This window comes from Malus sylvestris, chromosome 5, assembly GCF_916048215.2.
Source record: "Malus sylvestris chromosome 5, drMalSylv7.2, whole genome shotgun sequence".
In the NCBI taxonomy this organism is placed as follows: domain Eukaryota; kingdom Viridiplantae; phylum Streptophyta; class Magnoliopsida; order Rosales; family Rosaceae; genus Malus; species Malus sylvestris.
In genome coordinates this window covers 6,965,638-7,016,684 of record NC_062264.1, presented here as the reverse complement: position 1 = coordinate 7,016,684, position 51,047 = coordinate 6,965,638, and the positions used below count along the sequence as shown (strand labels likewise).

The window sequence follows — 51,047 nt, the reverse complement described above, 5'->3', positions numbered from 1 at the left end:
TGCAAGACCATATTCTTGTTCCCCGAGTCCCATAGGTTTAGAATAAGTAGATTTAAGGTTAGATTGGTGAAGAAATAGGTGATGGTGGTCACTAGGACTCACAATACTAAAGAGAGAATGAGAGAGCTTCGAGAGTTAGAGAGAGTGAAGTTGCAGGAATTGAAGAGGAAGAAAGAGAGTGAGAGAGTAAAAGTACATTTTAAATATAAAAAAAATAAAGAAGTGTCTGATGGTGGTGAGTAGGTAGAGAGAGAGAAAAAGCTATAGAAGAGGTGAGGGAGAGGAGAGAGAGAATTATGTGTGTGTGTGTTAGAAATCAGAAAGAGAGGGAAAAACCAGGGACACGACAACAAGGTGGGCCCCCTGGGCATACCTATTAAATAAAACTCAAAATTACCTTTATTATTGGGGGTGGGGTTTAACATGAAGAGAAACAGTCACTCAATCCGACTCAAGTTCAATCGGCAGCTTGCAAGCAACCCATTCGCCTGCCAGAGACGTGCCCCATGCATTGCAGCCGCGACATAGACTAGTCAAGCATAGGAAAGAGCGGCCCAAACCCATAGGTCACAACCGTGGGCAGCTGAAAGTTCCACTACTCCATCAGAGGTAAATTCAAGAAGAAGTTGAAAGGCTTTTAGCTGAACAATTGCGTAATTTCTGACGTAACGAGGCTACTAACGATGTGCTTCGACGAGACATGACCAGCATAAGCATGTCACCATTCACGAATGAGATTGAGCGAACAGATCCACCTCGCAGGTTCACTATGCCTCACTTAACTCCGTACAAGGGAGACGAAGATCCAGATCGACATCTTAAGCACTACTGCAGTACCATGATCTTCTACAGGAACAACGACACGCTTATGTACAAAATTTTTGCCACAACTCTACAAAGGGAGGCGCAAGATTGGTTTCATACTCTACCGCCGCAGTCAATCCAAAGTTTCAACGAACTATCCTTTGTTTTCACTAAGGAGTATTCGTCTAACCGCTCAATTAAAAGGACATTCGACCATCTCTTTAGCATTATAAAGACCCTTGGGAGACAATTCGCGACTATGTCAAAAGGTTCAAAGCAGAGAAGGCCAAGATTGTTGGATGTAACGAGGACATAACAACGGCAGAATTCAGAAATGGGCTTTTCACCGAACACCTTTTATTCGGAAAACTAATCATGGGAGAAGAACTGACCTTAGCAGCTTCATATGCTTTCGCAGAAAAGCATGCACTATGGGACGAGGCCAAGCAGTCCAACAAAAACGAGTCGAAAAAAAAGCACATGGAACGTTCCCCAACCAAAAAAGACTCGGTGCTTGAAACATTCACCAAGTTCATAGTTCCAATTGGCTAAATTCTCCGTAAGCTCAAGAACAAACCTTGGTTCGAACTGCCGCCACCCATGAGAGGCGATCTTACCAGGTTGGATCATACGAAGTATTGCGCATTCCATCAAGGACTAGGCCACACTACCAACGGCTGCCTAAAGTGGAAGCAGTACCTTGAGAAGCTAACAAATGAGGGCCGATGCGACGAGCATATTGACAGGTCAACGAAATGAGCATGGGAAGTCTCTGTCACCCCATGAACCCCATTTGGGCTTTTCTAAATAAGTTCGAAGTCTTGAGCAGCTCGAAGAGCAAGGCCTCGCAAGCTGAATATTATCTAGTATGTTATGCAGTTTCTACCTTCTAGCATAGTTGATTTATTTCTTTATTCTCAATGAAGATTCAAGAAGTTACTCATAAGCCTGGCTCAACTGCTGTCCACAACAATTGCTCAAAACCCTTTTTTGGGTCTGCTCTCCAATGCGAGAGGATAAACTAATTGCTCTCAAGTGCGAAAGGGTAAACTAATTGCTCTCCAGCGCAAGAGGGTAAACTAATTGCTCTCCAACGCAAGAGGATAAACTAATTGCTCTCCAGTGCAAGAAGGTAAACTAATTGCTTTCCAATGCGAGAGGGTAAACTAATTGCTCTCCAACGCGAGAGGATAAACTAATTGATCTCCAGTGCGAGAGGGTAAACCAATTCCCCGACATCCATATAGGTATACTCTCCAGTGCGAGATGATAAACTAATTGCTCTCTAGTGCGAGAAGGTAAACCAATTCCCCGACACCCATATGGGTCTGCTCTCCAGTACGAAAGGGTAAACTAATTGCTCTCCAGTGCGAAAGGGTAAACTAATTCCTTGACACCTATCTGGGTAAGTTTTCTAGTGCGAGAAGGCCACATAGCTTAAAAGATCGAATGCTTGAAGATCAACTACGCAGCAAATGATCAAGGGACTTTTGCACTTAACAGTTCACTCATCCGACACTTTATCTTCAGCAACTCCGATCTTGGCAGCTTTACCCTTGACTGCTCCATCTACGGTAGCTAAGAAATCAAACTCAAGCAGTTTCCTCATTTTTGGAAAAACAACCCAAACATGGCAGCCCAATCCGTTGCCCATGCCACGCCACTTCCTCGGCCCATGCCGAGCCAATCCTTGACTTCAATCAAGCTGAGTAGCACAAGCAATGGCCCCTGCCACACCACCTCCTTGGCCCATGACAAGCTGACTCCTGGCCCTTGCCAGCCGACGTGCCGCACCACCCCGATGGCTACCCCATGACAACACCTCCCAAGAAGAAGACAATGAAAATTAAGTTTTCCTTACATCAATGCGGCGCAGAGAAGACAAAGAAAGCAACAAAAGACGGTCCTTTGCACGGGCAAGTGTAGAAGATTGCTAGGGGAGGGGGAACAAATATCCTCTAAGCTTTCTCTCTCTTGTAGGGTAGAATAAATCGCTCTCCAAATTTGATTTAACAACCCACTTAAGGTGGACTTAAATAGGCTTTCAAAGAAATTTATTTCCCTTTCCTAGAAGGATCTAATTTCATATTAAAGAGGGAATCCACATCAAAATATGAAGCAATCCTATAGCAAGAAGATCTCTACACCTGCTGCCCTTTCTTACGAGCAGCCCAGCATGTGTGGGGGCATTTGTAGAGCCAAAAATAATCAAGAGGTGACACAAGGATTTTTAGAGGACAATATTGCCCTCAAGACACACTATGTTTCCTACACGCGAGCAATGGAGAATCATCCATCAACTAAGTCAAGAGTGCCCAAAATAGGTAACAAGTTCAAATTTTTCTTATCCATTTTTATTGTTTATCATCTACAAGGAAATCATTCCATAACCTTCAACCTTCCATATAAATTAAATTAATTAGGCTAATTAATGGATTAATTCCAAATTAATCCATTAATCACCAAATTAATCACCATTACACCCCAAAAAACATCCAAGGGCCGGCCACTCTCTCTTCCAAAGAGGGTCGGCCATGCTCTATAAATAGGACTCCATTTTCTTTGAAAGACTAGGTCCATACTCTTGCAAAACTCCAAAAACTCTCTAAACATTTTTCTCTCTAAATTCTAACTTTGGCATTGGAGGTTCTTAGGCCAAAGCCCTCCCATTCATCGTGGACGCGTGAGGCTCTTGGCCTTGATCCGAATGTGTTAATTGTTTTGTAGGTGCAATTTTGTCCAAGATCAAGGAGGAAGAAATTTGCATCCACATCAGTTCTCTTTCCACTTTCCAACCGTGTCTTTGATTTGGAAGTCTAAAGGTACTTGAGGTATGAATTCTAGCTCAGTAAATATGTCATGGTAGGGGTCGAAGATGCAGATTGTTTCTCATCACTGCCTTAAGTTGTGGTTGAGGCCTGTTAGACAAGTCCAACTGAGTTGGGCAACTCCAGCTTCACGCTTATCGTGTGTCCCTTTTTTCCGAGAAGCAACAAGTCTTTTGGTGCATTGGATAACTCGGAGTTTGTAACCCAAAAAAATGCACAATAGTCGGACCTAATTTTTGACAGACAACGGAACTTTTCTGATTTGTAGTCAATGTTACCCAAGTGCTTGTTGTCAATAGTATTTTTCATTGAAGTGAAACGCAGTTAATAAACAGTATTTGATTTGCTCTTTCTTTTCTTCTTAGTTGGTTCACTGAATAACGAAATTGTATTTTGGAATAAAGAATCACGAGTGTAAGAGTAAATGCTCTTATTTTACATAACATAAAGTGTCAATGCTATTATTTCTTGACCATTTGGGCCAGAAGTCCTTTGCACACCTCATCTACTTATAAATTCATATATTAATTAAACTATCTAGTACTTCGGTCTAGTGACGGTGTCTTTACTTTTGGCTAGAGCTTTCAAATTCCAAGAGAAGTACTTACATCTGCCCATTGTATGCAATAACACACAACTAAGTAGGACTAGTGTGGAATCGGTTGGGAAAGTAAGTAGCCCTATTTTCATGTCTATAATTGTATGTGAGATCTTGTTTTAGAAGCCGGACTAAAGAATTTCTCCTCTTCCAAATAAACATAACCCAAAAAATATGTTTGTGTGATTTCACCCAAGGGTGAACAAACCAAGACCACCATAACCTCACCTGGTTAGAAGCCAACCAATCACTTTAATGCTCTACTTAGTTACAAACCCATGCGACTGTGGAGTCTTTATTGTGCGGCATTAGATTATCAAAACCAAAAATACCCCTTCTTAAAGTGGGACGAAAATGTAGGGCATCCTGAATATTCCTCTTGGCAATCTAACGCGGTACACTTGGCTGGACCCTGGCCAGCGACCCTGTCCCTTTCCTTTCGGGACAAAAGCACACCCCTCAAAACTATACAACCCAACAAACCAACTTGTCCAAACAAAAACTACAAAAGTCAACACAAATCCCACATAAAAAGTCAAATAAATTCATCTATACTATTACAGTTACCATCTCCACCGTTGATCAACAACCCTTTGCTTTCTTCTTCATCTTTCTCATGCTCTTGCCTTTTATCTCTGCACTCACCCATTTCTAACCCCGTCAGCATCCTGGCGTTCAAAGACTCAGCCTCCCAATCCGTCCTCGCCACCACAACATACAGAATGGACACAGCGCATGCCACCTGAGCAGATAAGAGCCCGAACCAAAGCCCCGGAAACCCTACCTTGAGCCAGAAGGCAAGCCCGACCGCCACAGGGGTGCCCACAAAGTAGAACGACCCTAAATTGATGCGGGCACCCACGGCCGGGCGTGCCGTGCCGCGTAGGATGCCACAGCCAGTAGTTTGGGGGCAGTTGCCTAACTCGCAAATTCCCATGATTGGCATGACTGATGCAACCAAGGCTTTGACGAGCTCGTCCTTGGTGAAGAGGCCTGCCCACCTCTCTCTCAGAATCACCGTCCAGGTCACGTTGATGATGCCGATCACAAATGCACATCCCAATGCCACCATCGCTGCTAGCTTCGCCTTGTATGGCTTCCCACACCCAAGCTCATTCCCAACCTGCACAAAAGATACATGTACACATCTCAAACATCCATACAAGTAGCCAAACGCTCACATATAAGTGACTGTCAACCGTCTGACAAAAGTAGAACCTGTTTATCAACGGATGACAGTCACTGACTCACCCATGCCCTAGCACGGCTCATATAAGAATCTCATTGTGAATATAACTACTGTGGCTTGCCACGCCCAAGCTCATTCCCAACGTGCAAAACATACATGCACATCACATTCAAACACGTATATAATAAGAAGCGAAAACGCTACTGAGAGTCATCCACGCACACAAGCGATTGTTCAGCTGTTAACGAAATTACAAAGGCTCGTATATGGATGTCATTGTGGATATAAGATAGTGGTCACTACTATACCACTAATAAAATCTACATTTTACAGATATTTGATGGGACCCAGAAACTCAGATATTGTAATGGGATAGTGTGAAGAGTATACATCTAAAGGGAATAATGGGGTTGCAGGTGGCGATGGCTGGTTTCACTTTCTTTTGTTGGTCGAATGGAATCGTCACAGAAAGTGGAGGGAATCTTTAAGAAAAAAGAAGGCAATTGAATTGGGTAGTAGAACACAAGTACTTGCGTGTCTTGTACTAATTTTGTCCTATCACCTTGCATGTGTGACCTATCTGGTTCCATATAAGTGATGCAATCCCCCTCACAGATAATGAAAGCACATCTTTCCATAAATAATTTCCACTTCAAAGAGTTGGAATATCTCTGCTGGAATGTTCCGAAATATCCTATATTCTAAAACTCTTAAAGGGGTAAATTTTGATCATTGTATCTTTTGACTAAGAGTCTAACAACTAAAATTTTAAAATATATAATATTCACAAGCACCGACAGCGCGAAAGAACTTAGTCTGCAAACAGAGGATTCTACTTGTCTTGGCATTTGGCAATGTTGCAAATATTATAATAAAAGCATTGAATTGAATGGTGCTTTAAGGGGGACCAGTGACCCTGTTGACCCTTAAAACAAATACTACAAGAGAAGGTACTAGATATACACGTTCACACAAATCTTCATCGCATATAAATTTCAACCAACTGTAGAGACCATAACTAATTTCATGTATAAACTAGAATACTTGTCTTATATTTTTATGTAAAGGAAGGGAAGGAGGTTCAAACTTGTGTTTGTCGAGAGAAATGGAGGGTTTTGGACATATTTCGACGTTGGGGAGAGTAATTTCGTTGGATTTAAAGCTAGCTCGTTCGATGAGTAGAGAAATTTGATTGGATTGAACACTCTAATGCTAGAGTTGTTATTGGGAGTGCCAATTCTAAAAAACATCGTGCTTGTAGACTTTTCGAGAGTGCCAATATCAACTCACTTAGTTTACTTCGATCTAAGATTAATTTTGTCCTTTTTGTTCCTTCTCGTACCAAGTTGCCCAAAAACCAAGGAAAAAACAGTATAGACACGTGTGCAACTGAAATGGTAAACAAACTAACCCCCAAGAAAAACAAGCAAGATAACAATAAACTATCGAGCGCATATGTGAATTAGACCAATCGATTTATTACCTAGTGCCCACCACATTGCATTGAAGTTTAATTTTCCGTCCGTAAACAGCTCCCCGTAAACTAGGGTAGTTTAAAATATCGCTACGTCCAAAGTAACAACAACAACAACAACAAAGTCTTTTCCCACTAAGTGGGGTCGGCTATGTGAATCCTAAAACGACATTGCGCTCGGTTTTATGTCAGCTACGTCCAAAGTAAAGAGACATAAATTGATAAAGGGAATAAAAAGGAAGTTGGGAACTTACCCTGGCAGAAACACAACCACAAAGGGCCAAAGGGACAGTGTACATCATGCTAGTGGTCTGAATAAGAATCCCGGTGGCGGCCACCGCCAGCGTAGGATTCGGCAGATATCCAGCCATGACAGTCACAATCTCATACCACCACCACTCCAAACATATCGCCAAGCAGCTCGGCACCGCCAGCTTCAACAGCGGCCCAATCCCACTGCACAAATCCCCAATCCCAAACGTCCATCTCATCTCCCCCTTCCTCCAACCCCACCACACGTACCCCGCCATCAGCACCGCCATGTTCATGTTCGTCAGCACCGATGCCACGGCCACCCCCGGCACTCCCAGCCCCATCACCACCACCAAAACCACGTTCAACGGCACATGAAACGCCACGGCTATCAGAGAGCAATACATCATGGGCTTGGTCACTTTCTGAGACCTCAGAAAAACCCTCAAAGGTTGCAAGACCGTGTTTGTCAACAAGTCCGGGAGAGAATACAAACAGTAGGTGGCGGCCATTGCAGTGATGGCCTTGTCCTGTCCCATGAAAACCATGATGGACTGGAGATTAATCCAGAGGAGGCTGATGGGGATTACGGCCAGGAGTAGGATTAAAACCATGCGCTGGAGGGAGAGGGAGAGAAGGTCATAGTTCTTGTTGCCGAATGCTTGGCTGCAAACAGGTTCGAGGCCGGATGCTAGTCCCATCAGGACAGAGTATCCGGTGATGTTGGTGAAGCCGATGGACAGTGCACCACCGGCTAGCTCTAGGCTTCCAAGCCTCCCCAGGAATAGAACTGAAACCGCGGCTCGGACAAACACCAAACAGTTCATGGCCGTTATGGGAAACGCCATCCCCCATAGCTCTCTCAGCTCTTCCCAGACCTGTAAAAAATAAACAAAAGTACATGTTTGAAGACAGAGAGACAAGTAATGGAAATTTGACGATATGGGTTGGTTAAATTAGTACCTGAGAAGCAGAAGGGAACTTGTGGGAACAAATATCCGGGTCCTTTTCTGCCATTTGTGTTTACTGCGCAAGAAAATGGTGTTTTTATTCTTTCGGAAAGAAGCGTTTAATCAAACAGTTGTTAAACTTAAACCAAATGGAACCCAATAGAGATTTGGAGTTGTACCCTTTACTAGGCGGATCAATTGGAGAAATAAACAGAAAAGAAAGGAAAGCCAGAGATTGGAGAGAAATCAAGGGAAAAACTCACTTTTTTGTTAGCTTTTATAACCAGTGATTGCAGAGAGTAGGAAGCGGAAGTCAGGAGTGATGGAGGAGAAAAGGTGAATGCTTAAAATGCAGAGAGAGAGAGAGAGAGTTGGGAATGGGGGTTGCTTTTTTGGGTTGATATGAAAGTTGAGGAAGCAGAAGAAGACGCAGGGCTATTGGCGGCTATATAGTGAGAGTCTAGACTGTCTGGGTGTGGAGAGATTTGGGTGGGGGTTTTAATTTCAAGGCGTATAAAGGAACGTTTTTCTTTTGTTTAGAGGGAGTGAGTGGGAGAGTGGGAGAGTGGGAGAGTGGGAGGCGGATGGAGAGAGATGGCATTTTTAAGCTTTTCGTTATAATTATTGCTGCAGAAAAACAGAGACCTATGAGAAAAGTGAGTGCTACAGAATTGAAGATGAGAGAGAGAAGGGTCGGTTTGTCTCAATCCTCTCTTAATTTAACTTTTTATTTGGGTCTTAGTAAGAAATATTCTATAAAAAAAATAAAAAATTAGTTTCTCATCCTTCTTTTCATTATTTTATTGATTAAAATTCTATTCCTTTTTAATTTTTTATCAAGGTCATTGAATATTAATAACATCATTAATTATTTCAATAATAAAATATTTTTTTTATTTCTAAATATATTCATTTAATGTTAAAAATGTTACAATTAGTATATTTATATTTATGATTAAATTTTGTATCATATAGTTTTACTTTTAGTTTGTACCCATTTTTAATTTCTAATTTTTTTTTAATTTGTACTCATATATTAATTTCTTTTTGTGCCCATATTTTTTAAAGTTTATTTGTATTTGCACCCATATATTTTTTTGTATTTGTACTTTTTATTTTGCTAAATGTACCCATGCTAATTATATGTACCCATTCATGTAAAACTTTTTAATCTTAAAATGTACTCATTCTTAAATATACCAATTTGTTATATGTAAAATGTACCTTCTTTTTTTATATAAAATCTATTCAATTTTTTTCTAATCCATTTTTAAACTTATATGGGTACATTATTTTTTCTTTGATTTTAAAATGTATCCATGTCAAGTTTAATCGAAGAAATTTACTAATGTTATTATGACTAATATATTTTCTCTTTTTGTGATTTTGAAGAATGTACCCATGTTTTGATACAATAAATTTTTTGGTTAATTTTGATGAATGTACCCATGTTTATATATACACACACACTCAATAGTATATTTATATTTTAATATTTTTAATCCCACAAATTATGATTATTTTATTTAAAATCTCATTTATATAAACAACTAAAATTTCTAATTTTTATTTAAAAAATATAGTAACGTACATAGAAATAAATTATCACATTAATTTCAGGGACCTTAATCAAAAATTAAAAACCAACAAGGTTTCAATCAAAGAATATTCATAACTAAGGACCGTGACACACTCCAACCGAGATCAAGGCATGTTGGCCGTCACGTGAGAGTGACGTAGCCATGTGCATAGTGCGGAAGCAATAAAGATAAGAAATATACGAATAATTAAAAACCAAATTACTAGAGTGCACTACTAAACAGAAAGTGTTAGGAGTTAGTTACAACAGTAAACACTCCTAATCAGAGCATAAGTCTAGGTGTAGTCCAGTAGGACAAGTACTAGTTATACAATACCAGAAATGTCCTACTATTATTTAGATAAGTCAGAATAGCCGACGTCCTCGAGCCACCAACAACAAGCTTACTTAAAACCTGGAAGGGCGTAAAACAGAAAACATGAGTGGGCAAAAACAAATGCTTTACAAAACCATTTCATTTATCAATATATCTAACCCCTCGCTGTAAAACATGTATAATTTTTCCCATAATCAATATATAAGCATATACATAATATATATATATATATATATATATATATATATATATATATAAAATCATATCAATTCAATTCATGCTTCACATAATCATATTCATATGCATGTCATGCCAAGATATAATAGAGTAAGCAATTTAGGTAAGAATAATTTCATAGAAATATGATATGTTAGCCGGAACCCCTGTGGTAGTCTGTACGGTTGAATTCAAAGCTCAAAAGTCAATCTAGCCAGAGTCACTACAATGACCTATACGGCAATATACTACACATAAGTCGGAACCACTAAAAAGGGGTATGTACGACAAGATTGGGTGTAATATAATTATGCTCAATTTTTCTCTCTCATAATAGTCAGGCGATAAATCGCTAGTCACCTACGAGTCGGAACCACAAATAAGGTCTGTACGACAAGACTGTGCACTTAAGTTGGATCCAGTATGAGCATATAGTGCGGGAGGTGACGTAAATAAATAGGCATGTACATCATATCTCTGGCTAAATCGCAATCACCCTAGGTGCAATTTTATGAGCTCAACATTATTCAATCACATATCACATCATCGATGATTCACATAACCAAACATGACTTACCTGAATTTACATGTGCCTCCACATCACCACATTTAAATATATAAGGTATCACACACCAATTCATACATGAAACATAATTGTATATGCATGGCACTTATGGCATATTATCATTTAAACATATTTTTTTGGGAAAATATCAAGTATATAAATATATACTAAAAACCAAAAACCCACTCACTAGTATGTCGATGAGTCGTAACCCCCAAGTCGCCCGTGGATACACTCGTCCTCGGGATAAGTCTCACTTATATGCGAATTAACTATAAAAATGTTATTTTAAAGCACATAGGCAAATTAGCTAATAAGTTCTCATACATTGCTCAAAATGGATATATGAATATACCACAGTGACCTACACAACCTCAGGATCATCCCCAAATTTTTAAAAAAAAATTTAGAAGCCTCATGCGCCCCCACATGCCGACAATGGCACTGCCAGACGCACCCCCCATGCATGGCCATGTGCCAGGCACATTGACGACGTCAGTTAACGCCGTCAAGAATATTCCAGGAATATTCTGTTAACTTCTAACTGTTACCGTTAAATCTAACTAACGGCATGAGAATATTCCGTCATACTTGACGGAATATTCCTTCATCTCCTACCTCCAGCTCCGGTAACCGTCGCCGGCACCGAAAACTGGGCAATTTTTCAAACTGCTTAATCTCGCTCATTTCTTCACCAAAACTTATGAAATTTGAACCATTGGAAAGCTAGCAACGTGTAGAATCACGTTATACCATTTTTAAGCCTTGAAATCCACTAGAATTTACCCGAGGAAGCTCGATAATCCTGTCAAATTTTCAAAATGGATATATGAATATACCACAGTGACCTACACAACCTCAGGATCATCCCCAAATTTTTTGAAATTTTTTTGGAAGCCTCATGCGCCCCCCCACACGCCGATAATGACACTGCCAGACGCACCCCCCACACGCAGCCATGTGCCAGGCACATTAACGGCGTCAATTCACGCCGTTAAGAATATTTCAGGAATATTTCGTTAACTTCTAACTGTTACCATTAAATCTAACTAACGGCATGAGAATATTCAGTCATACTTGACAGAATATTCCTTCATCTCCTACCTCCAACTCTGGTAACCGTCGCCGGCGCCGGAAACTGGACAATTTTTCAAACTGCTTAATCTCGCTCATTTCTTCACCAAAACTTATGAAATTTGAACCATTGGAAAGCTAGCAACGTGTAGAATCACGTTATACCATTTTAAGCCTTGAAATCCACTAGAATTTACTTGAGGAAGCTCGATAATCTAGTCAACTTTGAAAAGCTTCGATCTCGGCCCTCCGACGTCCAAACTCTTCCAACGAACTACCTCGAGCTTCCTTAGGACCTCCTAAAGCTCACTATGAGCTTAGAATTCCCTGAAAACAACATATTTACGTGTGCATTAACAGTGCACAAATCGAGGGTTAGGTTTCACGGGGTTTTCGAAGGTTTCAGGTTCTAAAACTTGTACCAATAGATTCCTGAGGTCACAAGGAACACAAAAATGCTTACCTTGGTTTCGATCTGCAAGGTTTGGGATGGTTTCTGGGTTGTCCATACGAAAATGCCAAGTGGGAGAGAGAGAAGTCCACGGGAGAGAGAGAGAAGGTATGTGTGTGGTCCAAAAGCCACCAATCAAAACCAACCATTCCCTTACTTCCAATTGGGTCCAAAAACTTAGGGAAAATAATAAATGGGTCCAAATCAAACTTAAATCACACAATACACTTTAACGTCCAAGGGTAAAATTGTCATTTCACGTCATCGAAAATTAATTATTCGTGACGGGCTGTGACAACCACATCCAAAGTCTCCCTTAAAAAATTTGGATCTTTGCCTGATCCTCTTTGTGAGGATTCCAGAGATTCGTCAATCATGTTCATTAATCGTACATCGTAGGGTCAGAAATTATTTTAAATATTTTTATTTAAAATTAAACACAAACAATATTTGACAAAAACTGACCGCACGATGTACTTGTTAATGCAGGGCACTTTTAAGCCCATATAGTGGTACGGGTGGGAAAAGAAGCCATGAAAAGCGCCAAGAAGTTCAAGAAGCTCAAGGTCCAAGAGACTTAGAAAAGAATGCTCCTTGTGCTATTTAGCCAATCGCCTACAAGCTGAGCCCGACTATTATATGAAAAAGCTTTTTGACTATCAAGAGCATATAAGCTGGCTGACATCTTTATGGCATAAGTCTTTAGGAATATGTCTACCCAGATATTAATCAGGCCACATGGCAGCCCCCATTCAAGGGCAAAGACCTAGTATGAGATGTAAAAGTGGTTGGAGTGGCACTTAGAGAAGCAAGGTTGGATAACCAAGACTAAGTGGGACGCTCAGCCCGCATTACTCTAACAAAACATGCCATTTTGTTTGAATACATGTCACCTCACCGCTGAATGTTTGGTTGATAGGTGAAAATGTGTCAGAATGCTAGTCTACATAGGTTGCGCATTAAATGCCAAGTTGGGAACCCCCAAGGCTGATGGATTCATTGAGGGCCTATATAAAGGGGTGGGAACCTCCTGTATTAGGGTCGACAACTGAAAAGAGAGAGAGTTCATATAATAGCCGAGCACTATTATTAGTCTTGAAATCAATATAATCCTAGTAACACAGTGGATGTAGCTCAATTTTGAAGGGTGAACTACTTAAACCTTTGAGTCCATTTCATTTTAGTCCATATCCCAATCCCACCAAAAGTTTAGTATTTATTTTGTTAACCTACAAATTCTGAGCATTAACAGAGTAGACATCTATCATTTATGTGAAACTTAAAACAACGAAAGCATGCGTCAGTGCCTCATTAAAATTTTGACCAAAAAATCTAGTGAGATAAAAATTTAGATGAAAGAAAAAGGAGTACAGTGTGAAGATATTACTGACGATGTGCTACCTCTGATATGAGGTTGGCAAAATGTTGCATGATTGCTAATGCTCCCCCTAATGCTAGGTTGACACATTTCAATGTTATAAACCATCTTCCTGGAGAGATTCTTCAATAACAAATGGTAGGATGTGTATATTAAAAAATTAATAACTTAAAAAATAAAATTTATCACCATTTGTATGAAAATACGTGACGTACTACTCATGTTCCGATCACAAGAAAAAATTTCTGATCTTCCTGAATGGGGTAGTTGCATTGGAAGTGTTTTAGTGAAGCTCATGTGCGTTAATTATATATATATATATATATATATATATATATATATATATGTTAAGTGTGGCATCTAGATTTACGTGGATCTGAAAGATTACCAGCATCATAGCCAATAATTTGAAAATTTGGATTCTTTTGAATAAAATTTGCTCGTGTAAATTGTTTCATGAAAATAACATAATGCATACATAATGCCGTTCAAATGCCTTCAAGTTGGTTGGTGCATAGATATATCTTGCTAATAAGTCCACAAAGAAAGCTCACATTAAATAATAACATCAAATGATAAAACAAATATAGTAAGCACATCAAGCGATGAAAATGATCTTTCACATTAAGTATTCACTTAATCCATATAAAATCATTTAAGCACATTTTCTGTTTATGTCGATTGATGGCTGAAAGACCCTTTCTGTGTTCGGAATACTCGTCCAAATAGTTTTCGTTTTTCAAAAAAATTTAATTATGCTTTTCATTCTAGCCAATCATTTCTATGTTGACATTCTTCATCAGTTTTTGGCTTATGATCCTTAACATATGAAAAGACATCACCAAACAATCACTTTCTTTCTAGCCCAGTTTTCTTTTGTACTCATATAATTTAAATGGATCTATTTATAAGCTTTCTCTTGTACTCATCAACTATCACATTTTTTTGTTGTATGAAATTTCAGAAAGCAGAAGAAGCAAGGCTATTGGCGGCTATAGAGCATATATATGGACTGCCTGGGTGTAGCCCGTGTGGGTGTGAGTGGTGTTTTAATTTCAAGGTAGATGAGGAGAAGAGAAAGAAAGACAAGGTGTTAACAAGGATATTTGTTTGACCTAGCCTCATTCTTGCCATGTCATCATTTTTAGGGAAGACTTTTTGACGGGGAACATAGGACATGTCTCCTTTCTGGCGTTCCCTTAGCATGTAAACGCATAAATTATCAAAACAAAAGAATTGAATCTTATGTATAGTTTTATAGAGTAGCAGCAAAAGTGACTTATCTGTCAACTTTTCCTTTCTCCCTCAGTCCCTTTGTCCTCCTTCCACTTCCTCATCCCTTATGTTTCTTTGCTCCCTTCCCGCCCCTAACCTTCCACGCCTCGTCTTCCCTCCCATCTCCTTCTCTTTCTACGAAATCTCCAACAATCCTATGTAGTGTGGTTGAGTTTGGTCATTAGTATTCTTAACAAGAATGTACCAATTTTGTTGCTCTTAAACGTAAATGGATGGGGGTGATTATTGGTTGTTCCTGACAATGGTTTGGTGTGCATATAAGCGATAACTTTCTTTGGCGAGTTACGATAACGTACTGTGTTGTTGGTTTTGTCTTGGTAACCCCTTTGCCACACATAATGTTGCCATTGTCCTTGCTAAAGCTATAACTCACACCAACTGGCGAAATTTGTTTGCATCACTGTTGCTATCAAATCTTATGCAAGTTTATGGGTTCGTGGTGGTGCTACGACGACAATGGTGGCTCAGGCTGGGGATCCCATTACCACCCACCCCTTTGTGCACTGTCATGGCTACAACTAGGGTCCCATATGCCTCTGCTACCCGTGCCTCCTGCCAAATTTGTACACGGGTCTCCCCTGTGGACGCATCATCGGCCCTAATTTTTGTTTTTCAGTTTACATTTTATGCTTTGTTTATACTGTCTAGAACGGGTTAGGTACTAAATTTTGTTTGTGTCGCTTCAATGATTTGTGTAGCCTAGCTGTTTTTAAAGGTTATGTGAGGATTTTGGTGCTAGGCATGTTCATCTTTGTGACTCTTGGCTCCAATGGTCTCGTGTGGTGGTTGCATAGAGGTTTAAGATCATTTTTGTTATGTGATAATTTTCTACAGACTAAGAAATTGGTCACTGGAGAAAACGTACCCATATGGTACATCTTGTAATTAGTTGTTCTTGGTAATGAAACACTTTATCGCTTTTGTAAAAAAAAACTAACAACATTTTGCACATTTTGAAGTTTTTATTGAATTTCAAGCTAGATCACAAAGTAACAATTTTCTCATATTGCATCATATGGTTTTGAAATTGTATCAAATTAAATTTTCAATAGATTGACTATTTGATCGTTCATTAAATTTAAGGTAAATTACATTCTACTTCCTCAGGTTTAGGTGAAATTGTTACCTCATACAACATCTTTAAAACATTTCATCTCATATACAAACTTATATTTTGTTGCAGTTTCATATATTTGTTAGTCAAATCGTCAATTTAACAGCTAAGTGATGATATAGCAAATTCATGACCCACATATTATAATGACGTGACATAAAAAAATAATTAAATATAAAATATATTAAAACAAAGTAAAAAGGGCGCACCCTCTCTTCTCCCACCCGAGCAAAGGGCGTCCATCTTCATCTCCTCATTCCTTATGGGCTTATACGTTATCTTATAAACAAACTCCACATATCTAACATCATCAATTTAATAGATGTTAGATTTTCAAACAGACAAACAATATAAATTAATAGATTCAAAGTTTCATAGTGTAACGTGAGAAAATCGAAACCTTTTCTGAAAACCAACTCAAACCTAGAGAGTGCAAAATGTAGTTAGCCTTTTAAGTTTAGATGTTTTTTAACATAAGTTGTAAAGAGTTTGTAACTCAACTGATTTAAAATATTTACATGTACATCTTGAGTTTGATTCCCTCACCTCCTAATATCTCTTGTATAAAAAAAATATTACACCCCAAAACAACCAAACCTGTAGAACAATATTGCCAACACCTAAAGTAAAGTCATCATCAAACTCATTGCACTTAACCATTAAACATTATGGAACAAGGATGGATTTAAGAATAACATGATTTCCGGTGATCTAAATATGCATAATATCAAATAAACCTCTAACTTGTGAAATTATCTTTTACTTCTAGACTGTAATACTAACTGATTGTATTTGAGATATTATGTCATGTTGAATTTTAGATTTTTGTTTACATTCTTCAAGTTTTCAAATTTGTGATCGATTGTAAAAAAAATCAATAGGAAAAGACACAAAGGTACACTCCACAAGCATGAGCATGCGAGCACTCTTTGTGATACTTTATTTATGAAGGTAGCAAGTGACATATCCACTATTGCGCTCTAATGTTTATTTCTATTATACATGACAATATCGTACACTATTGGAATTTCAAAATTGACCAAATAATAATAAGGAAAACTAATGAAAAGGGCTTGAAAACTTTGAGTTTTAATGATAAGGACAAAATAAAGAGTAAAGTGAATAGTACCAGGATTGATTTTTTAGTGTAAAAATGTGGTTTTTCGTTAAAGTGAACAGTACCAGGTGCTTTTCGTTAAAGTTCCCATAATAATAGTATTTTAAAATTGAAAAGATTGTAAGCATTGGTTATAGGGTAATGTTAGGGAGATTAAATTTGTAGACTAACTTTGTAAACTAAATAATATGTAAGTTGACGATTAGATTATTACTTAAGTGTTGATTTATGTGCTTATTTTTTTATTAATGACACATCATTTATTTTGCAACTTTAGTTTACAAATTTCGTGTACCTAAAATAACTCTTTGTCATAATATGATACGCATTTACGAGAGAGAGAAAGAGAGAGAGTTGAGAGTTCAGCGAAAAAGATGATGAGTAATGTTAGTTAGTTAGGTAGGGAAAGGAACTTATGCTAAAACAACCCAAAAGCAAATCGTTAATAAAGCAAATTAGAAAGATTATTTAAGTGATTAGTGAATCAAAAGAACCAAGAGAGACAACCTTTATCCCCTTTGTCCAGATCAAATCCAACTTAAAAGAAGCACAAAATCTTGTTATACAAAGAACATCGTAATCGAGATAAAATCAAATTATTCTAAGTGAGAGGACTTATGTTTTTCTTTTTTCATTCCATTTCTCAATCAAACTATATTATAATTTAATTTAAATTAGATGTAGAAGAATTTGGACTTCGGTTTTTTGATTGATTTGACTTTAAAGCTGACTTTTAGTTTTACTTTGTCATTGAAATTGAATTTGTCTCATTTTGCTCATAAAACTGCCAAGGTCGAGCCATTTCGCCCAATTTCCTTCAATTTTTGTCTCACGAAGGTTAAATGAGAGGGCATCTAGAGAGAGCCATTATGGTTGGCGATGAATGACTCTATTTTGACAGTTTCAGAAGACAAATCAATAAATTATCCTTTGAACATACATGCATAGGGGGATAAGGAGAAACATAATGCTCTAGTCAGCTTGGCTACACCTACATATATTTGTTTGTCACTCTATTGGTCCTTGTATAACTATGTTCAAAATAATGCATCTCTTTTATTTGTGTTTTATATGTTTTGACTCTGTTTTCTTTTTTTCATATTTAAGAAATATGACGTATGGTCTACTGTGCAGCGGGTACGATCTCCTTTTGAAAAGGAAATTATTCCAAAGTTGTGGTGGAGCAATTAGATTAGATTTAAGCAAGGTTTATTAATGGTTTGGTACTGGAAGCTTTGCATTTTAGTAGTAAACAATAGGGTCCCTAATTAATATTTTATTACTGTAATTAACATTGCTGGCTTCAGATTTTTGTTCATGAAGTTGTTTTGAGTTTTGAGACTGGGCTAATTGAGTCTGATATTTTCTGATGCACAAATAAATACTCTTAATCACTTGAAATGAATCACTAATCGCGGCGGAGCAGTTTCACTCGTCTAATTCCTAAGATTTTAAAACGAGATGACAAATCGGCTAGTGGGAAAACACAGAAGTGGACAAAGACCTTGAAACAAGTAAAATGACCAAACGATTAACAATAACAAAACGTCTTAAGGGAGGGGTTAATTTTGATTAAGCAAAGAGTTGAGTTTACAAAACAAATTGTAAACAGCAATGGTAACTACTACGGTAACAAGTGAAGGCCAACAGAAGGTAGTTTAAACAGAAGCCAAAATAAGAGTCGTTGGGATGACAATTTGTTGTATGTGTTGGAGACGGATCCACAAATTTGCTTTCTATTCCGCTTGATACATTCTTGCAAGATTATGTTGAACAAGAACGAGACCCTTCATTCGACCAAAAACAAAAATAACGAGACTTTTAAGAAGAGAAGCTTCCCCCTGCTCCTTTCCTTGCCGCCTGTTTGAGAGTCGACGGTAGACTTCCGTACAGATTAGACATACAGAATATGCATTCCAATCTCACATGTAAGCCTCGGAATGCAAGGCACCTGTATTAGGAGTAACACTTGAGCTGCAGCATCAGAATAGAGTGAGACCATAGTTTAAAGTCAACATTTGGATCATGTCACTGAAAGACCAAACTTTAGCCTCGATGCTTGAAGACACAGAAAATGCAATAATAATGCGGAAAAGAGTGCCGTTAATGCCATGTCGTCTGTTCAGTGCATTCTTCTGAAATATCAGATTCTCTGCAGAGGCACAAACAACATCAGTGGAGTAGCAAAACATACATGCTATGATGACTTTAATAACATCGACATCCATCAATAATCAAAGAGTGAGTGAAATCCTTTTACAAACATAAGCAATGTTGTACAAAGCATACTCTATTCAGAAAGGCATACCGTACTCACAAACAAGTCACCGTCAAGACTTAGTAGCTATCAACAACGACGACATGTTTGTATTTGCACGGTTCAGACAATATTTTCCTTGCTTGTCAACGTATGAGAAAATAAACAATCAATGGAAGGCATTCTGTACATCAAAACTATAACTTAATCATATGTATGTGTGAACACTTAAGGCATGGAGACTATCTCAACTATGGCCTACAAAACTCTTGGTAAGAGGCACTCGAACATTCTTACATCAATAATTACTTTACACGCCATGACTCATGTGCTGCAAATAGGGAGATGAAGATCAAGCTTATTACAGTATAGAAATGACTGATGCACTGTCTATATAATATTTACATAGCACTGCAAATAGAGAAATTAAACTCTGGTTACTAACCTTGAAATAAACTCTGTTTGCCTTAACGAGACCCACCCCTTCTCCTCTTATCTCTGAAACTGGAGAGTGGATAGCAACTGCCCCTAGCTCGCTAAAATTAGAACTGAGGCTACAGAATCACTTAAACCAAACTCTGGTGATTAGTCTTTAACATATGCTCAATCTTAACTGATGTTAATAGCCTATATCACCAACACCCACTTGCAAATGTTTATGAGATTGTACGAAGTAAGAGGAGCACAAAATTTGGTCTAAACCCTCATATATCATAGTAGTGTAGTTTAGACTGACTTTAAATAAATTATCAAACTAATATAAGGTTTTGCATGAAATCATAGCAGAATATAACACCTTGTAAAACTAAAAGGCCACTTATTTTTCTAAAAAATTCAAAAGAATGATTCATTTAAGGAGCCTTACCTTCACATAATTTTTCCTTAACCACCTGCATGCTTCCCTCATAGCAAAGCAGCTACATCATGTCACGCATGGTTAGAGAATAGAGATACAGGCTTCTTTTACACAAGAAAAGCACCAAGTAATCAGCCACATAGCGTTTCACATTAATCCCCCAAAAAGTACAAAATCGACAAAGAAATAGTACTTGGGCAAACAAACCATGGATAAAATACTATGAAAGGAAGAAATATGCACATGATGGAACCTTCATGAAAACGAAATCATAACCACCAAGTACCAAGCTTGATTGGGTACAAGTACAACCTAGAAGAACCAATTATATACACATATTATTGAAACACAAGTACAAAGGAAACCAAAGGTTTATCCCACTCCAGAAATCATAAATAAGAGCTTGTTTGTACCATACTTGACCAATCCCGAAACTACCGAGCACCGGCCAACGCTATACTGTCAAGGACCCAGAAGAGTTCCCCTCCGACCAGGAGACCAATCACTACTCGACACGTGTCAAGATTAGAAGCCAATCAGAGCGCAGCACGTGTCGACATCAAGAACCAATCATAACATGACACATGTCAATGTGACAAAGCTACAAGTTTTTCTATAAATAGGGTCATTCCCCCATAATATTGCCTAATGCCATTTGTGTTAAATCATTCACAAGAACTCACTAAATTGAGAGCTTGATCCTTTGTACTTGTGTAAGCCCTTCACTACTAATAAGAACTCCTCTACTCCGTGGACGTAGCCAATCTGGGTGAACCACGTACATCCTGTGTTTGCTTCTCTGTCTCTATTCATTTATGTACTTATCCTCACTAGTGACCGAAGAAAACAAGCGAAGGTCACAAAACCTGACACTTTCTGTTGTACCAAAGTCTTCGCTGATTTTGTGCATCAACATTTGGCGCCGTCTGTGGGAAACGACACTTATTCCTACTCTCTTCAGCTGTGTCAAGCTGGTTTCTATCATTCGTACACTTTCTTTTGATCAGGCATCCCTCTCCAACATGGGAAGCGAAGGAAGCCACAGCACACAGAATGACACCCCCTTGCACATAGTGCGAAACAACGAAAGAAGGAAGGAAAACGAGTTCTTCTTCAAGCTAAAGTCGATGAGTTGGAAGCTCAGAACAACAAGATAGCAATGAGGAATGAGGTCCTCCAGGAGCAATATGAGAAGCTCTTCGAGACACTCCACGAAGCTAGGCAAGCTCAGACACGCGAGCTTGTTGCCCCCGTGGAAGTCAACCATCAACTGGGTGCCCTCCAACATGGAGGGTCACATGCATTCGACATAGATATCCCTGATAGGGAACAGATTACCCCTCGACTTGATAATCAACAGGAGGCTTCTCTTAACCCAGTTGCTTCAACCCGAACCATGAGAAGTGGAGGGAGACACCTCTTTGCTGAAGGGGCAGAAGGATCGAAAGCTGTCTTTCGCGATTGTCGGGATTTCCTGAAGCAACGTCGAGAGAATTCCATCCATATAAGCTCAAAGATCAATGACCCAAGGATTTCTGAGAGACTCGGTCCCCTGCCACGGCCCGAGCCGGCCACCAATTTGGGGAAGGGGCAACAAGTCCTAGAGAGACATGAGGGTACAGGGGACTCAGAGGTGTTCCGACAGACATACCCTGGAAGCCAGTACAGCGAGTCCAGAGAAAAATCACATGCCCTTGATCAAACCTTCCTAATTCCAAGAGGAGATGGAGATTTACGAAAGAAAGCTCCAGTGGCACATAACTCCGCTCAGGACCCCCTTGTCCTACAACTTCTTGAGGAAGTAAACAAGTTGAAGGCTGAACGTCAGGCTGAAATACCTGACTGGAACCAACCCAGGCCTGGCCCTCTTACAAGGAGGATCATCAACACCCCCCTTCAAGCAAAGACAAAGCAAAAGCTTGGCTTGCAACTTTATACTGGAAAAGAGGACCCGATTGAGCACCTTAACCTCTTTGAGTCCACCATGGCATACCGGATGCACACCGACGAAGAGCGATGTCTTCTCTTCCCCTCCACCCTCTCTGGCGGAGCTCTAAATTGGTATTGTCGTCTTACACCTGAGACGGTAGACTCATTTGAGGAATTGAGGAAACTATTTGTTTCCCAACACATTTTCCAAACCGATCGCTTGCACTCTGCAGATGACCTGTACACTATCCGCCAGAAGCCAGACGAGTCATTACGTATGTATGCTGGCCGCTTCAGCCATGAATACTCCCGGTGTGCCGAGGCAGACGACAAGACTGCCCTCAAAGCCTTCACGGCAGGCCTACGTGATTGTTTCTTTAAATACATGATCAATGCCAATACTTGGAAGACTTACTCTGAGGTGATGGCGCAGGCTTATAACCATGCCTCCGCCGAGGCAAAGACATATCAGGAGAAACCCCCTACAACCATCCTTTATCAACAAGTGGGAGGTGGAAGCCAGACTCACCTAAATGAGAAGACCTCGACTTTCCAAACAGCAGTGGCACCTCCCCATGCCTTGCATAATGCTTCGCCGAATCAACAGACATATCAATTTCAAGGCAAGAGGAAGGATTTCCATCCTCACCACTCTCATTTCAGTAAAAAGAGTAAGGGACACTATCCCGATAACCAAGGGTATCGCCACAATAACGCTCGCCCCCAGGCAGTCAATGCAGTGGGTCAAACCCGCATCAAGATACCCCCTACCCCAAGGTATGAGACATACACGCCCTTGAATGCCACATGCGCGGCCATTTACCCCAGCATAGCTCACCTGATACCAAAGCCAAAGCCGAGGCACCTAGATTACACGCCCCCGAATAACGCGGGCATGTTTTGTTGCTACCATGAGCATAACGGCCATGATAGCGAGAAATGTATCATCCTCCGTGATCGTATTGAAGCTTTGGCACGAGAAGGAAAAATTGATCAATTCCTCCTTCACCCTCAAAGGGATAACCGTAACCAACGCCAGGTGAATGTCATATATTCCATAAGCGGCGGCACACCCATATCTGAATCTTCCAATAGGGCCATGAAAAACAGTGAACGAATTCTGAGGCCTGGTCACCAAGTGTTTCACGTGGAAGACATCAGGGGAGGGAAGTATCAAAAGCCTAACTGGGATCCGATATGTTTCTACCCTGAGGAAGAAAGAGGCATCATCTACCCTCATAACGACCCATTGATCGTGGAGGCTCACATAGCCAACTTTGATGTTCGACGAATCCTCGTAGACACAGGGGCTTCGGTCAATATCATGTTTGCCGAAGCTTTCAGGGCACTCAGTGTAGCTGAACACTTGCTCGATCGCTCGATTTCTCCTCTGATAAGCTTCTCCGGTGATATCGTGCAACCCTTAGGGAGCATACATTTACCCTTTACTATTGGTACAGGCCCTTACACGGCTACCATTACCACTAACTTCCTAGTGGTTGACTGCCCAACGGCATACAATGTCATCTTTGGGCGCACAGGCATCAATGATCTCAAGGCTATGGTATCCACGCATATGCTGTTGATGAAATTTCCAACCCCCCATGGCAACGGCTACATCAGAGGAGATCAGCTTAGTGCACGATCATGTTACAACACTTCAGTTAAGCAACAACACTTGCCCGGACCCAAGGAAACCCTGTCTGTACATGACCAAGTCACAAAGACCAGCCTAGATGAAGCGAACTTGGATCTTCCTGATAGCAACAATCAACCCGATGATCCTCGAGATGACTCTTTCACCCAGCAAGCCCAACCTGCTGAAGAGTTGGAGAAGGTACCTATCTCAAGAGATTATCCAGATCGCATGGTGAAGATTGGCACCACATTGTCACCACCCCTTCGGTTAGCATTGATATCTTTTTTGAAAGAGAACACTGAAGTCTTCGCCTGGTCATACGAGGACATGCCAGGCATCTCTCCCGATGTCATCTGTCATCGTTTGAGTATTGACCCCAAGATCAAGCCGGTGAGACAGAAGCGAAGATCTTATGACGCTGAACGATACGAGGCAATGAAAGCAGAAGTTGAAAAACTCAAAGGCATAGGCTTTGTCCGCGAAGTCAATTACCCGACATGGGTAGCAAATGTGGTCCTTGTTAAGAAAAATCTGACCAAAGAAAGTCTTTTGCTTCAAAAGGTCTTGTGGAGAATGTGTGTTGACTACACCGACCTAAACAAAGGGTGTCCGAAAGATAGCTTCCCTCTTCCTCTTATTGACAGACTTATAGACTCTACGGCCGGGTGTGAACTCCTGAGCTTCATGGATGCTTACTCAGGATACAACCAAATCCTCATGAACCCTTCGGATCAAGAACACACAGCCTTCACTACCGACAGAGGACTATACTGCTATAAAGTCATGCCTTTCGGCCTAAAGAATGCAGGAGCGACTTATCAGAGACTAGTCAACTCAATGTTCACCGAGCAGATTGGGAAGAGCATGGAAGTTTACGTTGATGATATGTTAGTCAAGAGCAAACATGCTGACCAACACATCACCAACCTATCTGAAACTTTCACTATTTTGAAGAGGTATCGAATGAGGTTAAACCCCAACAAATGTGCCTTCGGCGTAGGCTCTGGCAAATTCTTAGGTTTCATGATTAGCTAACGAGGCATTGAAGCTAATCCCGAGAAGATCAAAGCAATCCTCGACATGAAGGAACCGGTAACTTCAAAGGACATCCAGAGCCTTACTGGCAAGGTGGCAGCCTTAACCAGGTTCATTTCTAAGGCCACAGACAAATGTGCTCCTTTTTTTAAAGCACTTAAGGGAAGTAGGAAGTACATTACATGGACTGATGAATGTGCCGAGGCATTCAAAAACCTCAAGGAGTACATGAGTAAAGCCCCTCTACTCTCCAAGCCCGAGGTAGGAGACATTCTCATTATCTACCTATCGGTATCAGCTTCAGCCGTAAGTTCCGTTCTCATTCGAAAGGATGGGAATATTGAGCGACCTGTCTACTACGCTAGCAAAGCCTTACAAGATGCGGAGACACGGTACTCTAACATTGAGAAATTGGCTCTGGCATTGGTCATGTCTGCTCGAAAACTCCGCCCTTACTTCCAAGCGCACTCCATCATCGTGCTTACCAATTATCCTCTTCGACAGATACTCCAAAGTCCTGACACTTCAGGGCGAATGATCAAATGGGCAATAGCGTTGGGTGAGTTTGACATCTCCTACCAACCAAAGCCAGCTGAGAAGGGCCAAGCAGTGGCAGACTTCATTGCCAACTTCACATATCCGGTTGACATTGCTTCTACACCTGAAGCAGTGGCTTCATTACCCCCGGAAGCTCAGAAGATAGAACCAACAACCCCAGCATGGAGTCTGTATGTTGATGGCTCATCCAACCAACAGGGCTGTAGAGCGGGACTAGTCTTGACTACACCCGACAAAGTAGCAATGGAGTATGCTCTTCGTTTCAAATTCAAGGCATCAAATAATGAGGCCGAGTATGAAGCCCTTCTAGCAGGATTACGTTTGGCCAAACACCTCGGGGTTAAACAAATTGATATTTTCAGTGACTCCCAATTGGTGGTCAACCAGGTTACCAACAACTTTGATGCTAAGGACAGCTCCATGGCAGCATATCTTGCGCAAACACAACTTTTGCTCAAGCACTTCCACTACCAGATCACCCAAGTTCCTCGAGCGGCAAACAGTCATGCAGACGCCCTGGCTCGCCTCGCCTCGGCTGTGGAAGACAAGATTGGAAGAAAAATTCATGTCGAACTGTTGGCAACACCAAGCACCATGGCCGCAGAAGTATGCAACTTACAACAGGGGGATAGTTGGATCACCCCGATCTATAATTTCCTTGCTCATGGCACCCTCCCAAATGATAAAGTCCAGGCTAAGCAAATTCGATACAAGTCTACCCGCTACCTGATCATCAATGATCAACTCTATAAGCGAGGTTTTAGCCTGCCATACTTAAGGTGTCTTACGCCTGCCGAGGCGGAAATCGTCCTTCGGGAAATACATGAGGGAGTCTGTGGAGATCATGCTGGATCTCGGTCCCTAGCACACAAGACTTTTCGCCAAGGATATTACTGGCCAACACTCCACCAGGATGCCATCAAAGTATCCCGCTCATGTGACAAATGTCAACGATATGCGACTATTCCTCATTCCCCTCCAGAGCCTCTTACTCCTATGATCAGCCCTTGGCCCTTCTCCCAGTGGGGACTTGATTTGATCGGCCCAATGCCGGCAGGGAAGGGCAAAGTCTGTTACGCAGTCGTTGCAGTGGACTACTTCACAAAGTGGGCCGAAGTAGAACCCTTGGCAACCATTACTGAGGCAAAGATAGAAGACTTCGTGTGGAAGAACATCCTTTGTAGATTCGGCATTCCCAATGCGATAGTCACTGACAATGGGCGACAGTTTGACAACAAGAGGTTCAGGTTGTTCTGCTCTAAGTTCAACATCAACTTATGCTTTGCCTCTCCAGCTCATCCCCAGTCTAATGGACAAGTTGAGGCCATCAACAAAATAATCAAGCGCACTTTGAAAACCAGCTTGGACAAAGCTAAAGGCTGTTGGCCAGAATTTGTACCCCAAGTTCTTTGGTCATATCGCACTTCATATCGGACTTCAACAGGAGAAACTCCATTCTCACTTGCCTTTGGCACAGAGGCGGTTGTCCCTGTTGAGCTCGAGCAAGCAACATTCCGAGTCCAGAACTACATTCAAAGTGAAAATGACAAACAACTCACCCTCAACTTGGATTTAGTCGAGGAACACAGAAACCAAGCTCACTTGAGGAATGTCGCCTACAAGCAGCGCATCTCCAACTATTATGACTCTAGAGTCAAGCCTCGTTCTTTCAAAATAGGAGACTGGGTCTTAAAGAAAAGATTACTCTGCGACAGAGTCCCGAGTGAAGGCACACTTAGTCCAAACTGGGATGGACCGTATGAAGTCATTGGCATCAGTCGCCCTGGCTCTTACACACTTAGAAGCTCCGATGGCAAGACCCTTGGCCATCCATGGAACGCTGATCACTTGAAGTACTACTACAAATAGACTCACGATGTACAAGTGTTGAGCTATAGCCGTTCGGCATCCTATGTAATGAAGGCCATTTGGCAATGAATTCAATAAAGAGGTAATTTAGCCAACTCAGCCCTCACTCTTTTACATTCATAGCAAGCGATGCCGGAACCCTTCTCAATCAGAAAGCAATCCGTCTTCCACAGTCACTACAAAACAAGCAAATGAAGACCGTGTCAAGCGCCAAAAAAAAAAAAAAAAAAAAAAAAAAAAAAAAAACAGCTTCATCCAAAAAACTTCACCCGAAAAGCTTCACCTCCAAAGCTTCACCCACAAAGCTTCACCTAAAAAGCTTCACCCACAAAGCTTCACAAAAAAAAAAAAACTTCACCCGAAAAGCTTCACTTAAAAAAGCTTCACCTACAAAGCTTCACCTAAAAAAGCTTCACCTAGAAAGCTTCATCTACAAAGCTTCACCATCAAAGCTTCACCTAGAAAGCTTCATCTACAAAGTTTCACCATCAAAGCTTCACCTAGAAAGCTTCATCTACAAATCTTCATCTACAAAGCTTCACCATCAAAGCTTCACCTAGAAAGCTTCACCTACAAAGCTTCAACACAAAACCTTGCTCCAAATAAACAAATTTTGTTCACAAAACCCAAGATGCCCTTGAACTTGTACAAAAACACTTGGGTAAACATAAACATTTTTTTGTTTTACACCCACAAGGGCCCAAAATTATCCTTCTTCTTTATTCATTTATATCTGTTCCCAAACATATTATAATAGATCCAACACCAAGCCAAAGTCCCAAGTTTCATAATGGACAAAGGTACAAGCAATTCATCAATAATGAAGGTGCTACAAAAATTGGAATCTGCCCCAAAATAGAAATCCAACCCAAGAGACTTTTTCTCTCTCTCCCTCTTCCGCCTCCTTTCATCTATCAAATTTCTGCAACCTCTGCTCTTCTCCAATGGAGCTGAATTTTAGACACCCTATAGTTCTTGAGCATATGAACAACTTTCAAGAAGGAACCATTTCTGTTTGAGCGACGGAAATTACAGTGTTGAAGCTCCAAACATGATAGTCGGCTTCTTGCAGATTTCGAAGCTGTTGTGATGTTTCGAAGATCTGGAAATATTTAACCGTTAGTTCATCCTGAATTTTTGATATGTTATGAAAGAGTCGATGAGGAACAACTTCAATGCAGAAAGCATACCGATCTGAACAAGAGAAAATGGAGTTTCGAAGCTCACAACAAATCTGACGGGTTGACAGAAAAATAATAACCAGTCATTCATCATACCTGGATTTCTGGAGTTATACTGCTCCGAGGGATCTCAAATTTGGATATGTTGTAGTTCACAAGCTGAGGAACAACTTCAATGAAGAAATCATGCTGATCTGAGCAAGAGAACATAGAGTTTCAAAGCTCACAACAAATCTGACGGGTTGACAGACAAATGATAAACAGTCACTCATCATACCTGGATTTCTGGAGTTATACTGCTCCGAGGGACCTCAAATTTGGATATGTTGTAGTTCACAAGTTAAGGAACAACTTCGATGAAGAAAGTATGTTGATCTGAACAAGAGAAAATGGAGTTTCGAAGCTCACAACAAGTCTGACGGATTAACAGAACATTGATGAACAGTTACTCATCATACTTGAATTTCTGAAGTTGTACTACTCCGATGGATCTCAAATTTGGATATGTTGTAGTTCACAAGATAAGGAAAAACTTTCATGAAGACGACTTTGCAATCTGAGCTATAGAGAAAGGTGTTATCTTGCATCCACTCAGGCTGATTAGTGGAAACGAAAAGCAATTCCACCAAAGAAAAGATGAAAAAGAGAGAAAAGCTACTAATTGCACTTGATCTTGTCTAGTCAATAGCATGCAGCATCAAACACACAAAAGTTGGAAATATTTTTAGATAAAGCATATACGAATGTGTGACATCGAAACAAGGATTCGTTACTTTGACAAATTAGTAACACGCGAGACACCTCATTCGGCAACTCTCTTCGCCTGAAGACTTGGGGGACTCCTACCATATGCTACTGCACCTTGATACTCGGCAGTCTCACAACCACTCAGTGACTTGGATTTTTCAAGTCTCCAACCGAGAAGTTTTCCTCACTCGGGAAATTAAGGGAACACTACCTCAAACTACATGCTTCACTCACAAAGCTTCAACAATACAGGTTTCAACAAAAGCAAAAATTCAAAGAACTTTATGAAGAAGGCTTTGGTGTATTTAACACAATATGTTGAAATGAAGCAAAACTTATTTATTAATATTTTCGATAAGCCACAAATATGTACATATACATGAGTCAAAATAAACAAACAAAAGGGAGCCTTCACAAAGGTTGCTTAGGGGAAGTCTCAGCAGTCGGTAGAGCCCCAGAAAGAGAAAGCACCGGAGGGTGGTTATCCGGAGCCTCAGTACTTGACAAAACCCCAGAAGGAGGAGGCATTGGAGGTTCATCATTTGAAGCTTCATTACCAGGTACAACCCTAGAGGACGAAGGCAATAAATGCCTTTGGAACAAACCCACAAACCGCTGATGATTAAGTAAAACCTTACCATCAGATTCCTTCATCTGGTCAAGCTTCCTCTTCATGTTTGTAGCATAGTCATGGGCGAGCCGGTGCAACTGCTTATTCTCATGCTTGAGCCCTCTAATCTCCTGTTTGAGACTCATCACTTCAGCAGCCAATGATTCAACTTGGCGGGTTCTAGCAAATAGGCGTTGGGCCATATTAGACACAGAACCTGCACACTGAACACTAAGAGCCAGAGAGTCCTTAACAGCCAACTCATCAGACCGTTTGGAAAGTAGTCTGTTATCTTTGGGAGTGAGAAGGTTCCTGGCCACCACTGCAGCGGTCATATCATTCTTCATCACAGAATCCCCAACGGTAAGAGGACCAGTAGGGGATATGAAGGATGGGCGCCATATGTTGTCTGGAGAAGGCGTGGCTGTCTCTTCTCCAAGGTTCAAGTCAAAACGACGGTCGGAGGGTCCAGACATTTTCAAATGTGTTGAAGAATGAAGAGGTCAGACAAATCAAGATCTTAGAAGTGCAAGAAATGAGCTTCTACTGGTAGAGATTCAAGTGTGCTGTGGAACTTAATGCCAGCCTCTATAAAAATCTGCACTCGACGGAGCTTCAGAAATCGAAGAGGCGTTTGCTTTCTCAAAAGCTGGGCTGCTCAGAGACCACGAGGGCCGATCTCAGAAATCGAAGAAGCACCTGCTTTTTCAGCCTCGTCAGCACCTGTCACATGCACACTCAGCTTTGCGGAAATTACGGGCAATCTGTCGAAGATTCTGGTGAAGTAGAAAGCACGTGAATCTTACTGTTCAATCACCGCTCTCCATATGCACCATCAACTCCTCGGGTACCACATATAACTTTGTCAAAGATCTCTGACAAAGTTTAGGCACGAGAATTTCAAAGTTCCAGCTACCCTACTATTACCCATAAGGGTAAAGGAACAGCACCACTGCTTGACAACTGGAAAGTCCCTATGTGTGTCGACCTCCGTGTTTTGCGGCAAGACAGGTTGGCAAGAACGTCCAACCTTTACTCACATTCGAGAAAAGACTCCCAACATAATTACTTTCTCAAAAACCGGAGTAGCACCGCTTTCCGAATCTCGAGAGTCAGATCCTCGACGGGATTGCTTGTTCGAAAACCGAAGAGGCACAACTCTCAGAACTTCGAGAGCCAGATTTCCTTAGATAAAGCTTGTCTGTAATCTTCACACGTAACATCAGCTTTCCAGATACCACATACCACTTTTTCAAAGTGCTCTGACAAAATTAAAACACGTGAAGCTGGCAGCTCCCACTACATTGCTGTGACCAAGAAGGGTAAAGGAATAGCATTACTACTTGTTATTGGGAAATCCCTATATACATTGACCTCCCTCCTCAACGGACAGGCAAACCTGCAAAAATGCTCAACCCTTTCTCGCATTCGAAAAGGCACCCTCAACATAACCTCTCGAAATACTCAGCTTTATTTCCCCCCGATAATACCTCAGCAAATAAGCCACACCAAGAACAAGAGTATCTCATATCATCAGGGTCGAAAGCAAGAGTATCCCATATCATGCTTTCTCCCTGTCTTTGTCTTTGTCCTTGTCCACACCTGCAGGACAAGGAGAAAGAGAGCAGTCAGTCGGAACCTGAAATCAAACCTCCAATTTGGAACTGACTGCCTGGAGCCTTTGCCTGGTTGCTTACTTAGCATTGCTCTCGAGTACTCATCCTCAACTGCTGTCAAGGTCACGAATTCCACCGGCAAATACCTCATGACAGTTGATCAGATATTGGCTCTTTACACTGAAGCTGCCAAGCGTGGATGAGTCACTATGAAGGAATGTTTTGAAGGACCATTTAAATGCAAAGGTTGCACACCACTTCTGCCATGCAAAAGATTGAAGCAGAAGGTTCAACGGTGATCTGAAACAGATCACTACAGCACGACACCTTTCCATACCACATTCATTATTCCGTCAACAGCAAAAGTATCCCATATCATCAAGGTCGAACGTACTCTAGATTTGATGGACTTGTTTTGACCCTCAAATTTTTGAGTCGGCCTTATACTCTAAAGGGCACCAGAAAACCCTCCAGTACAGTTCAAGAATAAGCCTGTGGAAAGTTACTTCTTCAAAAGCAAAAGTATCTCATATCATCTCTTATCCATTTGCTTCTCCTTATCCTGGCAGTTGAATGAGAGACAAGGAGAAGGAGAACAATCAACCGGAAGCCGAAGTCAAACCTCTGATCCTGGGTTGCTTACTTGGAAGTTTGACTGCTTACCTTGTCTGTCACCTCTTTCGGCAGATCTCCTAGCTCGGCGACTTGGGGGACTCCTACTATAGGGTTTGTATCACACTTGACTAAGCCCGAAACTACAACTAAGCTTCAAGTGAAATTGATACATTACCTTGTGCGTCAACATCAGCTAAATACACCATTCCCGGATGGAGGAAAGGTACTTCCAGAGAAGGGCAGATGAAGATCAGACCACACTTCGGTACTTAGAAGTTTCGTGATTACTCAAGGGATTGGATCTTGCAAGTCCCCAACCGAGGAGTTTCCTTCACTCGGGAACTTAGGGGAGCACTGTTTGTACCATACTTGACCAATCCCGAAACTACCGAGCACCGGCCAACGCTATACTGTCAAGGACCCAGAAGAGTTCCCCTCCGACCAGTAGACCAATCACTACTCGACACGTGTCAAGATTAGAAGCCAATCAGAGCGCAGCACGTGTCGACATCAAGAACCAATCATAACATGACACATGTCAATGTGACAAAGCTACAAGTTTTTCTATAAATAGGGGTCATTCCCCCACAATATTGCCTAATGCCATTTGTGTTAAATCATTCACAAGAACTCACTAAATTGAGAGCTTGATCCTTTGTACTTGTGTAAGCCCTTCACTACTAATAAGAACTCCTCTACTCCGTGGACGTAGCCAATCTGGGTGAACCACGTACATCCTGTGTTTGCTTCTCTGTCTCTATTCATTTACGTACTTATCCTCACTAGTGACCGAAGAAAACAAGCGAAGGTCACAAAACCTGACACTTTCTGTTGTACCAAAGTCTTCGCTGATTTTGTGCATCAACAGAGCTCATATAAGTAAAGGGTTAATTAGAAGAAAAAGCAATTCAATATGAATGATGAATCCAGAAATACTGGACCTTGTAAAAAGAAAATTTTAATTCAAATAACATCTCACTCCTATGAAAATAAGAATACTGAACTGCTTATCGAATCTATAACCGTATCAGATTAGCAAAGAAAATAATACATTAATCAAAGCGGAACCTTCTATACATCAATTATATAACGTCTAAATTATAAAGTCTCTAACTCCGCCTGTGTAAGTTTATCTTACATTGCCGGTCCCAAGCCCGGGTAAAGGAGGAGGGGGAGGGCGTCAGGTAGTCGACAGCCGGCACTCCTCAATTACGTCGAATCCTTATGAAAATGAATCCAGAACAAAATCGCGCTAAAGCTAGGGCGTCACCAGTAAGTGGCGCGCTGTGTGGCCCGAGCACAGTGATAAGTGAGCAAGGGTCGCTGTATCTCCATCGGCACTCGGATGCAGTGTTAAATGAGCAAGGGGGCCATAGAAACTTCTTTTCGAACGACTCCACTCAAAGTTGTTTGGGAGCATATGCTCCTATCAACTTTACACAGGACACACAAAAGAAGTACTTTGATCCTATTGGACGGGGGAGGGTGAAGAAGCTAGGACAGAAGGGTAGAGTTCAAGAGAGTAGAATGCGTTTAGGAACGTGGAATATAGGAACCTTAACGGGAAAATCTATGGAAGTACTGGAAGTTATGGTGAGGAGAAGGATAAATATTATGTGCCTACAAGAAACTAAGTGGGTTGGTCTTAAGGCAAAGGATCTAGAAAACTCAGGGTTTAAACTTTGGTATTCGGGTACAAATAGAACGAGAAACGGTGTTGGCATCATCGTGGATAAGACCTTGACACAAGATGTTGTAGATGTCAAGAGGGTAGGAGATAGAATCATGGCAATCAAGATTGTAATAGGACAAGAACTCATCAAAGTGATTAGTGCGTACGCACCTCAAGTAGGGTTGGATACGAGTTCGAAGGAGAAATTTTGGGAAGACCTTGGAGACTTGGTGCAAGGAATTGCCCAGACGGAGAAGTTATTTATAGGAGGAGATTTAAATGGACACGTGGGCAGGGAGACAGCCAACTATGGAGGTTTTCATGGTGGCCATGGTTTTGGGGAGAGAAACGAGGATGGGGAAGCTATCTTGGATTTTGCAATGGCATATGATCTCTTCTTAGCCAACACCTTCTTTAAGAAGAGAGAAGAACATGTGATCACCTACAAGAGTGGGTCGTCAAAAACACAAATAGATTTTCTTCTAATGAGGAAAGGGGATCGTATAACTTGTAAGGATTGCAAAGTTATACCGGGAGAGAGCTTGGCTAATCAACATCGCTTGTTGGTGATGGATGTACATATCAAAAGAGTGAGAAAAAAGAACAAGACTTGGAAGTGCCCAAGGACTAGATGGTGGAATCTAAAAGGAGAAAAACAAGCCATTTTCAAAGAGAAAGTAATCACCCAGTGTGGGTGGGATAGAGAGGGGGAAGCTAGCCAAATGTGGGATTCCATGGCTAGTTGTATACGAAAAGTAGCAAAAGAGGTATTAGGAGAGTCCAAGGGCTCTGCTCCATACCAAAAGGAATCTTGGTGGTGGAATGAGGAGGTACAAACAAAGGTGAAAGCTAAGAAGGAATGTTGTAAACCCTTATACAAGGACAGGACTGATGAAAATGGTGAAAGGTATAGAAGAGCCAAGCAAGAGGCGAAGAAAGCTATGAGAGAAGCTAAGTTAGCGGCTTATGACGACATGTATAAGCGACTAGATACCAAAGAAGGAGAGTTGGATATCTATAAACTAGCTAGAGCAAGGGAAAAGAAGACAAGGGACCTAAACCAAGTGATGTGCATCAAGGATGAGGATGGAAAGGTTTTTGCTACAGAGAATGCGGTCAAAGACAGATGGAGAGGTTATTTCATAATCTTTTTAATGAAGGACATGAAAGGAGTACTTCTTTAGGGGAGTTGAGTAACTCAGAAGAGTGTAGAAACTACTCATTTTATCGTCGAATCAGGAAGGAAGAAGTGGTTGTAGCTTTGAAGAAGATGAAGCATAGAAAAGCAGTGGGCCCAGACGATATACCGATCGAAGTGTGGAAAGTCTTGGGAGAGACAGGTATAGCATGGCTCACTGACCTTTTCAACATGATTTTGAAAACGAAGAAGATGCCAAATGAGTGGCAAAAGAGCACTTTGGTGCCTATCTACAAGAATAAAGGCGACGTACAAAATTGCATGAACTATAGGGGTATTAAGCTAATGAGTCATACAATGAAGCTCTGAGAGAGAGTCATTGAGCATAGATTGAGGCAAGAAACACGGGTTTCAGACAACCAATTCGGGTTCATGCCAGGGCGCTCAACCATGGAGGCAATCTATCTCTTACGAAGATTGATGGAAAGATATAGAGATGGGAAAAAGGATTTACACATGGTCTTTATAGATTTGGAAAAAGCATATGATAGGGTCCCAAGAGACATTCTTTGGAGGATTTTAGAGAAGAAAGGAGTACGAGTAGCATATATCCAAGCTATAAAGGATATGTATGAAGGAGCAAAGACTGCCGTAAGAACTCATGAAGGACAAACCGAAAGCTTCCCCATAACTGTAGGATTACATCAAGGCTCATCCTTAAGTCCTTACCTTTTTGCGTTGGTAATGGATGAGTTAACAGGACATATTCAAGATGATATTCCTTAGTGTATGCTTTTCGCAGACGATATAGTGTTGATAGATGAAACTCAGGAAGGGGTAAATGCGAAGCTTAACCTTTGGAGAAAAGTGTTGGAATCTAAAGGTCTTCGCCTAAGCCGATTAAAGACAGAATATATGAAGTGCAAGTTCAGTGCAAATGGAGGCCAAAATGAGTTAGGGGTGAGGATCGGAGATCAGGAAATACCAAAGAGCGATCGTTTTCGCTACTTAGGATCTATCTTGCAAAAGAACGGAGAATTAGATGGAGATCTCAACCATAGAATACAAGCTGGATGGATGAAGTGGAATAGTGCATCTGGCGTGTTGTGTGACCGTCGTCTGCCACTGAAGCTTAAGGAAAAATTTTATAGGATGGCAATAAGGCCGGCGATGCTGTATGGCACAGAATGTTGGGCGGTAAAGCATCAACACGTACACAAAATGGGTGTAGCGGAGATGAGGATACTTCGTTGGATGTGTGGGCACACGAGAAAGGATAAGATTAGGAATGAGGATATCCGAGGTAAAGTAGGAGTAGCCGAAATTGTAGGAAAATTGAGAGAAAATCGGTTACGGTGGTTTGGACATGTGCAAAGAAGGCCTACTGACGCTCCGGTTAGAAGATGCGACTACGGGACAGAGGTTCAGGGCCGAAGGGGTAGAGGAAGATCTAGGAAAACTTTAGAAGAGACTCTAAGAAAAGACTTATAGTATTTGGATCTAACGGAGGACATGACACAGGACCGAGCACAATGGCGTTCTAAGATTCATATAGCCGACCCCACTCAGTGAAGAAGGCTTTGGTGTATTTAACATAATACGTTGAAATGAAGCAAAGCTTATTTATTGATATCTCCGATAAGTTACAAATATGTACATATACATGAGTCAAAATAAACAAATAAGAAGGAGCCTTCACAAAGGTTGCTTAGGAGAAGTCTCAGCAGCCAGTAGAGCCCTAGAAAGAGAAGGCACCGGAGGGGGATCATTCGGAGCCTCAGTACTGGACAGAACCCTAGAAGGAGGAGGTATCGGAGGTTGATCATTTGGAGCTTCATTACGCGGTACAGCCCCAAAAGACGAAGGCAATAAATGCCTTTGGAACAAACCCACAAACCGCTGATGATCAAGTAAAACCTGACCATCAGATTCCTTCATCTGGTCAAGCTTCCTCTTTATGTTTGTAGCATAGTCATGTGGGAGCCGGTGCAACTGTTTATTCTCATGCTTGAGCCCTCTAATCTCCTGTTTGAGACTCATCACTTCAGCCGCCAATGATTCAACTTGGCGGGTTCGAGCAAATAGGCGTTGGGCCATATTAAACACATAACCTGCACACTAAACACTTAGAGCCAGAGAATCCTTAACAGCCAACTCATCAGACCGTTTGGAAAGTAGTCTGTTATCTTTGGGAGTGAGAAGGTTCATGGCCACCATCGCAGCAGTCATATCATTCTTCATCACGGAATCCCCAACGGTAAGAGGACCAATAAGGGATAAGAATAATGGGCGCCATATGTTTTCTGGAGAAAGCGTGGCTGCCTCTTCAACAAGGTTCAAGTCAAAACGACGGTCGGAGGGGCCAGACATTTTCAAAGGTGTTGAAGAGAGAAAAGGTCGGACAAATCAAGATCTTAGAAGTGCAAGAAGGGAGCTTCTACTGGTGAAGATTCAAGTGTGTTTTGGAACTTAATGCCAGCCTCTATAAAAATCTGCACTCGACGGAGCTTCAGAAATCGAAGAGGTGCCTGCCCAGAAATCGAAGAGGCGTTTGCTTTCTCAAAAGCTGGGCTGCTCAGAGACCACGAGGGCCGATCTCAGAAATCGAAGAGGCGTTTGCTTTCTCAAAAGCTGGGCTACTCAAAGACCACGAAGGCCGATCTCAGAAATCGAAGAGGCGCTTGCTTTCTCAAAAACTAGGTTGCTCAGAGACCACGAGGGCCGATCTCAGAAATCGAAGAGGCACCTGCTTTTCTCAGCCTTATCAGCACCTGTCACATGCACACTCAGCTTTGCTGAAATTACGAGCATTCTGTTGAAGATTTCTGGTGAAGTAGAAAGCACGTGAATCTTACTGTTCAATCATCCACTTTCCACACGCACCATCAGCTCATGGGTACCACAGATAACTTTGCTAAAGATCTCTGACAAAGTTTAGACACGTGAAGCTTGCAGCTCCCACTACATCGCTATGACCAATAAGGGTAAAAGAATAGCAAAGAAACAGCACTAACAAAGTTTAGACACATAAATTTTTAAGGTCTAGCTACCATATTATTACCCACAAGGGTAAAGGAACAGCACCACTGCTGGATAATTGGAAAGTCCCTATGTGTCAACCTCTGTGCTCCGTGGCAAGGTAGACTAGCAAACATGCCCATCCTTTACTCACATTCGAGAAAACAATCCCAACAAGATTGCTTGCTCTAAAATCGAAGAGGCACCGTCCTCTGAATCTTGAGAGCCAGACTCCCAACATGATTACTTTCTCAAAAATCGAAGAGACACCGCTCTCCGAATCTCGAGAGCCAGACTCCTAGCAGGATTGCTCTCTTAAAAATCGAAGAGGCACCGTTCTCCGAATCTCGAGAGCCAGATCCCCGATAGGATTGCTTGTTCGAAAACCGAAGAGGCACCGCTTTCTCAACTTCGAGAGCCAGATCTCCTTGGATAAAGCTTGTCTGTAATCTTTACACGCAACATCAGCTTTTCAGATACCACAGACCACTTTTTCAAAGTGCTCTGACACACGTGAAGCTGGCAGCTCCCACTACCGTGCTATGACCAAGCATGGTAAAGGAATAACATTACTATTTGTTGTTAGGGAAACTCTTATATATGTCGACCTCCATCCTCAACGGACAGGCAGACCTGCAAAAATGCTCAACCCTTCCTCATATCTGAGAGGGCACTCCCAATGAAGCCTTTCGAAATACTCAACTTTCTTTCCCCCCGATAATCCCTCTGCAAACAAGCTACACCAAAGCAAGAATATCTCATATCATCAGGGTTAAAAGCAAAAGTATCCCATATCATGTTTTTTCCCTGTCTTTTCCTTTGGCATTGTTCTTACCTGCAAGATAAGGAGAAAGAGAGCAATCAGTCAGCACTTGGAATCAAGCTTCTAGTCAGGAACTGACTGCCTGGAACCCCTTACCTGATTACTTACTTGACATTGCTCTCGAGTACTCATCTTCAACATCTTATGCTTCTAGAGAAGATACCACATCTACCTGAGGAACAAATAGGGAAAGTGAGAAGGATACAAGGAAGCATGTGGAGACAAGCGTAACAGAACACGTGCCGATACATCCATTACTTTGTCAACAGCAAAAGTATCCCATATCAGCAGGGTCGAACGTACTCTAGATTTGATGGACTTGTTTTGACCCTCAAATTCTTCAGTCGGCCTTATACTCTGGAAAAAACCAGAAAATCCTCCAGCCCAGTTCAAGAATAAGCCTGTGGAAAGTTACTTCTTCAAAATCAAAAGTACCTCATATCATTTATTCTCCTTTTCTTCTCTTTATCCTTCATGCTACCTGCAAGATAGGGAGAATGAGAACAATCAGCTGGAACTCGAAATCAAACTTCTGATTTAGGACTGATTGCTTGGAGCTCTGATTGCTTACCTTGTCTATCGCCTCTTTCAGCAGATCCCCTAGCTCGACGATTTGGGGGACTCCTACTACATGGTTTGTATCGCGCTTGACCAAGCCTGAAACTATAAGTAAGCTTTAAGTGAAATTGATACATTACCTTGTGCATCTCCACCAGTTAAAGATACCACCCCTGGATGGAGGAAGAGTACTTCCAGAGAAAATGCCACATCTACCTATGAGACAGATAAGGCAAGTGAAGACGAGAGCTTGAACCTATGTCATTTGTACTAAATCATTCACTTGTACTCACTAAAGGAGAGCTTGAACCTATATACTTGTGTAAACCCTTCACAATTAATGAGAACTCCTCTACTCAGTGGACGTAGCCAATCTAGGTGAACCACGTACATCTTGTGTTTGCTTTCCTGTCTCTATCCATTTACATACTTATCCACACTAATGATCAGAGCAATCTAGCGAAGATCACAAACTTAATACTTTCTGTTGTACCAAAGTCCTCACTGATTTTGGGCATCAACAATCCTTAAGTCCTTACCTTTTTGCGTTGGTAATGGATGAGTTAACATGACATATTCAAGATGATATTCCTTGGTGTATGCTTTTCGCAAACGATATAGTGCTGATAGATGAAACTCAGGAGGGGTAAATGGGAAGCTTAACCTTTGGAGAGAAGTGTTGGAATCTAAAGGTCTTCGCCTAAGCCGATCAAAGACAGAATATATGAAGTGCAAGTTCAGTGCAAATGGAGGCCAAAATGAGTTAGGGGTAAGGATCGGAGATCAGGAAATACCAAAGAGCGATCGTTTTCGCTACCTAGGATCTATCTTGCAAAAGAACGGAGAATTAGATGGAGATCTCTGGATGAGTTAACAGGACATATTCAAGATGATATTCCTTGGTGTATGCTTTTCGCAAACGATATAGTGTTGATAGATGAAACTCAGGAGGGGTAAATGCGAAGCTTAACCTTTGGAGAGAAGTGTTGGAATCTAAAGGTCTTCACCTAAGCCGATCAAAGACAGAATATATGGAGTGCAAGTTCGGTGCAAATGGAGGCCAAAATGAGTTAGGGGTGATGATCGGAGATCAAGAAATACCAAAGAGCGACCTTTTAGCTACCTAGGATCTATCTTGCAAAAGAACGGAGAATTAGATGGAGATCTCAACCATATAATACAAGTTGGATGGATGAAGTGGAAGAGTGCATCCGGCGTGTTGTGTGACCGTCGTAGGCCACTAAAGCTCAAGGGAAAATTTTATAGGACGGCAATAAGGCCGGCGATGCTGTATGGCACAGAATGTTGGGCGGTGAAGCATCAACACGTACACAAAATGGGTTTGGACATGTGCAAAGAATGCCTACTGACGCTCCGGTTCAAAGATGTGACTACGGGATAGAGGTTCAGGGCCGAAGGGGTAGAGGAAGACCTAGGAAAACTTTGGAAGAGACCTTAAGAAAAGACTTAAAGTACTCGGATCTAACGGAGGACATGACACAAAACCGAGCGCAATGGCGTTTTAGGATTCATATAGCCGACCCCACTTATTGGGAAAAGGCTTTGTTGTTGTTGTTGTAAATTATAAAGTCTCTGCATCTGTTAAAGCATAAGGCATGAAGCCTACTTGACTATGAATCTTCAATGAACTTGATCTGATATTAAACAATTGACCCGAGTCTAAAAGCAAGCTCTACTTGAAAGCATCATACAATATCATTATAAACAATTTTTACACGATAACATCGAAAAAATATTTTCTTAATTCATGGGTAAGACAATGACTTCCTAGTTTCACTGTATTGAATTGGATAAATAGAACTAGAATACAAGAAGAAAACATATGTGTGGAAATGAGATTCAATTTGGGTCGGACTGTATAAGGGATGCAGTTGCCTTCTCCGTATTCCTCCCTGATGTTAGAGGCGATACTCCCGAAATTTGGAATGATGAAAATGAGGAGGGAGCTGGGGCTGAGCCTGCGGCAGTGGACAAAGGGCTGATATTACTGCTCACAGTCATGCTGGTTCCACTGGCAGACCCTTCGATGACAGCCCTTGGGTCTGGGGGGTTTTCAATATCTGTAATTCCTTCCAGCATCTGCACAACCTTTCCCATCATTGGCCTGTGAGATGGTTGTTCCTGTATGCACCAGAAGGTTACCTGAATTGCTCTCTTCACTTGATCCATATCAACATCTGGGTCGACTAACCTTCTATCGACAATTCCCTTGATGTTACCCTTCTCAAATTCCTCAAAAGCCCATAAGGACAACTTCTTCCTATTTGTCGCCTCAGAAACTTCAAAATTCCTTCTCCCACTCACTATCTCTAGCAAAACCATACCGTAACTGTAAACATCAGATTTGGAAGTTATTGGAAGATTTGCCAGCCATTCTGGTGCCAAATACCCTCTAGTACCTCTAACACTTGTCAAGGTTCGATACCTATGGTCCTTTGGATTAACGAGCTTTGCGAGGCCAAAATCTGACACTTTGGCATTGTAATTCTCATCTAACAGAATGTTCTCCGGTTTTATATCACAATGCACAATGCAGTCTCGGCACTCCTCATGAAGGTATGTGATCCCCCTTGCAGTGCCGAGGGCAACGTTGAACCGAAACTCCCAATTCAACAACTTTCCTGATTGCTCTTCTGTTGCAAAAAGGAAACTATCAAGGGACCCATTTTTCATGAACTCATATACCAGAAGCCTATGGCGCCCCTCAGAGCAAAAACCAATCAGCCTCACCAGATTCAAATGGTGTGTGCTACTAATTGTTGCAACCTCCATCCTGAACTGTTTCTCCCCTTGCTCAATCCCCTCAAGTTGCTTAACTGCAACAACAGTTCTATTAGCAAGAATGCCTTTATAAACAGTCCCAAATCCCCCTGCCCCAAGCTTCTCCTTGAATCCCTTCGTTGAGCGTTGGAGCTCCTTATACAAGAACTGAACCGGTGCACCAGAAGCATACTCAAGAAGCGCATATTGAGCAGACAATCCACCAAAGCTGCGACTGTTTCTGCAAAACCACCACCACAAACCACCTTCAAATGCCATCAAACCAAAGAGGGTGGCAATAACAACAACAACCACTATCCAAGCACGCAACTTCCAATCTTTTTTGTTGCCAGCAGTCCCCAGTGATGATGATGGATTTGGAACCACTGGTCCACATACCTTGATATATGAACTACTGGACATAGCTGGACCGTGATACCCACTCAGAAAACCTGGTGTCTTGGAATAACATAGCCCGGTGCCATCAGACAAAGACGTCGAAGCATCACAAGCACTACTTCCAAGACAATTCAACCTGCAAGCCGATATTCCCGCAGAGAAAAAGAAAATCTGCGAGTCTGTCTCAGGAGGGTACGACAAGAACCGAGTATGTTCCAAGTCCAACATAATCACACTCTGAGGACAATCCTTAATCTCCATCTTCCTCTTGCACCCTTTCCTGCTATCCTTGGGATCAACAAGCTCAAAATTAAGAGACATACATCCGCATACCGGATCAGTATCGTTATAAGTACAAACTCCCATGTCCCCACAATACCCGAAAACCTCACACTGATCAGTAACAGCTGCCCATCTCTCAGTTACGGTCCCACTACCTCTAGTAGAGCTATAAATCCTCAGATTCCCATCATTCCCCAACTTCAAAAACCGCAAAATATCACCCACTTCGGCATAATCACTACTATAAGCAACAATAGCATCAGTGGACAATTGTGGATCAGAAATTGACAGAATACCAATTGACCGCAATCCTAGAGTCGGCGAACTCAAATTCGTATTAACAGAAGAATTCAATCCCTGATTCCAATACACAGTAATATCATTCCACAAAAGTGTAAGGTTCCCGTTTTTTACAAGCTTAAACGAGTACAACCCAGACCGCAAAACCTTACTCACAGTGAAGTTCTGCCCAGGGACGATCGAATCGGTGGGGTTGTCGAAGCTGGACCAGACCGTAACGGTGCCGTTTCGAAGTACCAAGTTGCCCGAATCGTCAATCCCAGCCGAAGAGACGCCGCGGCTGGTGGTGTTGGAGTCCCAGAGAGTGGCGCCAGAGCCGTTGACGAGGCGAAGGGTGCCGGATGGGAGGAACTGGAGGGTTCCACCGGAATCAACTGCTTTGCCTGCACCGGCGGACCAGACGGGTACGCCGCCGGAGTAGGAGATGGCGGCGATGTAAGAAGGGGGTGAAGTGGGGGGGTCGGAGGGGATGAAGCCGAGGGAGAAGGTGTCATTTGGGGAGGACCAGGTGGTGGTTGGGTTGGCGGCGGAGAGAGAGGAGCCTGGTGAGATTGTGGTGGCGGCGGAAACGGCGGCGGAGAGGAGAGAGGCAATCAAGAGAAGGTGTGAAAGACTGATATGGGTTTGGAGCGCCATTTTTGGGTGAGTCTTGGCTTCTGGGCATCAGTTCATTGGCGGGTGGGCAGAGGAGAAAGTTGGGTGTTTTTAAGGAGGAGGAGGAGGAGGAGGAGGCGGAAGGAGGGAGGGAGGAGGGAGCGAGTTTTTTTTTTTTTTTTTTGGAACAAAGGATGCTTGATTAATGAAAGGGAGAACTTCAAATTTGTCCGGGGGGAAGACGGACTGAGTTGAGGATGGAAAGAAAGACTCTGACTAACAAATCTGGGGGAAGGACGCTGTTTTGACTCATGCGAACTTAAAAATCTGCTGCACCCGCTTATTCTTTCTATACGCATAGCAAAATGTAAACGCCGTTAACTAATATAAAAATATGCCACTCAATAATACGGTCAAGTAGTATTCATCTTCACTTAAAAGTAAGAGATTTTAGGTTTGAATCTCGTGGATGACGAATTCGATATCAAATCAGGCTGTGCCCATTGTTTGGTTTACCCGAACTGTCTCTCCCTTTAGTATAAAAATATCGATATACTAAAAAAACTAATGTAAAAATATGAGGAAAACTCAAATTAGGTATTTCGATTTTCAAATATTTTTATTGAGCAAAATGATTCAGTTTTGTTAATATTATCTCTCATCAATCTGTAAAGCATTGATTTATTTATGAACAATACTTGGCTACTTAAAGATGAGTAGGAACTCCTACTCAAAATTTCTTAAAATTGTTCGTTGTCAATTTATACAACTTTGTGTTTATAATCATAATTGTTCATATTATAAATCACCCTATAAAGATCGCCTTTGCAAAAAATCAATTAAACCTAAGGTCGTTTAGTCATCAAATAGTTTAAAAACAAATTAACAAAATTGGTAAAAGTATTACAAATTGTATATGCATTTTGCTACAATAGATTGACTAAACGACCTTAGTTTTAATTTATTTTTTTGCAGAGATGATCTTTACAATGTGATTTATAGTATGACCAGTTCTGATCATAAGCACAAAGCTCTATGATTAAAATACTAAGAGTTTTGAGTAGGAATTTCTACTCATCTTTGAGTAGCCAAGTATTGTTCTTTATTTATTGGAAGTTCATTATTTTTCTCGAAGATTACGTAAAGCAAATGGGAATGACCGACCATATTACGTATAATAAATATTACCAAACTTTGCTTCCAAATTCATTAATATCAAGTGGAATCACATCTTTAGCCATACTAATTTTGTGGCTGATGCGTTAACTCGTCAAAGTCTCACTATTTCTAGTAGTCATATTTGGGAGTATTGTATCTCAAACTCTACTTTTTCTGCGCTTATATTTGCTTATAGTGGAAATGGTTGTATTTGTGGTTTTTTTCTTTGATGATTTTTTTTCTACATAAAAAAAAGATAAAAATATTGAAAATCACTAGTACTGTTTTGTGATTTTTTAAACGCAACTCCAACTTTAATTATGAGTTTTTATCACTAATAGTCAAAATTTAACACCAAATTTCATAAATGTCACTTTTTATAAAATATTTCAAAAATAATAGAAAATACCAAATAAACATAAGGATAAGAAAAGTTCTTATAAGTTGTGGAACATACCCTTTTGAGACTAGCATCTAATATCTTCCTTCAAAATTATATTATCAAAAGCTGTAATATCTCCATTTTATCGTTGTTTTGTAATTTCAAAACAATGTGTCTTTACACTACTGATTAAACACAAAAAGTAGTCCTTCAACTGTTCAACCTTGAAGATGAAGATGTAATTAAAGTTTCTACAGAAGCTACTATATACTTGATTAAAAATGACAAGGATGAATCTCTTCATTGCAAAGCTCATCTCCTCTATTAGCAATCCTGGATAAGGATCTGAGCCATGAGTGGTCTAAATTTCATTTGTTATTTAATAGATAAAGCATTAAGTATAGATGACCACAAGAATGAATGAAAAAAGCAAGCATGTTGTATCAATGGATATCCTCAATTCATTTTATCAAATTTTATTTGTTTGAGCTATTAATTATCGAACAAACCCAATTAAATTTCAACACAAACTTGAATTTTGTTTTAATTTTAATAGTTGGAGTTAGTAATATATATTATTGATTTAACTTTGTACAATAATTCTTCCCTGCTAGAGCGGTTGAGTTGCTTTCTACAACTCCCACCATAATTTTACTGACCTCCCATGTTCAATGATAAACTAATCTGAAACTGATCTGCACAAGTTTGATACTACCAACTCTCCTCGCAACTTCACACTTTGAATAACGATGTACAAGAGACCTATTCAAGTGTTTTGGCTTTTATATGTAAATGGATTTTGAATTTTGAGGGTATTTAGGTCTATTTACATGAGTTTTCTAATATATTTGAAAGTTTGTATTAAAAAGTGATATTTATGAAATTAAATATTAAATTTTGATTATTAACGATACATTAACGCTTCTTCGAATTTATATTCTGCATTCTAAACTTATATTTATAAAAAAAATAAAACATTGAGAATTGTGGCTGATGAGATTTTTTAATCAGTAATAACAATTTTCAAAATAAATACCAAATCATTATTAAATAATTTAAATTCCTTAGCTTTTGGTTGCTGTGTTTTCCAGCCATTAATTCTTTTTTATTTAGGGAAAGTACTTTCTCAAGAATTGAAAGTGTGGGTTTGACCGTTTGATAGTAAAAGGTCCAGCGTTTAATATGCGTTAACGGCGTTAAGGCATATTCAAAGGCCAAGGGGGAGGGAACCTGTGACCTGACAAGATTCCAACTTCTGACAGACGCCGCATCTCTGTTTTCTCGGACTTGGTTCTTTTTTTTTCTTTGTCGTTTTTCGTTATTTTTGGGGTCCAGTTGACCAATCAATCCTCTTCAAAGTTAACCTGTTCAATTTCGGCGGGTATCATTTGGATTTGAATAAATAATAGATTATCTTTGTAAAAATTCAATTCAATCTGAAATTATTGAAGTTCAACGATTTAAACTATTTATTTTGTAAGTCTCTATTCATAGATCATTTTTGCAAAAATTCAATTCAATCTGAAACAATTTGCCTATTTAATTATCAAGATAAAATTTCATTGTTTCTTATATAACAAAATATTCGTTAATTTCTTTGAACCTAATTAGATGTCTTAAACATTTCCGATTGGGCTAATATTTTGAAAGGATGATGCATGAGGTGCAACTTGAAAAATAGACAGTTCAGATCGTTAAAGTTTGATGTAGTGTGGACCCCACAACTAATCCCTATTTTTATATAAAAATGGGAATCCCTTCCCTTAAAGATTTCCCTAACTAATGTCCTATATATATTTTACTTGTAGCCTACAAATTTATTAAGAAACTTATGTGGAGCAGAAAATAATCTCAAAAATTATGGAGCAGACACGTGGATTATTCTCCAAGAAAGACAAGATTGCCCCATTAAATGAGTAGAGAGTAGTCTCATTCATCACATGCAGCTGAGGTATAGTAAGCAAAGATCAATGACTGCTCAAGGCATCCCTAGCCGTAGGAAAGTCAAAAGTATTTATGATAGGATAATTCCTTATTCTTATCATAAATACATAGGGTTGGAATTTTTTTTTTTGAAAATCCCAAACCAAACAAAAAAAATCATGATCCCATACCAAAAAAAAATCCCAAACCGATAATACCAAAATTTTCGGGATCCATATCGAACGGATCCCGAACATTTCAGTATGGGAATTAGGATTACATATTCAATGCTTTGAGAATCCCAAACTGAACCGAAAAAATAAATATTTATTTTGATTGCATGCATGTTGAATGTTGAATTTAAGTAGTTTAATAATAGACTATACTAGAAATAGAAGTATGAAATTAAGTAGTTTGGAACTTTGCAACATCAATTTGACTTGGTATGAATGAATTGGTATTTCAACTAGGAGGAAATTTCAAATTCATATGAGGTAAAAAATCCAAATTCAATTGATATGAAATTGGGGAACAAAATTTTAAGTCAAAAGACCAACTTTTAGCCCACAATCCAAAAAATCTCAAATTTCAACCCAAAAACCCAAAATCCAATCCCGATGCATCCCAAAATTTTGAGAATCCAGAAAATTGGGAATACCAAAATTTCGGGTTGGAATTGGTCTTGAAATTTCCATCCCGAAAATTTTCGGCTTGGGATTCAAATCCCATTTTCGGTTTGAGATCCTATATCGAATCACCCCTATAAATACATTCCTAATCAGAAAAGACCTCTTTCAAGTAAGTGATCCTAATTTCATTTATTTAGGATATTTACCAAATTACTCCAAGATATGTATTTACACAAATATCTTGGAATATTCTCACTTAAACATAAGCCTAGGGTCGACCACTCCTAAACCCTAAAGGGCCGACCCATCTCCTCCATCTCTCCTATAAATACACCCTTATCTCCAAAATTCAGGAGGCTTTTTGCTACCCACAAACACTCAAACACTTTCTTTCAAGAATTCTAACTTTGGCATCAGAGATTCTTCGGCCAATGCCCTCCTCATTCATCATGGATGTGTGAGGCTTTTGGCCTTAATCGTATGTGTTATTATTTTGTAGGTGCATTTTCTATAAAGGAAGAGACAGCGAAAATTTACATCCACAAATTGGTGCTTTCATTAAGAGCTATGATCTGAAGACTTGAAGAAGACTCGCTTTCACTACTACGATGGCAGGAAATTCAGAAACTACAATCAACGGAACCCCCTACGTTGACGGACATGGACCAACCAATGGAGATCGCGACGTGGCTTCACGTTGTCGCTTCTCGAGGCTCACCACGGCAAGGACCACCACGAGGTAGCCTCCACTCAACGTGAGGAAACCCTAGGGCATAAAGCCCATGGCGCAAGCAACCAGCATGCGTAGCCTCATGGTCCCAGACCAGTTCAACCTGCCCAGATCTAGATTTCAAGACCAACGGTTGAACCAAGGGTATTTTCACCTCACCTTACTGCAGATTTGACCCATTATGGCTCAAGCTTTGCACCCGAAATCCATTACACTTCCACAACTTAAGCGGACGTCTACCGTCCTGGCTTTTCCACACTAAATGGCAAACAACACCTATCCCTGATAGGTTGCCAAACTGACAAGTGCCATCGCGCAACAGAGTACCTTTGTGAGTCAGCTTCTGCAGTGTACCAAGATGCAGCATGCCCCAGACAAGGAGTTGTGAAGTAAGACATGGGCATGCGATGACATTTCTCTCCAGTGGCATCTCTGTAAGCAGCCCCTTGACTAGCCACGAATATAGCGTTCTGGTAGTGTACACTCCCGCTTGGACCCCTTAGATAGCGTATACTCTCGTCTTAATGTGCGGAAAAGCGTGCACTCTCGATTAAGCCCTCAGACGAACATATATTCACGGTTGGGGCCACACTTTTATAATCAATATGGACAACCTTCTAGGCGAAGTGTTTATTCACGGCTAGGCCTGTAAGAAGCATCATCCACCTCACATCGGAGTAGGCAGCATAATTGAAAGGGAGATGCAGTCACACAATTTGGCACAAGTTTAATCGGCATCCTATGAGTAATCTGCTCTGAAATTGGTATCAGGTGGAATAACTTGCATATAAATATTATAATCCGTTGGATTGACTAGTCAATCCCACTAGTCAACTAAGATAGATTTGGTGGTCAATAAATTAAAGATGTTACCAATTTCAATTCCCAAGACCTATCATAGTCAGCAAGGGTGCAGTTCATTGCAAGTTATTAATGTGTCAAGTGGGCAAGAATGTGAGCACATACCATTTTAATGATCAATAGACATATGTAGCATGTTTGTGTATGTGAGATGTGTAACACAATAACAATAATTTGAACACAAGATATTTTTGGCTAGAAAAATCCACATCTAGGTTAAAAAATCGAAGACTCTCCATTGAGTCCTATCCACTAGTGTAAACAGAGGTTAAGACAAAGATCACATAAGCTTAATTCCTAGACCTCTATCTATGGATCAGCTTTACCTTTATGCAACCTTGCCTTACACGAGATGGACTTCTTCGGTCTTCACGAAGTGGCAGGTCTTCCTGAGCTCATCACCTTGTGGCACCGAGATCACCACGATTTGATATGATGTGATTTTATGGTATGCATATTAAATCTAGATTCAAATGACCAGTCAGATTCTCCAGTCAAACAGTTAAAGGAAGAATCTAACTTGAATCAAAAAATGTGGTCTAAAAATAAATTTAAAGCTTAACACCAGACCATGACATAAATGCAAAACCTTAAAACAATGCAACTGTAATAGACAATGATTGGGTGTTTAATGCATGAGGAATGTTTGGTAGCTAGGGTTTCCTAAATGAAGAAGATGCAAGCTAAAAGCCTTAAAGCAACTCTCTCTCTCTAAAAATAAATTCTAAACCCCCAAGAACAATATGAAACCCTAGAAGTAAATATACCCAAGAAAATTTGATTTTCCATTAGTCAACTTGTCCCAAGGACACTTGTTGGCTGCCAAAGAGATCTAGGCAGATCAATGGCTAGAAAATGACTACCATCATAAATGTGTCAGTCAGCCCATGTGGGCTATCTTAATTTGTGTGCCTAGACAGCTGGAAGTCAGTGCACAAAACTGACTAGACAATTAAATTAGATAGAATGCAACACAAATAGAGATATGAGATGCACATGCATGAACAAGCCTTTGACGTGAGGTGAGCCACATCCTTGGATGTTTAATCTTAGTAGCAGCTCCTATAATCAGAGGATGTACGTAGTCTAAAACTAAATTAAGCATGTGGTACACAAATATAAATATTTGACAAGGAAAGCCAAACACTTAAGACTAGACTTTATAATCTTCTCATTTGGCTTTCCTTGACAAAATACCCCAAGCTTAGAACTAATTTCACTCACCCACACTCAAGAGAATAGCCAAGGAATGAAGAAAATGCTTGCAAGGTATGAAACACAACGAAAGTTTTCTCTCCCATTATGTGATGGTAAGATAAAGACAAGGTGGAAAAAAGCATAGAATAGTCAAATTTGCTGCAAATACACAAGACACGAACAACAAGAGTACATCGGATAAAGAATTTGCAATAGATCATATGGATAAGCCCAAGCAAGGTGTAGCAACAATGAGACTAGCAACAAGTAAGCACAAAAAGATGCATGCGTTGTGATTTAACTCCCCCATAATGGAAACTCCCCCATAAATGATGCTCTTCATGAAAACACACTCCCCCATAATCTTAAAGCATGGCTTCATTTTTCTGACGAGGGACAATGACTCAACAGAAAACGAAGATGTCCACTGAAACATAAATTTGAGTATAGACATAGACAAATTACCTA

At 40.6% G+C, this 51,047-nt stretch overlaps 2 protein-coding genes and 1 long non-coding RNA gene across 4 annotated transcripts; all 3 read right to left on the bottom strand.

Moving 5' to 3' along the window:
• Positions 1-4,462: 4,462 nt before the first annotated feature.
• Positions 4,463-8,760, bottom strand: LOC126621850 (protein DETOXIFICATION 54-like). Of its 2 annotated transcripts, none has more exons than XM_050290460.1 (4): positions 8,275-8,760; positions 8,109-8,171; positions 7,148-8,023; positions 4,463-5,353 (listed from the first exon to the last, which is right to left on the bottom strand). In XM_050290460.1, the coding sequence occupies exons 2-4, from the start codon at positions 8,160-8,162 to the stop codon at positions 4,766-4,768; spliced, it is 1,518 nt and encodes a 505-aa protein (XP_050146417.1). In that variant the 5' UTR covers positions 8,163-8,171; positions 8,275-8,760; the 3' UTR covers positions 4,463-4,765. The 2 variants fall into 2 exon arrangements, with proteins under 2 accessions (XP_050146417.1, XP_050146416.1); XM_050290459.1 differs by having other exon boundaries at positions 8,359-8,759.
• A 19,256-nt stretch (positions 8,761-28,016) lies between these two features.
• Positions 28,017-29,241, bottom strand: LOC126621853 (uncharacterized). Its single transcript, XR_007623206.1, has 3 exons — positions 28,824-29,241; positions 28,643-28,740; positions 28,017-28,467 (listed from the first exon to the last, which is right to left on the bottom strand). It is a non-coding gene; the product is annotated as an uncharacterized LOC126621853 (long non-coding RNA).
• Positions 29,242-41,024: 11,783 nt separating this feature from the next.
• Positions 41,025-44,018, bottom strand: LOC126621848 (G-type lectin S-receptor-like serine/threonine-protein kinase At1g34300). Its single transcript, XM_050290458.1, has one exon. It carries the CDS (start codon positions 43,739-43,741, stop codon positions 41,204-41,206), a length of 2,538 nt encoding a protein of 845 aa, XP_050146415.1. The 5' UTR covers positions 43,742-44,018; the 3' UTR covers positions 41,025-41,203.
• Between the last annotated feature and the right edge of the window lie 7,029 nt (positions 44,019-51,047).

What these genes read in the sequence shown, in the direction of transcription:
- LOC126621850 (XM_050290460.1), bottom strand. Translation starts at nt 8,162, where the DNA reads ATGGCAGAAAAGGACCCGGATATTTGTTCCCACAAGTTCCCTTCTGCT. An exon ending in AGTTCCCTTCTGCTTCTCAG is followed by an intron (nt 8,024 to 8,108) that starts GTACTAATTTAA and finishes TATTTTTTACAG; the next exon opens with GTCTGGGAAGAGCTGAGAGA. An exon ending in GTGGTTGTGTTTCTGCCAGG is followed by an intron (nt 5,354 to 7,147) that starts GTAAGTTCCCAA and finishes TCTTTTGTGCAG; the next exon opens with GTTGGGAATGAGCTTGGGTG.
- LOC126621848 (XM_050290458.1), bottom strand. Translation starts at nt 43,741, where the DNA reads ATGGCGCTCCAAACCCATATCAGTCTTTCACACCTTCTCTTGATTGCC.